Below are 69612 nucleotides of genomic sequence, written 5' to 3'. Positions count from 1 at the left end.
TGGTTATACAATCAACAAAGGTAAAATCCTTTCCTCGGGGGAAGCTTCTTCTAGGACAAACTCTCATTCATTAGGACGATCCACCCAAGAGTGAAATTCCATCTATGGGTTTGTGTTTCTCCTTTCCTTAGTTCCAACAAACATATAAACATTCATAATATTAGTCATTTTTAATGGACACAGTAAGAGATACATTAAGTTTATAGGATTGCTCTCCTGGGGCCATCTCACTATAGATCTCAGACTATCTCAGGCCAGATTAGTCTTTCCTAATTCCTAATCAGTCTTTCCTAAAAGCAGGGTCCTAATTCAGTTGTTACTTTTTGGATCATGACAGAATTTGTCCATGACCATGCTCTTAACTTATAGTTAAGTATTGTGGCACTTTGGCCTGACCCATTTCGATGCCAGGGTAGCTCACAGCTTGCCCCAGGTCCATCCAGTCCCTTGTCGGGACCCTGTTTTTGGGGTGCTAGGATCTAAGGGCAACTGAAGCTTAAGTTGAGAAAGCAGATGCCCAGAAGTGCATATTATTCAGAGTCAATTAACTCCCAAGTTACAAAAGCATAGTATAAACTTCCTGTGTCTATACAAAAAGGACATTGTTTTAAAGTAAACTATGCAAAAAACCATAAATGAAGAAGAAATATTTTACTTATGAATACAAGTCCAGTGTCCTTGAAGGATCTGACCTTACAAGTTAACAGAGTCTGATTAGTGGGGGAAGGTAATAGACCGGTTGGGAAAGCAGAGCACAAAGAGGTTACAGATAAGCAAAGGAACGGGAGTGACTTGGGAGTACTGTGATGGGTGTAACCCGATAAACCTAAGCTCCCTGTGGCAAAGGAGAAAGGAGAAACCAATGTTAAGCCTAAAATCACAGTTCTTCAATAAAAAATAAATTTAAAAAACCTAGTTAATCTTGCAAGATTTTAATTGATACCTGGAAATGTTCTTTTGAAGTATAAATGCAATCTCAGTTTTTGAATCATTTGTCAAATGGGTTAGAGTTGTATGATCCATCGTGATCCCTGGACCCATCTTGATGAAATAAACTTCTGTCCTACTCCTATTCTGTGTCTCAGTTATTTTATTGAGTTCTGATGAACTTGGACATAACATTATAAAATCAGATCAGGATCTGAAGAAATAATACAGTGGGTAGAGCACTTGGCTTGCATTCGACTGTCCCAGGTTTGATCTCCATCATCCCTTATGGTTCTCTGAGCACCACTAGGAGTAACACCTGAGCATTACCAAGTGTGTCCCCCAAACAAATAAAAAATTAGATTAAATAAATATACTTGTATATTTGTACCAGCTTTTGCTCATGGTACCTATAATATGGGAAAATTCTATTTTCCTGTGGTTCCTCAAGTCTGCTAAGGTTCCTAGTCCATCAGAAAGTGACCTTTACAAAGACCATGTGTCAAATTCACTTCCCAGAAGGGCTTTGTTAAAACTCTGTTCCCTGCTGATAAAATCAGCTTCCAAAAATACAAAAATCCAAGATCTAAAACTGCCTAATTAAGCTGCCGCTGGCACCATATAATCTCATTAAAGGCTATAATCTAGAGACTCAATATAAATCTCTTGAAAGAGAGCACAGAATGATATGCCATAGACATGCCTCCAAACCCTAAGCCAGCTGCTTCATTCAGGGCAACCAGAGGAGGCAGGTGAGGCCTCTCCCCGCCCCAACGGAGCCAGCCCTGACAGCTGAAAACCTTTAAAACTTAAATCACCGCCATTTCATGGCTGCTCCCCACATGCTTGAACAAGTCTCACTCATGAGTGAATCTATTCCTGGACTGCACGGCTGTGAACACCAATATACCAAGAGTAGCACACCACATTTGATTGGGAAGGCAACCCATCTTAGGGGGTAATATATTTATACATATATATGTATATATATAAGCACATAAGGCTCAACCTTTAACAACATGTTACTTATCTCTTATAGAAGGGCTTAGTGGGTGCTGGGCGAAATACAACAATCTTCACACACTTTCCTCTAAGAAAAGTTTTTTGGATAAGTTTTTAGCAGATTATTCATAACAACTAATACAAAATAAAATATTTTGGTTCTGCTTGGGAAGCAGGGTTTGGGGTTCAGCATGGAAATATGGTGGTGGGTAGCTGTAATGGTGGTGGGAATAGTGTTTAAATATTAGATGTAATCAAATATTGTGAACAACTTTTTAAAAATAAGAGAAAAAATTTAGAAAGAAAATTATCAACAAAACTGCCTAATTAAATAAATTGTGTTTTCAATTATGACAGTTCAGAAAACTCAAACAACTGTATTGCACAACTGAATTTTCAAACTGCTTCTTGGTAGGATATAATTGTATTAAATGTATGCAAATACTACTTTGGCATCGAACCATTGAAAGAGATTTACTTAGAGAACATTACCTCAATATGGAAGGAAGCAAGAAAGTTTAAAGAAAAATGGACTAACTTATAGACTGGAGAGGAAAGAAAAAACACTTATTTATGAAAGTATCAAAAATAGAACATTAGGGACAGGAGAGAGTACAGAGGCTAAAGTTTTCGCCTTGCATGCTGCCAACGCAGATTCGACCCATATGGTCCCTTAACACCGGAGTGATCACTGAGTGCAGAGTTAGAAGTAAGCCCATACCATTGAGTATGGCCCCCAAACCCAAAAACCAAAACTAAATAAAACTTTAAGAACACCATTAATATTCCAAACCAATAATGAAAAGTTTATCTCCCTCTGTGGTTTATGCAATCATCACTTGATCACTTGATCACTTGGCTTCCCGTTAATCATCGAGTTGCTCGAGCGGGCGCCAGTAACGTCTCCATTTGTCCCTGTCGCGTGCTAGTGTAGCCCAATGGCGTCTGTTTGCTCTAGGAACACGAAGAGCCTCAAACCGATTGTTCATGATCTTGATGAAGAAGTCTGGCCATCTGGTAGGTGGGCGGACACACGGTCTTTTGACATCCCATGGAATCCATTCGGTAACAGCTCTAGTCCAGTGGTCATCTCTAAATCTCATTACGTGACCAGCCCATCTGATTTTTGACACCTTGGCAAATGAGACAGCATCCCTGATTCTTGATCGTTGATGGAGGTCGGAACTCCGGATTCTTTCTCTCATTTGAGTGAATCGTGATACTCCAAGCATAGCTCTTTCAATTCCTCTTTGGGAGACCTGAATAGCGTTCTCATCCTGTTTGCGTAGGGCCCAGGTCTCTGAGGCATATGTTAATGTAGGAAGAACAGTGGAATCAAAGAGATGTGCCCGGAGCCGGAAGTTTTTCGTCCTCTTAGCTATTTCTTCGACGCTCTTGAAGGCGTTCCAAGCCGCTCTCTTGCTCCTGCGCAGCTCGGGTGCCAGGTCATTTGTCATGTTGACTTCTCGACCTAGGTACATATAGCTGTTGCATTCAGAGATGGTCGTTCCGTTGAGAGCGAATGGGGCGTCAGGAATGTTTCTCATTAAGGTATGCAATCATACCTTAATTAATTCTGTTGCAGCTTTGGTAAGAATTCATTTCATAAAATCCTCTGTCTGAATTAAAGAAGTTCCAGAAATCCTAACTCACAGACAATTGGTGATACAACTGACAATTATCCAAACAATGTCTACTCAGAAGCTTGTACTCATGTGTGTTACTTGAAATAAAAGTATATAAAAGTACTTAGTACAACACCTTTCAGAATAATGTTTCAAACTGTTCTTTGTGGAAGACACTTTTTTTTAAAACCTCATAACTTTATTTTTTTTATTTTTTTTTAAATTTATTTATTTATTGAATCACTGTGGGAAAGGTTACAAAGCTTTCAGGTTTAGGTCTCAGTCATGCAAGTATCAAACACATTTCCCTTTACCAATACTTATTTTTTACCATGAAGAACCCCAATAAAACCCCACACCCCACCCCTCCCAGTCCCTGTGAGGCAGATGAATTCTAGTTAACAGTCTATCTGCTTTGATTAGATTCATTGTTTCAATAAAAGATGCACCACTATTATTTAGAGTTTACCCCCCCAAAATCAGACATGCTGAAAAAGCATTGTGAAGTGATTTGCTTTCTACAGCTGGGTTCAAGAATTAAATGTTGGTTTTGGATTTCTGCTATTTTACTTATTGACCCTGGAAGTATTTCTACTGAAAGTCAGATAGTTAAGAAATTGGTTTCTGTGCTCTGGAGTCATGGCCGTGCTGGAGAGCCGCTCGTGGGGGGCAACTGGTGGCCTCGGTAGGGCGTGAAGGGCGGACTGAAACGCCCCCCTTCCCATGAGGTTTTAGTCGCCCCCACACCCCCAGCTCATACCTGCTTGTCCACAAGGCTCCCATGAGGCCGCCATCTTTCTTTCCAGAGAGGAAAGGGCGACTGGGGCAACACCCTTTCCCCTCCGGACAGACATGATGGCCTGGATTAACGCATAGTCCATTCACTTTTCTGCTCCAAGCTGCCGGGTTCTGCATTAAGTCCTTGTGCTTCTGGGGCCGTGGCTGTGCTGGAGAGCCGCTCGCGGGGGGCAACTGGTGACCTCGTAGGGCGTGAAGGACGGACCGGAATGTCCCCCTTCCTATGAGGTTTTAGTCGCCCCCACACCCCCGGCTCATACCTGCTGTCCACAAGGCTCCCATGCGGCTGCCATCCTTCTTTCCAGAGAAGAGAGGGCGAATGGGGCAACACCCTTTCCCCTCTGGTAGACTTGATGGCCTGGATTAACGCATAGTCCGTTCACTTTTCTGCTCCAAGCTGCTGGGTTCTGCATTAAGTCCTTGTGCTTCTGGGGCTGTGGCCATGCTGGAGAGCCACTCGTGGGGGGCAACTGGTGACCTCGGTAGGGCGTGAAGGACGGACCAGAACGCCCCCCTTCCCATGAGGTTTTAGTCGCCCCTATACCCCCGGCTCATGCCTGCTGTCCACAAGGCTCCCATGCGGCTGCCATCCTTCTTTCCAGAAAAACCTCATAACTTTAAACAGAGTATTCAAACAAGCATCAGAAGGAAGAGAAACCCTACAAAGTTTTAATGGCTACAGTTTATTTATTATAATGCTCAGTAATACCATAATAAAGATCATTATTATCTATTGAAGAGTAATAGAGCATTACTTTATAAGGATTTGAGAGTTTTTTCCCAAATCATAAGTACTTAAGAGCATTTACAAATTTGGGGCTGGAGAGACAGTATAGTGGGTAGTACTATCATGTACTACCTTTGCCTTTTATGTAATCAACCTGGGTTCAATAACCAGCATCTCACATAGTCCCCATATCCTGCCAGGCATAATTCCTGAGTGCAAATCCCCAATATTTTCCAATCTGTTGTGTAGAGTGTACAGCCTCTGAAATATGCTCATGTTATAACAATTTGCCATAAATCGTTAATATCCCAAATCTCTCTTCTTTTTTTCAGTTTTAATTTTCTTTTTAAAGATTTTTTTTATTTTTTAATTTTTCAATTTCTTTTTTTAAAATTATATTTTATTGAATCACCGTGAGACAGAGTTACAAAGCTTTTATGTTTGAGATTCAGCCATACAATGATTGAACACTCATCTCTCCACTAGTGCACATTTTTCACCACCAGTGAGGCCAGTATCCCCCCTCCCAATCTCAGTCCTCACCCTGCCTCCATGGCAGACAATTTGCCCAATACTCTCTCTGCTTTTGGACATTATGTTTTGCTCTAATTTTCCCACAACCCTTCAAGCCTACCTGCCAGGGGCAGATGCTAGAGAACTTATTTTCCATTACTTATTTTGAATATCATGAGAGCTTGCGCGGCCGCAAAAGAGGTTGCACGCTTCTGGAACTCTAGATTGTAAATGGTTGGATTCCAGAGACATCTCTGTAGGGGCAAGTATGCTCTCCCTGCCTACTCCAGATAGAATCCCGGAGACCAAGAGCTTCCACAAGTAAGGCCCAGGTAATCAGGTTCCAGGTTCCATGTTCCATGCCACATAGCAGCAGAAGGGCCACGCTGTCCCTCCCTGGATCCCCGCCCGCTCAGCAGACTGCCTATTATGCCCACAATCTGCCTCCGGGAGCTATCTTAGTGCATCAAATTCCTCTTCTTATTGTGAGTTCTTCCCATCAAGCACTTAAATTCATGGAAAGAAACTTAAGAATAAGCAAGACACCAAATAAACCCCCCTCTTTAAAACTTCCGCCTCCAAAGTAATAGGAAAAAGTTATGTTTGTACAATGGACCTCTGGGAAATACTAGTTTAGGCTAAAAGACATCCTCAAAATATTTTTTTTATTAGTGAAACACCATGACGTACAGTTGTAGATTTACAATTTTTTGTGCTTGGGTTTAGATTATACAATGCTCAAATAACAATCCCTCCACCAGTGCCCATTTTCCATCACCATGGATAATATCCCCCCAACCCCCATTCCCCCTATTCCCCCCTGCCTCTGTGGCAGGGCAATCCCTTGTGTTCTCTCTTCCCTTTAGGGTGTTGTGGTCTGCAAAAGAGGCATTGAGTGGCAAACATGTTCAGTCCATAGTCTACTTTCGACATGCATCTCCCCTCCTGGGAGGATTCTCCAAACATCCTTTATTTGGTGCTCCCTTCTCTATCTGAACTGCCCTTTCCCCTAGAATGCCTGGCTGGCCTCTAAGCTATGGAGTAATCCTCCTGGTGCTGAACTCAGCTATTCTTGGGTATTAATCTCATATTTTGTTACTTTATATCCCCCAGATGAATGCAATCTTTCTATGTCTCTCCCTCTCTTTCTGACTCATTTCGCTTAGCATGATACTTTCCATGTTGTACCACTTGTATGTAAATTTCATGACTTCATCTTTTCTAACAGCTACATAGTACTCCGGGGCCAGGTGGTCTGCAGTCCCAGGACACCGATGTTATAGAGTTCCATGTTGTGACTATTTCTGTTTGGCACCATCATAGACTGAGGAATATTCCCATTTGTGTATGATGAAGGAGCGGTAGATGCCCCTGCCTGTAAAGCAGAAGGGCTTTGTCCATTACTTGAGGTGAGAGGGTAGGGAGGGGGTGACTGCCGACTGACCGTGCCAGCAGGAACGACGTTCTGATGCATCATGAAATCAGCCTAACCACTACCATTCTGAATTCCAGGTCTCCCGGGTGGAAAGCTAAATTTGTTTGAACTCTGCATGATGATTGGTTGCCGACCGACAGGCACAGAACTAATGCCTCTCTGGCCCTGGGTAGGGTTCAGGGGGAACGCGTTCAGAGGCGGTGCAGGATAGCCCTCCTGCCAGGCTCCTGGCGGCACAGGCGAGATTCGGGGGATCACGTAGTCCATGTTCCCAGAATAGCGCTTGGTCTGAGAGTTTGGTTCCCAGGAGGGCGGAGGTGGCGTTGTGCCTCTCGGCGGGGGAGTCTGGCCTCTCAGATGGGGAGGCTGAGTGACACTCCGGACTTGGGGAGGCGGTGGTGGGTTCACTCTCTGTCCGTTGCTGGCGTGAGCCTGAGCAAACGCTGCTATGCCAGACCCTAACAAAGGCCTTCCCACATCTGGCTGCTAGTTCGGGTTGTCAGAATGATAGGCTACGCTTTCTCCGAGTGGCGGGCCATGCCTCTGAGGAACTAGGGATTCTTTAGACCCTTTCCAGCTTTGTTTGCGGTTAACTGATTGTTGCACATTCCCTGGTTTTAAGCTGGCATTGATAGGCCTGGCAGCTGCCCCGGCTGTCTGTTCCCATCGAGGATCTTGGTAACTCATTTTACTAATGAATTCAATCGCAGCATCTGTACTTCTGTTGTTAGTTTTCTGAAGTGCTTGTATAACTATATCCTCGTCAAATCCAGCAGTTTGCAAATCTTGAAGCATTTGGGGGTTGACTTCTGCAGAACACCGGGAGGAAGAATTTGTTTCATTGGCAAATGGCAGTAGAGAGTTTCGAATTTCTAGCAAGGCTTTATGATGCATCCCGAATTTGGGAGGATTTCTGACTTGTCGAGGATCTTCAGTTAACATCTTACTCATGTTATGTTCGGCCTTCGCTGCATCTGATGGTCTGGATAAATTTCTAAGAGATTCCCGAATTTCTTGTAACATTTGCCTGCTGCTGCCAGTGTAGTTACTGGCAGGAAAGGTCTTAGGCCTCATCTGTCTATAACCTTCGGGCTTTTCACTCCTCTTCATGAAAACATCTATATGTATATAATCCACACAAAGGACTTCTTTAAGAGCTACTTGATAAATCCACAGCAGTCTCCTGCCCCTGCGCCTGACTGTTCCTCACCGGGGTCCCTTGGAGGGGAGCGGGTTGAGCTTTCCTCCCCACCCCGACCAGGGCTCCGGCAGCCAAAGACCTCCAGGACCAGCCACCACCATGCTGAGACCACTCTCCGCACACATGAAGGTATTGGCAGAGGGACAAAGCCACGCGGGTTCCGGGGCCGAGATCTCCAAGCCTACTCAGATTGGAGTCGAGCATCCTCCACCCAGATCCTCCAAATTCCAGTAGGCGGGGGTCACACCCACCACCTGGCCCCCTGGCACCGTGTAATCCCATCAACGGCCAAGACTCAGAGACTATAAAATCCAGCTCCCGGACCGCGCAGCCGCATTTGCGGCCACGCGACATCTTATCAGGACATCTTTTTATGACATCTTATTATCTCATTCCTACTTTGGACAAACTTGCAGGCTATCGAATGTAGCCTGCCCATAGGGCAGAGTCTGGCAAACTCCCCGTGGCGTACCAAATATGCCAAATACCAGTAACAATGATGGGTCTCATTCTCCTAAAGAGCCTTGAATATAATCTCAGGGCTAGGATGAAAGAGACGTTACTGGGGCCTGCTCGAGGCAATCGACGACGAATAACATAGTACTCCATTGTGTAGATATACCAAAGTTTCTTTAACCAGTCATCTGTTCTTGGGCATTCAGGTTTCTTCCAGTTTCTGGCTATTGTAAAGAGTGCTGCAATGAACAAACAAGTGCAGATGTCACTTCGACTATACATTTTTGCCTCTCTGGGATATATTCCCAGGAGTGATATTGCTGGGTGAAATGGGAGCTCAATTTCTAATTTTTTGAGAATCGTCCATACTGTTTTCCAGAAGGGCTGAGCCAGTCGACATTCCCACCAACAGTGAAGGAGTGTCCCTTTCTCGCCACATCCGCGCCAGCATCGGTTGGTTTTGTTCTTTTAAATGTGGGCCAGTCTCTGAGGTGTGAGATGGTATCTCATTGTGGTTTTGATCTGCATCTCCCTGATGATTAATGATGTAGAGCATTTTCTCATGTGTTTTTTTGCCATTCGGATTTCTTCTTTGAGAAAGTTTCTGTTCATTTCATTGCCCCATTTTTGGATGGGGTTGGATGTTTTCTTCTTGTGGAGTTTAATCAGTATTTTGTATATCCTGGATATCAACTCCTTGTCAGATGTGTATTCGGTGAATATCCTTTCCCATTCTGTAGACTGTCTTTGTATTTTGGTCACTGTTTCTTTGGAGGTGCAGAAGCTTCTTAGTTTAAGATAGTCCCATTTATCTATCTCTGTTTTCACTTGCTCGGCCAGTGGCGTGGCATCTTTGAAGATACCAATAGCTTCAATGTCATGGAGGGTTTTGCCAACTTTGTCTTCAATGTACCTTATGGTTTCTGGTCTGATGTTGAGGTCTTTAATCCATTTTGATCTTACTTTTGTACATGGTGTTAGGCAGAGTTCTGAGCCCATTTTTTTGCATGTAGCCGTCCAGTGATACCAGCACAATTTGTTAAAGAGGCTTTCCTTACTCCACTTCACATTACTTGCACCTTTATCAAAGATTAGATGATCATATGATTGAGGGGAGATGTCAATGTATTCAACCCTGTTCCATTGGTCTGCAGTTCTGCCTATGTTCCAGTACCATGCTGTTTTAATTATTACTGCTTTGTAGTACAGTTTGAAGTTCGGGAGGTTGATTCCTCCCATTTTCTCTTTCCCAAGAATTGCTTTAGCTATTTGTGGGGGCTTATTGTTCCGTATAAATTTCAGGAGTGTTTGCTCCATTTCTTTGAAGAATGTCATGGGTATCCTTATAGGGATTGCATTGAATTTATACAATGCTTTCGGTAGTATTGCCATTTTGACAATGTTAAGTCTCCCGACCCATGAGCAGGGGATATCTTTCCATTTCCACATGTCCTCTTTTATTTCCTGAAGTAGCGTTTTGTAGTTTTCTTTGTACAGGTCCTTTACTTCCTTAGTTAAGCTGATTCCTAGGTACTTGATTTTCTGGGGCACAATTGTGAATGAGATTGTTTTTTTCATGTACCTTTCTTCTCTCTCACTGTTTGCGTATAGGAAAGCCATGGACTTTTGGGTATTGATTTTATAGCCTGCAACTTTACTATACGAGTGTATTGTTTCTAGGAGTTTTTGGGTGGAGATTATTTGGTTCTCTAAGTATAGTATCATATCATCTGCGAATAGTGAGAGCTTGATTTCTTCCTTTCTTACCTGAATGCCCTTAATATCTTTTTCTTGCCTAATCGCTATTGCAAGTACTTCCAGTACTATATTGAACAGCAGTGGAGATAGTGGGCATCCTTGTCTCGCCCCTGATCTTAGAGGGAAGGCTCTCAGTTTTTCCCCATTGAGGATGATGCTTGCTGTAGGTTTGTGGTAGATGGCTTTAATTATGTTGAGGAAAGTCCCCTCTATACCCATTTTGGCTAGGGTTAGGGTTTTCATCATAAAGGGGTGCTGGATCTTGTCAAATGCTTTCTCTGCATCTATTGATATAATCATATTCTTTTTATATTTTCTTTTGTTGATATGATGGATTATGTTGATTGATTTCCGAACGTTAAACCATCCTTGCATCCCTGGGATGAATCCTACTTGGTCATGGTGTATGATCTCTTTGATGAGTAGTTGGATTCTATTTGCTAGTAGTTTGTTGAGGATCTTTGCATCTGTGTTCATCAGGGATATCGGTCTGTAATTCTCTTTCTTTGTGGTATCTCTGTTTGCTTTTGGTATCAGTGTGATATTTGCTTCGTAGAAACTGTTCGGAAGTGTTTTTGATATTTCAATTTCGTGGAAAAGTTTAAAGAGGATTGGGAGTAAGTCCTCTTTAAAGATTTGGAAGAATTCACTAGTGAATCCATCCTGGCCAGGACTTTTGTGCTTGGGGAGACTTTTTATTACCATTTCAATTTCCTTGATGGTGATAGGTCTGTTCAGGTATTCCAGGTCTTCTTGGTTCAGCCTTGGGAGTCTGTAGGAGTCTAGGAATTTATCCATTTCCTCGAGGTTTTGATGTTCCGTGGCATAAAGCTTCTCAAAGTATTCCCTGAGGATCCTTTGAATTGCTGTAGTTTCTGTTGTAATGACCCCCTTTTCATTTCTGATTCGGTTTATTAGGGTTTTCTCTCTCCCTTTCTTTGTGAGTTTTGCTTGAGGCTTATCGATCTTGTTAATTTTCTCGAAGAACCAGCTCTTGGTTTCACTGATCTTTCGGATTGTTTTTTGGGTTTCCATCTCGTTAATCTCTGCTCTGAGTTTTATTATTTCCTTTCTCCTGTTCGGGTTGTGCTCCTTTTTTTTGGTCCTTCTCCAAGCTCTTAAGCTGTGAGGTTAGGTTACTTATGTGTGCTCGCTCCTCCTTCCTGAGGAATGCTTGTAGAGCTAAAAACTTTCCTCTTAACACAGCTTTTGCTGTGTCCCATAAGTTTTGGTAACTCGTGTTCTCATTTTCATTCGTTTCTAGGAATCTTTTGATTTCCTCTTTGATTTCCTGTCTAAGCCACTCGTTGTTCAATAGCGCACTGTTTAATTTCCAGGTGTTTGATTTAGTTTTCTGTTTTTGTATGTGATTTACTTCTAATTTCAGCACATTATGGTCTGAGAAGATTGTTGATACAATCTCTATCTTCTTAATTTCATGGAGGCATGTTTTGTGGCTCAGCATGTGGTCTATCTTGGAGAATGTTCCATGTATGCTTGAGAATAATGTGTCTTCAGCTTTTTGTGGATGAAGTGTCCTGTATATATCTACTAAGTCCCTTTCTTCCATTGTTTCCCTCAGATGAAGTATGTCCTTGCTAAGCTTGAGTCTGGTTGATCTATCAAGAGGTGACAAAGCGGTGTTGAAGTCTCCCACTAGTATTGTGTTGCTATTGGGATGTCTTTTTTCCAAATCTATGAGTAGTTGTTTTAAGTACTTTGCTGGTCTCTCATTAGGTGCATATATATTTATTATTGTAAGTTCTTCCTGTTGTACAGATCCTTTGATCAATAAGAAATGGCCTTCACTGTCTCTTATGACCTTCTTCATTCCAAAATCGATGTGGTCTGATATTAGGATGGCTACCCCAGCTTTTCCAGCCTTTGACTCTGAGTCTGTGTTTGCTTTGACTATTGATATGTGTTTCTTGCAGGCAGCAGAATGTTGGGTTCAATTTTCTAATCCATCCTGCCACTCTATGTCTTTTAATTGGTACGTTTAGCTCATTGACATTGAGAGAGATTATTGTTATGGGATTTTGTCCCATTGTTCTGTTGAAATTTGGTGTATTTGAGGGGCCTTCCTTGCCTTAATCACTTAATCACTTAACTTCCCGTTAGTCATCGATTTGCTTGAGCGGGCGCCAGTAACGTCTCCATTTGTCCCTGTCACATGCTAGTGTAGCCCAATGGCATCTGTTCGCTCCGGGAACATGAAGGGCCTCAAACCGATCGTTCATGATCTTGACGAAGAAGTCTGACCATCTGGTAGGTGGGCGGCCACGCGGTCTTTTGACATCCCGTGGAATCCAGTCGGTAACAGCTCTAGTCCAGCGGTCATCTTTAAATCTCAATACGTGACCAGCCCATCTGATTTTTGACACCTTGGCAAATGAGACAGCGTCCCTGATTCTTGATCGTCGACGGATGTCAGAACTCCGGATTCTTTCTCTCATTTGAGTGAAACGTGATATTCCAAGCATAGCTCTTTCTATTCTTCTTTGGGAGACCTGAATAGCGTTCTCATCTTGTTTGCGTAGGGCCCAGGTCTCTGAGGCATATGTTAATGCAGGAAGAACAGTGGAATCAAAGAGATGTGCCCGGAGCCGGAGGTTCTTCGTCCTCTTAGCTATTTCTTCCTATTTCTTCGACGTTCTTGAAGGCATTCCAAGCCGCTCTCTTCCTCCTGCGCAGCTCAGGTGCCAGGTCATTTGTCATGTTGACTTCTCGACCTAGGTACACATAGCTGTTGCATTCGGAGATGGTTGTTCCATTGAGAGCGAATGGGGCGTCAGGAACGAGGCTGTTTCTCATAAACATTGTCTTCGTATGATTCAGCTGTAGTCCTACCTTTCCACACTCACGGTCAAAGTCGGCCAGCATTTGTGCCGCTTGGCTGATGTTTGGTGTTATTAAAACAATGTCATCAGCAAAGCGGAGGTGGTGTAGCTGTTGACCATCTATCTTCACTCCCATTCCTTCCCATTCTAGTCATCGCATGATGTTCTCGAGGGTGGCACTGAAGAGTTTCGGTGAAATGGTATCACCCTGCCGCACCCCTCTCTTGACATCAACGATCACTTCTTTGTAGAATGGTGAGATCCTGGTAGTGAATCCGCAATACAGCTCACGGAGGATCTTGATGTATTGGGCTTGAATGCCCTGATTGGCTAGGGCTTCAATGACCGCTTCCGTCTCAACAGAATCAAAGGCCTTCTTGCCTTAAAGTAGCCCATTTAGTTGTTCTTGTAACCATGATTTTGAGTCTATGAAGTTCCTGAGCTGTTGTTTGTCTGTGAAATTGTGTGTTGTTCCTTCTATTATGAATGAGAGTCTCACTGGGTAAAGTATTTTTGGGGCAGCAATTATTTCATTGAGTTTTTTCACTATGTCCCACCACTGTTTTCGGGCCATGATGGTTTCATCAGAAAAATCAGCTGTGAATTTTAAGGATGCTCCTTTGTAAGAGATTTCTTTCTTCGGTCTTGCTGCTTTCAGAATTTTGTCTCTGTCTGAGGTTTTGGTCATTTTGATCAGGATGTGTCATGGGGTATTTTTATTCGGATTTCTTCTAGCTGGCACCCTTCAGGCCTCCTGAATGTGGTCACAAGTTTTCTTCAGCTCTGGAAACGTTGTAGCAATGATGTCTTTAACAGTTTCTTCTTCATCAAGGTTTTCTTCCTGTCCCTCTGGGACTCCAATAATTCTTATGTTACCCCTCTTGGCTTCATCACAATCTTCTCTTGCCATCTGTTCCCGAATTGTGAGTCTCTTTTCCATTTTCTGCTCTTTTCTGGAGAGTCTCTGAACTTCATCTTCGAGCTCACTGATTCTGTTCTCAGCAGCTGTTACTCTGCTGCTGAGGCCTTCCACTGAGTTTTTCAATTCGCCTACGAGATTTTTCAGGTCTGACATTTCTGATTGCATTTTCCTCATTTCTGCCTTCAAATTCTCTTGTCTTCTATTGGCATTGCTTTCCATTGTTTCTTTTAGTTCCCTAAGCATCCTAAGTAGCTCCCTTCTGAATTCCTTGTCAGAGAGGTTGTCTAACACTACAGTACTGTTGGTGTCATCTGGGCTAGACTCTTCAATAAGAAAGTTTGGTGGGCTTTTGCGTTGCTTTACCATTGTGACAAGTGTGGTTTAGTCCTTCACGTTCACTGTTACTATTCTGTTTGATATGCAGTGTGAGTTAAGATAGGCTTATGAGTTATTGGCTACTGTGTTTCTAGTGGTTGAGCTAGAGAAGTTTCCATCTAAGAAGGTAGCTTATGGTTCCTATGGCATATGTAGTGGGAAAATATTTCGCGGCCGTGTTAGCAGCCGCGGCCCCGGAAAGAGTCCCTGGCACTGGGCGAGGAGTTGGGAACGTCTCCTGGTTGGAATGAGGAGACGTTCAGCTTTGTTGCCCAGAGCTGGGCCTCCGTTCCCATCCCGCGTAGATCAGGGGAGAAAACCGGCTTTCTAGGAGATAGAGCTAGCTGCGCATCCTCAAAATATTTTTGTTTTGAATTTAGGATTCAATCCTCTATACAGGTAAAAGTTGCAAAATTTCAGATAAAAAAGAATTATTTAATTAGAAAAGTAGCATGAACGTTATAAATAAGCAATGTTTATGGCTTTTATAAAAGTGACAGTAAAATATAAAAAAATTTTAAAAGGGACTGAAGAGATAGTGGGTAAGTCACTTGCCTTGTACACAGCCAACCTAGTTTTGATCCCTGGCATCCTAAGCACAGCCAGAAATAATCTCTGAGTACAAAGCCAGGAGTAGCCCCTGAGCATCGCCATGTTGGCCCCAAACCCTCAAAATAAAATAAAATAAAAGCAGCATAAAGTAACATAATTGTGATTGGAGTCAGTGGGTAGGGAGTTTGCCTTGCACATGACTGTCCCAGGCTCGATCCCATATGGTCCATCAAGTCCTACAGGGATGATCCCTGATCAAAGATACAAGAATAAGCCTTGAGCACCACTGGGTTTGCCCCTCCACTCCCCAAGCAACATAATTGTAAAAAATCATCACACAGCTGTGAAGAATGCTGGTTTACTTATTTTAACAATCAAATATCTAACAAATTCATAGTAAAGCACATATAGTAAGATAAAATACAGAAAAATTTCTGAGAAAACTATAGGTGAACAATCCAAAAGAAAATAATTTTGTTTTTGCACCACTATAATATTTTCAGGAAAGAATTCTTAGGGATTAAAGAATGTTGGAACTGGAGTAATAGTACAGCAGGTAAGGTTTTTGCTTTGCACAAGGCTAACTGGGTTCATTCCCTGGTTCCTTATATGATTCCTTGAACCCATCAGGAGTAAGCCCTGAGCTCAGAGCCAGGCATAAACCCTGAGCACTGCTAGGTTTGGAGTGGCCCCACACACACACACCAAAATAAGTATTAGGGACAGGGAGGCAGCTCAGTAAAGTTATGCCTTGCATGTGTGAGGCCCTAGGTTTGGTTTCTGGTACTGCAAAATAAATAAATATATACTTTTAAATGTTATTAATGGTATCATAGGATGAGGTAGAGTAGCTGCTTTCCATGCATCTAGTTCTTGAATTTGAACCCTGGCATCACTCCAGATACTGAGCGGACTAGATATCCAGTCACTGGTTGAAACTCAGTGGCTTACCAAAATGTGCAATCTCCAGTCTTAATAACAAATGGGAAATATTATTAATGAATATCAAAACTAAGCCAGTGTGGTCAGAGTCTTAACACATTACATTTCTTCTTTAAGAATCATTGTTTTATGGGTATCATATTCAGCTCAAGAAAAATAAATATTATTTCTGTGAACTGTCTACAGTCATTCAAGTTTGGTCAATCACTACTATCTTGTACAATTGAAGATAATTTAAAACCTTTACAGAAAAGGTGCTCTCTCTTTTCTTTATAAGCAAAAAATACTACACATTTTTGCTTATTCAGGAAAAAGCAAAAATCCTAGCTGACACATTTCTAGTTTTTTGCCAGAAAGTTTCTGTATACTTCCAACCACTTTAATCAATATAACTGTTAATCAAGATAATAATACATTTATTTCACATGGAAAGTGATAAGGAGGTAATTGAGAACTGTGAGTCACATTCCAGGATCTAGAAATCAAACAAAGCTTATGATCTTACAAATCCCATGTCGAAAAATAAGACTGGGAAGATGAGGTAGATCTCAGTTGTAGAGTGCCCATCTTGGAGACATATGACTGCAAATGTAATCCCTGCACCTCCTCAACGTGCTGGACTGAGATCCCATTATCACTGCCATTGAGATTCTCTGGGGCACCATAACAAAAGATGTGTGACTCCTGGTAATTGTAACAACAACAAAAGGAAAGGAAAGGGGAAAGTAAATAAATATATAATGAATTTATCAAACCTGGAAAACAAACATGCAAATAAAAAATAAGAATTCTGAAGTTTTCTTTGAAGGCTCTGAAGTTCGCGATTTTACTGCAAGTTCAAGGACACCCAAATCTGATATCGTAAATCACAAAGGACTTTATTGCTTAACATACAGCAAACATCAGTGTCACGTTTGTTTTAGTCCCACGTTTCACATGGATTGAGTGAGGGGTTATGTGGAGGGCCCAACATCTTTAAATTCTACAACACTGATAATTCAGTAGCACACAAGATTGGATGGGATGTAACACAGAAGCCAACCAATCTCAACTAACAAAAGATTAAAAAGGAAGGCTCAATTTGTTACAAAACTTTAGTAATCCCTCAGACAAGGACTCAATATCCATAATGAAATACAACAATTTACACTGAAATTTACAATTTTCAATTTCTTCTAAGGAAATATTTTTTGACCATTGCATTAGTAATTTATTGATAACAAGTAATATAAAATAAATTATTGTGGGCCTGCTACAGGGTCAGGCTTGAGGGGTGGTTGGGAAAATTGGAGAAAATGGTGGAGGGAAGATGATCGTGATGGTGGGACTGGTTTTGGAATATTGAATGCCTGTAACAAATCATCATGAACAATTTTGTAAACCAAAATATTTAGATAAGGTGTAGGAAAAAATTTTTACACATGTAGGCCTTACCTATATCATGTAAACACCGAAATATATTAGCACAGAATTTTCATTTTTTTGGAGAGAAGTTGTTTATGCTAAAATAATATTTTCTGTGTAAGCAATTGTTTTCTTTGGTTCAATGAGCAAGATGTGTTCCAAGCAATACATATGGATTATATTGTGTTTCTGGTTTCGTACAGTGGAATATGTTTTTTTTTTAAATGTAGGAGTACTGCTATTTATTCAGCCATTATTAGCTGATCGAATTGGGCATGAACTCCACCTTACATTTTTTTTTCCTTTTTTATAATTTTATTTATTGAATCACTGTAAGAGCAGTTACAAAGCTTTTGGGTTTTAGTCTCGGTCATACAATGAAACACCTGTACCCTCACAAGTGCCCATTCTCCACCACCAAAAACTCCAGTATATCCCTATATCACACCCTCCCCCTACCTATGGGGCAGATGATTTCCACATTACTCTCTCTCTCTATTTTGATCACATTCAATATTTTTACACCAGACCCACCATTATTATTTGGGATTTTACTCCAGCATTCAGATCTGCTTAAAAGGCAATAGTAGACAATTTGTTTTCTATTGGTGGTTAAGAATAACATATAATGTTGTGTGGCTGCAGTAGTGGCCGCACGATTTTGAAATTCCGAAATTGTAACAGTTAAATCTGGAGGGATTTCTGCCAAAACCTGCTGGGTTCTGAGATTTGTTCCTGAGTCTCTGGGATCATGGCCGTTAAGCAGCTTGATCAGGAGCCAGAAAGGCCGTTCATGGGTGGTGGGATGGGGAGGAAAGGGCCAGCTCTACTCCCATCCCATGAGGCCCCGCATGTCTTGTCACTGTGGGCCCAAACCTGACTGTCCAATGGCCTCTGGCGGATGGCGGCCACCAAGACCCCTAGGGGGAGTAGACGGAAGGACAACACCCTTTCCCCTCTGGGGTGGCCCGGTGACAGTAACCTACTGTGGGGTCCGGATGCATTTCTGCCAAAAGCCACTGGGTTTCGAGATTTATTTCTGAGTCTCTGGGATCATGGCCGTTAAGCAGCTTGATCAGGAGCCAGAGAGGCCATTTGTGGGTGGCAACTCAGGGTCTTGTTGGGGTGGAGAGGAAAGGGCCGACTTTACCCCCATCCCATGAGGCCCCGTGTGTCTTGTCACTGTGTCATTGGACCTGACTGTCCAATGGCCTCTGGCGAATGGTGGCCACTGAGCTGCCAAGGGGGAGTAGGTGGAGGGACAGCACCCTTTCCCCCCTGGGGTGGCCCGGCAACAGTAACCTACTGCGGGGTCTGGACGCATTTCTGCCAAAAGCCACTGGGTTCCGAGATTTGTTTCTGAGTCTCTGTGATCATGGCTGTTAAGCAGTTCGATCAGGAACCAGAGAGGCCATGCCTCCAATTATATAGCTGAGCCAGAGGTGGTTTGTGGGTGTGTCTCCCACATACCTAACTTTTGGCCATTTACTTTCTTGGTAAACTTTGCCCCAAGTTGTTGGGGTCTGGCCAAAGGCACAGTAGCAATTTTGGGGTATCTGGAAGTCTGAAGGCTCCATCAGACTGCTGATGCACTTGCCTCACAAGGTACAGATTGACCTGCTTGCGGCACCATACTCCCTTAGCACAGAATTTTTAAAGTTTAATTAATAATAAAATATAATAAATATAATATAAAATATATTATAATATATTTACTATATTATATTTAATATTATTTAAAATATAATAATATATCATATATTAATATATAATATAAAACCCAGCTCCTGGAAGAGAACAGTGCAGTCTCCTGCCTTTGTGCCTGGCTGTCCTCACTGGGACCCCTTGGAGGAGGATGGGTTGAGTTTCCCTCCCCACCCGGAGCAGAGCCCCGGCAGCTGAAGACCTCCAGTTCCAGCCACAGCCATGCTTAAGACCACTCTCCACACGTTTGGACGAGCCTCACGCATGAAGGAACCAGCAGAGGAACCCAGTTGTGCGGGAACCAAGGCGTATATCTTCAAGCCTGCTCAGATTAGGACTGGGCCTCCTCCACCCAGATCCCCATTTCCAGTATATAGGCATTACACCCACCAACTGCCCCCGGCGCTGTGTCATCCCATCAATGGCCAAGACCCAGAGACTATAAAACCCAGCTCCAGATGATAATGACATTATCATCTCGTTCTTACTCTGGAGATCCTGGCAGGCTACTGAGAGTATCCTGCCCACATGGCAGAGTCTGGCAAACTCCCCATGGTGTATTCAATATGCCAAAAACCAGTAACAATGATGGGTTTCATTCTCGTGACCCTGAAAGAGCCTCAAATGTGGCACTTTCTAAAATCTCGGGACTAGGAAGAAGGAGACGTTACTGGTGCCTGCTCGAGGAAATCGATGAACAACAGGATGACAGTGATACAGTGAATTAATAATACATAAGACATGATTTTGGGACAGGAGCGATAGAACAGCGGGTAGGGCATTTGCCTTGCACGCAGCTGAGCTGGGTTCGATTCCCAGCATCCCATATGGTATCCTGAACACCACCAGGAGTAATTCCTGAGTGCATGAGCCAGGAGTAACCCCTATGCAACGCCAGGTGTGACCCAAAAGGCAAAAAAAAAAATGATTATTTTCATAATGAGAACCAAGTACAAAATAAAATTTAATGCGATATATTTTAGATTCCAAAGTTGAAAACTTACTTATATAAATGGGAATAGGAATTTTTATATTGTATTAGATGATTTTAATTTCCTTATTTATATGGATGAAAATCTTATAGAAACCACAAATTGGCTTTTACTGATTTATTTTCTGATCATTCTATACATCATTTAAGTTTTGTTAGAGCCGGCAGTATAAGGTAAATTTGTTATGTGCCTAAGGGGGCAAGTTGGGGTTACGAAGGAAACTGGGGGCACTGGTGGAAGGAAGGTTGCACTGGTGGTGTTGGAACACTAAATGCCTTAACGTATTATGAACGACTTTGTAAATCATGGGTTTTTTTCCTTTTTGGGTCACACCCAGCGATGCTTAGGGGTTACTCATGCCTCTGCATTCAGGAATTACTCCTGGCATTACTTGGGGGGGACATATGGGATTCCAGGGATAAAACCTGGGTTGACTGCATGCAAGGCAGATACCCTACCCACTGTACTATCGCTTCAGCCCCCAATTATGGTGTTTTAATAAAAATAAACTTAAAAAATAAAAAAAGAACTTAAAAAAAGATGACAAAGAAAAGTTCTGATATTTTCTGGAAATAGAAAACTCATTATTATGTTGCAAATTTTCTATAATAAAAACAAACGGGTCAAACCAGAAAAAAACAAAATCAAATAATAAACTAGAGATGGAGATGTGACTCAGCAGTAGAACACATGACTTGTATGTTTGAGGCCTTCCTTTGATCCCCAGCACTGAAAAAAGGAAAGAAAGAAAAGCAAATAAACCTTCTTGTTATATATTTTCAAAGTACCTATTACAAAAAAATGAAAGTACAGCATGGCATAATAACTTTGTTTTATTTAAAAGTAAAGTATAAGTATTTGTAAAGCTTATAATATCTCAGGTACTACACTTGATCTTAGCCAAAAGGCTGAGAAGCGATAGCTGGAGCGATAGCACAGCGGTAGGGTGTTCGCCTTACAAGCGGCCAACATGGCCAACCCGAGTTCGATTCCTCCGCCCCTCTCGGAGAGCCCGGCAAGCTACCGAGAGTATTCGATATGCCAGACACAGTAACAACAAAGTCTCCAATGGAGACATTACTGGGCCCGCTCGAGCAAATCGACGATCAACGGGAGGGCCTTTACTTTTACTTTACTTATAATATCTCAGGAAGAATATATAGGAAATGATGATTATTGGACTTGCAAGCAAGGGTAAGTAGCTAGTAGAAGAAATGAAGGAAAACTTCATAGTCTTGTACTTCTATTGTCAAGTGAATATTTTACTGATTTAAAGAAAACCAACTAAAAGCCTAGGAAGTTGGAGCTGGAGAGATAGTACTGGGGTTAAGACTCTTACCTTGTATGCAGATGACCCTGGTTCAATCCCAGGCACCAGGTACAGTTCCCCAATCCCCACCAGGAGTAATCCCTGAACAGAGAGCCAGGAGTAAAGCCTGAACACCACTGAGTGTGACCCCAACCAAAAAAAAGTAAGCAAGCGAAGACCAAATATCAGTCCATTCTATGTTAACTAGAATCAGTCTAGATTATAGGAAAAAACTAAAACCTAATTATTTCATGAAACTAGCATAACCTTAGTAACAAAACTTGAAAAAGAGAGTTTAATGATTGAATCTATAATCCAATTTTATAAATGAGTAAATGTGCACAAGTTCTCATGGAAGTACTGTTGAATAGAAATTATTGGCAGAGCAGAATTCAAAAGCATTATGGCCAAGCAGGGTTTCTTCTGGGTACATAGGATGGTTCAGCATCAGAATTCTATCTTAATAACTTCCTCACTTGTATCGCTTCACTTGTCATCCCGTTATTCATCGACTTGCTTGAGCGGGCGCCAGTAACAAATCCAAAGAGATAAAGAAATTAAATTCCAGAATTTTTGGTATTTTTTGTTTGTTTTTGGCTCGGGATAGTATCTGGTGGTCTCAGGGGCTGCTGTGACAAGTGGTTTGGGGATCACTTCTGGCTGTGCTCAGGGAAATATGTAGTGCTGAGAATTAATCAAGACCTCCCACAGCAAAGTATGTGCTCCAGCCCATTTTAAATATCTCCCTGACCCATATTTCAGAATATTTTTTACAACATTTGTGAGCTATTAATAATTTTGAGGTTTAGTAAAATTAAAAGAAAACTCAAAACCCATCAATAAACAATTTATTAAATGGCAAAATGCAGAAACATTTCTGTTTACTATGGTTTTGGTGCATCTAGCTAAAGCAACAAGAAAAGAAAAAATTGTATTAACAATAGTCATAATAATCCTTACTTGTGAATTATGTAGTTAGGTAGTTAAAAACCAGACATTATAGTAAAAAAAAACTATAAAAAAGGGTCCGGGAGATAGCTCTAAAGGCAATAGTGCATGCTTTGATGCAGGAGCCCCAGGTTCAAAGACAGGAATGGTCCTCAAGCACTGCCAAAAGCAGGCCTTGAGGATCTGAAAGGAAAATAACTATTAAAAGTAATCAAGGGGGCCAGAGTGATAGCATAGTGGATAAGAGGCTTACTTTGCATGAGACTAACTGGGTTCAATCCCTGGCATCCCAGATGGTCCCTTGATTCCACTAGGAGTGATTCCTCAGTGCAGAGTAGGAGTAAGTCCTGAGCACTTTCAGATATGGCCCCCAAACAACAACAAAAATAGTCAAAACCTACCAGAGTGATGGTACAATGGGTAGAGTGTTTTCCTTGCACGTTGCCCAACAGGGTTCCATCCCCAGAACCCCATACGATATCCTGAGCCCGCCAAGAGTGATTCACCCAGTCGTGCTAGGAGAACTTGCTGAGAACTGCTGGGTATGGCCGAAAAGCAAACAAACAAAAGTAATCAAACCTAGTTAATGTAACTGAATGAAAATAATTATACAAAAAAGCCACGTTGGACTAAAGTTAATCAATGTGTATTTTATGGACTTCAGAAGGTCTCTGGAGCCTTTTGGGAAAACCCATTTTAGCTTTTTTTTTTTCCTGGCAATTCTGCTGAGTGCTTGACAGCTCCATGATCTGTAGTGCTGCAAGTGATTTCTGGTCTCATTGCAGTCAGGTGTGTGAACACTTCAAGTAAAGGGCACAACCCTTGGTGAGAATACAACTCAAAAGATGTTCAAACACCATGGCCAGTAGTGTGAACCTCCAGTAAGCACCATTTCTGAGAATGCACACCCTGAAATCTGTGTGTGAGCATCACAACCAAGTGTGTACGTGGCTCCTGTCATCATGACAACACAAAGGAAAGGGAAGGGGGCTGGGAATGTTTTATTTCCCCCCTGGTGTTAGGACTTTACTATTGAGCCACTTCCCTTGTCAAGAAGAATATTTTTTAATGTAGTATCAAACAAGTTATTAAACATTGACTGAGTATATCTCTTTAGTCTTTTATGTGGTAAAACTGGGAAGTACATGTAAATCATTTCTGCTGCCTACTTAAGTTCCATATTTGTCTAAATATTTTGTACAGAGCATCTGGTTATGTCCTGAGGAGAATATCTTTTTTTGAGAGTGGTAGTAGGAAAGACTAATACAAGAGCTAGATTAATTACTTATTCATTGCTGTGCAATAAATGACTACAAGTATATAATGTGTTTGCTAACTCCCTGTGATAGTGGATTAGGAATTTAGGTCAAGTTTAGTGGGACCCAGGACTGGAGTGATAGCACAGCGGGTAAGGTGTTTGCCTTGCATGTGGCTGACCTGGGTTTGATTCCCAGCATCCTATATGGTCCCTCAAGCACCGCCAGTAGTAATTCCTGAGTGTATGAGCCAGGAGTAACCCCTGTGTATCGCCGGGTGTTACCCAAAAAGAAAAAAAAAGTTCAGTGGGATCCATTGTATGGGGGTTTCTTTTTTTTTTTTTCTTTTTCGGATTTTGGATCACACCTTACCAGCTGTTCTATCTCTCCAGCCCTGTTTTAGGATTTCTGATAGAGCTGGAATCCGGGTTGGGGGCTGCACAAGGATGTGATTATGTGGTTACAACCTGCACAAGGGAATGGGGATCTTTGGCCTCATCCTTGTGTCTGCCCATCTGTACACCACCAGGCAGAAGGCAGAAAACAGAACACCACTCATGGAGCTTTCACAGCATCAGCTCTGCAAACAGTGTGGGGACAAGAATCACACTCCTGCAAACAATACAGGAATCAGAATCACACCTTACTCTGCAAGGTATACTGGAAGTGAAAATCAGAGTGGAATGATGCTTGCCTGTCCACACTCATAGAGGGGAGAGCTTACTTGTGTTGAAAGAGGTAAGACCAGGGGCAAGTGTGTGTTAGCTACTTGTGTTCTGGCCACATGCTTTCTTAAAAGGACTAAGGAGCCAGAGAGCTAGTACAAGAGGTAGGTATGTGCCTTTTATGTAGCCAACCTGAGTTCGATTCCCGGCATCCCATATGGTTCCCTGAGTACTTCCCAGCATACCCCCCCTCAAAAAAAAAAAGCAGAATTTAAAGAAAAAGAATAATATTCTTTCACCATTACAAGCAAATAGGAAAGGCTGTTAAACCTTACATCTACATCTCACCTTCTCACCAGATCAGCCAATGCCCTTTTTGGGGTATGATCTTATCTACCAGTGCTCACCTCCCCACAAGCAGGAATCCATTCCACCTATAGCTACTAAAATTGGATAATTCTAGGCATAGTTGAGCTTTCCCAGAGTGTGTTTTTCAGAGGTATACTCATTTCCTCCCTTTCCCCAAAATCCCTTCTTAACAGTTTCAAAAATCACAAAGTTATCCTGGAGAGGCTAGAGAGATAATGCGGTGTGTAGAATGCTGGCATTGCATGCAGCCAACCTGGGCTTGATCTCCAGCCTCCAATATGCTCCACCCAAACACCATCAGGAGCGATTCTTGAGTGTGGGGCCAGGAGTAACCCCTGAGCATTGCTGGGTATAGCCCAAAAACTTGAAAAAAAAGTTACCCTGAACCCTAGATTATAGAAATGAGGACAGGAAAGGAAAGAAATCAAGTAGGGAAGTAAGAAGAGGTGGATGGGAAGTAATAGGCGAAGGGATGAGGGGCCCCAGCAGTTCAGTGATGTAGAGGTATGTTGTATGTCTGAAACACAGAGTCAACAACACTGCAAGAAAGAGACCCAAATTACTTACAGTAACTAAACTTAAAAACGCCATGGAGGCATGCTGAGGGTTGAGAGGAAACTTGGGAACAGTGGTTGGTGGAAGTTCACACTGGTGGTGGGAATCATTTTGAACCACCATGTAGTACTGTAGCACTGTTCATTGATTTGCTCAAGTGGGCACCAGTAATGTCTCCATTGTGAGACTTATTATTACTGTTTTTGGCATATTGAATATGCCACAGGGAGCTTGCCAGGCTCTGCCATGTGGATGGGATACTTTCGGTAGCTTGCTGGGCTCTCCAAGAGTGACGGAGGAACCAAACCTGGGTCGTCCATGTGCAGGGCAAACGCCCTACCCACTGTGCTATCGCTCCAGCCCTTATTCAAAATAAATAAATAAAGTAAAGAGATAGGTGCTTATTTTTTTAATGTTCTGAGTTTGGGTAGATAAAATAAGCTTAATGATCATTTGTAAATTATTATAAATAAAACAATGACTTTTGCAATTAAACAAATAAAGTTTTCTTGGGCTGGAGCAATAGCACAGCGGGTAGGCGTTTGCCTTGCATGCAGCCAACATGGCCGACCCAAGTTCGATTCCTCCGCCCCTCTTGGAGAGCCTGGCAAGCTACCGAGAGTATCTTGCCCGCACGGCAAAGCCTGGCAAGCTACCCATGACATATTTGATATGCCAAATACAGTAACAACAAAGTCTCACAATGGAGACGTTACTGGGCCCACTCGAGAGAAAATCAATGAACAACGGGAGGACAGGACAATACTTATATTTTACTTGGAAATCTTAATTAGAAAGTGATTGTTGAAACTTACCAATGCCTTTTCAGATTTTTTTGCTATTTTGCTACATTCAATTTTTTTGTTGTTGTTCTTATTTCATCTGGAGGTACTAGAGGGTCACTAGGGCTGTGGATGTGTTGATGTTGGATGTGGAAGTGTTGGGCAGACAGTGTCAGGAATCAAACCCAGACAAAGGGACATGCTCTGGCACTTGAACCACATCCACAGCTCTTACATACAATTAAAAAATATATGTACAGTAGTTTTGGTAACTTGGTTACAATAGTGTTAAAAGTTACGGTTTTGATTTAAAAAGTTGCTGTCCTTCATGTCCACCAAGGTGCCCAAGATCCTTCATTATTGTCCCTCTGTCATTTCAGGTCTACCTCTTCTTCCTTACTTTATTCCCACCACTGCTTGTCTCTCTTTTTTTAATTTTGGGTCAACACCTCGCAATGCACAGGGGTTACTCTTGGCTCATGCACTCAGGAATTACTCCTGGCGGTGCTCAGGGGACCATATGGGTTGCTGGCAATCAAACCTAGGTCAGCTGCGTGCAAGGCAAATGCCCTATCCACTGTGCTATCGCTCCAGCCCCCAGTGCTTGTCTCTTTTGTTGTAATCCAAGGCAAAATGTTTCAGCAAACATCTTAGTTAATATTGTCTATTCCCTGTCTACATAACACAAATCAGTGAGATCATCTAGCATTTGTCATTATTTTTTGACTTATTTCACTTAACAAGATTCTTTCCAGTTTTATACAAAGAGCAGCAACCTGTAAGCTTTCATTTTTTCTTATATCTGCATAATGTTACACTGTATATATATATATATATATATATATATATATATATATACCATAACTTTTTTATCTTGTTGGCAGTACTGGGGCTGGAATCTTGGACCTTATATATGCAGAACAAGTGTGGTACCATTGAGCTATACTCTTTGCTCCAAATTTGGTGAGGTGGTTTTGTTGTAGTTGTAGTTGATGTTTTGTAATGTTTGTGTCTGGGCCACACTTGGTGGTGCTCAGGGCTTGCTCATAGCTGAAGTTCACTCTTGGCTGTGTCCTGGGGACATGCACTTCTAGGGATTGAGCCTGGATGTCCTGGATGTAAAGCATGGGCTCTAACACTTTGAGTGTCCTGGCTATATGCCACAGACTTTTTGTTGTTGTTGTTGTTGTTGTTCTTTTTGGGTCAGATCCAGTGACGCTCAGGAGTTACTCCTGGCTCTGCACTCAGGAGTTACTCCTGGAGGTGCTTGGGGAACCATTTGGGAAGCAGGGGTCAAACCTGGGTCTGTTGTGTGCAAGGCAAATACCCTACCTGCTGTACTATCACTCGGTTCCAACTTCTTTATCCATTAATCAGTTGTTCAACATTAATGTTGCTTCTATATTCTGGCCATTCCAGGGAGTACTAAAATTGAAATAAACATAGCACAGAAATGAATATAACACTGAACTGAACTTGGAGGGTAGATACCAAGAAGTAGAATCACTGAGTCATATGGAAACTCTATTTGTATTTTTGTGAAAAATATCCATACTAGTTTCCCTTGAGGATGAACCAAACAGTATTCCCAACAATAGTGAATGAGGGTTTTTTCCCCACTTACATCTCCACCAACATTGGTTCCTTCCAGTCCTTTTGAAATATGCCATTCTCACTGATGTTATCTCATTGCTATTCAGATTTTCATTTCCCAGATAATAAGTAATGATGAACACTTTTCTTTTTTTTTCTTTTTTATAATTTTATTTATTGAATCACCGTGAGAGCAGTTACAAAGCTTTTGGGTTTAAGTCTCCGTCATACAATGAAACAACCATACCTTCACCAGTGCCCATTCTCCACCACCAAAAACCCCAGTATACCCCCAACCCACACCCTCCCCCTACCTGTGGGGCAGATGATTTCCACATTACTCTCTCTCTACTTTGATCACATTCAATATTTTGGCACCATTATTATTTGGGATTTTACTCCAGCACTGCTGAAAAGGCAACAGTAGACAATTTGTTTTCTATTGCTGGTTAAGAACAACATATGATGTCGCATGGCTGCAGTAGTGGCCATACAATTTTGAAATTCCGAAATTTTAACAGTTAAATCTGGAGGGATTTCTGACAAAACCTGCTGGGTTCCAAGATTTACTCATGAGTCTCTGGGATCATGGCCGGTAAGCAGCTTGATAGGGAGCCAGAAAGGCTGTTCATGGGCGGCGACTCGGGGTCTCATTGAGACAAGGAGGAAAGGGCCGGCTCAACCCCCATCCCGTGAGGCCCCATGTGTCTCGTCACCGAGGGCCCAAACCTGACTGTCCAGTGGCCTCTAGAGGATGGTGGTCACCAAGCCACCTAGGGGGAGTAGGCAGAGGGACAATACCCTTTCCCTCCTGGGGTGGCCCAGCGACAGTAATCTACTGTGGGGTCTGGACGCATTTCTGCCAAAAGCCACTGGGTTCCGAGATTTGTTTTCTGCCAGGGGGAACAGGCCAAGGCACAAAGCCTATTCTCACCTGGGTTGGCCCAGCGCTGGTAACCTACTGCAGGGACCAGATGCATTTCTGCTAAAATCCATTGGGTTTCGAGATTTGTTTCTGAGTCTCTGGGATCATGGCCATTAAGCAGTTCAATCAGGAACCAGAGAGGCCATGCCTCCAATTATATAGCTGAACCCTGAGGTGGTTTATGGGTGTGTCTCCCACATACCTAATTTTTGGCCATTTACTTTCTTGGTAAACTTCATCCCAAGTTTTTGGGGTCTGGCCAAAGGCACAGCAGCAATTTTGGGGTATCTGGAAGTCTGAAGGTGCCAACAGGCTGCTGATGCACTAGTCTCACAGGTACAAATTGACCTGCTGACGGCACCATACCCCCGTGAACACTTTTCATATGATACTGATTATCTAGTGCCTATTCATCAACTCTCCCTATTAATTTTTTAATTGAATCACTGTGAGACACAACAATTACAAAGTTATTCATGACTAGATTTAGGTCACTCAAATGTCCCAACACCTGCCCCTTCACTAGTGTACATTTCCTACCACCAAGATCCCCAGTTTCCCTCCCACCTCTCACCTCCTGGAGCCTACCCCTATGGCAGAGATTCCTCTCCTTTCCCCTGCCCTCCACTCCTCTCCCCTCTCCTCTCCTCCCCTCCTCTCCTCTATCTTCCCTCTTTGCGGAATTATGGTTTGCAATACAAATACTGAAAAGTTATTTGTCCCTTTACCTCCTTTCAGAACTCAGTTCCTGTCCAGAGTGATCATTTCCAACTATCGTTGTCACAGTGGTCCCTTCTCTATCCTAACTGTGCTCCCCCCACCCCACTTGTGGCAAGCTTCTAACAGTAGACCAGTCCTCCTGGCCCTTGTTTCTACTGTTCTTAGGTATTAGTCTCATATTAGGTTTTTTTAATATCCTACAAATGAGTGCAATCATCCTATGCCTGTACCTCTCTTTCTGACTCATTTCACTCAGCAAGATACTCTCCATATACATCCACTTATAAGTAAATTTCATGACTTCATTTTTCCTGGTGGCTGCATAGTCTTCACATTTTTGTTGTGAGTTTTGTAAGTGCTTTTTATATATGATGTTTCATGTACAAATATTTTCTCCCATTCGGAAGGATGACTTCTTATCTTTGCTATTCAAATTCATTTAACTTTAGGCTAGGGTGATAGTACAGCAGGTAGAGCACTTGCCTTGCACACAGCTGACCCAGGTTCAATTCCTGGCACCCTATATAGTCTCCCAAGCATCACCAGGAGTGATCCCTGAATCAGAGTCATAAGTAAACCCTGAACACCATTTTGGGGCCCCCAAATAAGCCCATAAAGAAACCCTAAAACCTTTACTTTTCTCCAAAAGTAAAACTTTTACTTTGTTTATGCAATTTTTAACTATGTTTTAGTCATTTACCTTCTAGGTGACTAAAACTGCAGATGCAAGAGTGAGAGCTCCGAAGTAAGGTTTTCAGATAGGGTTCAAGTTGTTGAAAGGCTTTTATTTTCTTAGTTTAGGGATTATATACCAAAGACAATGGGGAAATTTTGTCAGTAGGTCAGATGTGTATTCTGAAAGAAAGGGAATTACTCTATAGTGAAGAGATTGGACATCTGGGCTAGCTGAACATAGGGAGACCAGTTAGGGGTGAGTATGGTTATTTAGGTTAGAGAGGAGAGAGATGCATTAGGTTATGCATATTAATGCCTTCTTCATGCCAGATATTATATCATATCCTTTACACAGTATAGGTGTTTCTTTATTATGTTCCTTGTGTGTATGTGTGGTGGAGAAGAAGCTTATGATTAAAAAAAACAAAAAACAAAAAACAAAAAAACAGAGGGAACTCCCATAGCATCCCAGGAATGAACCCCTTCAGGATAAGCTTTGGCTTTCCAATCCTCTCCAGACACCAATGGGAAGTTCATAGATATTGTAGTTAATGCACTTTATTTTCTAAGCAACATTAACTCTAACATTTTCCTTCCTTCTAGATGACCATAAGTGGTGTTTAGGAATCCACTCTAAGCTGTTGTGTTTATGTGAGACTGGCTCCAATCCATGTCTGAATTAGAATTCAGAGAGTAAATCAATTTTGGTACTCCTGTCCTTTATATCAGTGGTGTTTGATCATGGATGAGGGATACAATTTTGGTTCTAGGGGATAGATGATGGGGTGACTGTGGGAAAGTATTTCTTCACTGCTAAGAGGAAAAGACTGGAAGTAATTTGCTAATTTTCCTCTGCACAGTGTTATATCTGGATGCCATATCTGTGTAATCACAAAATTAAAAGTGAGGGGCCAGAGAAAAAGTATAGCAGATAGGGCTTTTGCCTTGCACACGGCCGACCCGGGTTTGATCCCCAGCATCCCATATGGTCCCCAAAGCACCGCCAGGAGTAATTCTTGAGTGCAGAACCAGGAGTAACCCCTGAGCATCGCTGGGTGTGGCTCAAAAAGAAAAATAAAAGTGAGCGTGGAGGCAGTGGCATGGTCTCTCTTGCCACCATGTGCATTCCATTCGGTGGCTTACTCCTGGTTCTATGCTCAGGCCATGAGCCGCTTCCCCACCCCGACCTGCAGCCGCCAACAGACACATGAAGGAGTGAACAGGGTTGCCAGGCTGGTTGTGATCAGTTGCTGTTTATTCCATTCTCCCCATGAGCCCGTTCCAGTCTCACTAAGCACCCTATTCCAGTCTCACACTGTCCCCCATTCCTATCCCCCATGCTAGTCTCTCTTCGCTCCTTCTCCCTTCTCCCAGCCTTGGTCTCACACTCAACTCCCAAGCATTGGGGGAGCAACTATATCCAGATGAGGTAGCACAATCAACATATGAAAGTTCTTCCTTCTAAGGGAAGACAAAGATCTTCTGCAGCCAGGAGATTCCCCTCAAGGGGAAATACCACCTAGGGGTGTATTTCTCCTCTCTTAGTCCAACAACCCTCTTAGATTTACTTACTTCTAAATAATCTTTCTAGTCATTTTGTATGGACACAGTAAGAAATACATTAAACTTGTAGGCTGGCTCTCCTGGGGACGTCTTGCTATAGATCTCAGAGTACAGTGCTCAGGCCAGATTAGTCTTTCCTAACTCTAGCAGGGTCCTAATTCAGTTGTTACTCTTTGGATCATGACAGAATTTGTCCATGACCATGCTCTTTTATTAACTTATAGTTAAGTATCATGGCGCTTGGCCTGGCCCATTTTGCTGTCAGGGTAGCTTACAGCTTGCCCTGAGTCCATCCCCACCCAAAAGTCGGGACCCTGTTTTTGTATGCTAGGAACTAAGGGCAACTGAGGCTTCAGTCAAGAAAACAGATGCCCAGGAATGAATATTATTCAGAGTCAGTTAACTCCCAAGTTACAAAAGCTAGCATTAACTGTCTTCCTGTGTCAGTATGCGGGTTCCAGGACTAAATCTCCAGGCCACATGGTGGCAGAGGACCTGGGCTGTCCCTCCCCAGGCCCCCACCCGCCCAGAAGACTGGCTATCAAGCCCACAATTTGTTTCCAGTTGCCATTTTAGCACACCAACAGCCCTGGCCCAGAGACTCCCAGTTGAATCTCAGAATGGATTAGAGCCATACAGAGACATCTCTGGAACCCAACCATTTACAATCGTGGCTGCGTGAGCTCTTGTGATATTCAAAATGAGCTATGGAAAATATATTATCTCGAGTCTGTCCCTGGTAGGTAGAATGGTGGTGGGAAATTTCGAGCAAAATTAATGCCCAAAATTAGAGAGAAAGAGTATTGGGGAACTTGTCTGCCTTAGAGGCAGGGTGAGGACTATGATGTGTATGTGTGTGTATGTGTGGTGGGGGTGATACTTGGGACATTGGTGGTGGAAAATGTGCACAGGTGGAGGGATGGGTGTTCCATCGTTGTATGGCTGAATCTCAAACATGAAAGCTTCGTAATTCTATCTCATGGTGATACAATAAAATAAAAAAGTAATGTGGAGTTCATGCCCAATTCAAACAGCTTAATCAATGGCTGAACAAATAGCAGTATTCCTACATTGCACTGTCCTCCTGTTATTAATTGATTTGCTCGAGCGGGCCCAGTAACATCTCCATCATGAGACTTGTTGCTACTGTGTTTGGCATATTGAATACGTTACAGGTAGCTTGCCAGGCTTTGCCGTGTGGGTGAGATACTCTCGGTAGCTTGCTGGGCTCTCTAAGAGGGGCTGAGGAATCCAACCTGGCTCAGTCGGGCCAGCTGCACACAAGGCAAACGCCCTACCACTGTCCTACATTATTTGAAAAAAAAACTGTCTTCCTGTGTCTAGACAAGAAGGACATTGCTCTAAAGTAACTATGCAAAGGACATAAGGAGAAGAGAAAAGCAATATATCTTACAATAAAAGCAATATAACTTACAAATACAAACCCAGTTTCCTAGAAGGATCTGACTTTATGAGTTAACAGAATTTGATTAGGGGACAAAGGTGATCGATTGGGGAAGCAGAATACAGAGAAGAGGTTGAATATAAACACAGAGGAATGGGAGTGCTTCAGGAGCACTATGATGGGTGTAACCCAATAAACCTAAGCTCCCTGCAGCCAGGGAGAAACAACAACCCAATGTTATCCTACAATATCTGTAATTGTTTTGGTTGTCTGGTGATCTTAAGAGGAAAGGTTATAAAAAAAAAAAAAAGAGGAAAGGTTATACTACAAATGCAAAAAATGTGTCATTTTTTTTCTTAAAAAAAATCTAAGAGGGGGCTGGAGCAATAGCACAGCGGGTAGGGCGTTTGCCTTGCATGCAGCTGACCCGGGTTCGATTCTCAGCATCCCATATGGTACCCTGAGCACCGCCAGGGGTGATTCCTGAGTGCAGAACCAGGAGTAACCCCTGTGCATCGCCAGGTGTAAACCAAAAAGCAAAAAAAAAAAAAAAATCTAAGAAAAAAGTTTAGAGTTTACAAAGGATATTAACATGAAGAAGGAAGAGGCAGAAGGCAGAAAAAAAGGAGGAGCAAGATGGGGAGGAAGAGAAGGAAAAGGGAATGATGAAGGAGGAAGAGGAAGAGGAGAAAGACAAGTTAAAACAGCAGTGGACAGTCTGAAAATAGGAAAACCTGATTAGTTGATGATGCCGAATCATAGATTTGTTAGACTGATCTGCTAAAATTGTACATCATTTTATTGATCACTGATTAGCTAGGCTTTGACATTTCTATCTCTAGCAGTTTTGCTAAATGAAATCTTTTTTCTTTCTTTTCTCCTATATTGGGGATTCACACTAAGCAGTGCTCAGGGCGTACTCCTAGTTTAGTGCTCAGGGATCATTCCAGGCAAGGCTTGAGGGACCATATGGAGTGCCAGGGATTGAACCTTGGTCAGCTATGTGCAAGGCAAGCACCTTAACTTCTGTGGTTCAGGCAATATACTCTCTTATTGTTTAAGCCAAGTTGTGCTGGATTCTTCTGTTTCTTCAACCAGAACCATTATAACTAAACAGAGACAGTTTAAACTGCCAATATACAATTTGATCCACAACAATCACTATTTTGTCTACTTTGCCAAAGGATATAAAAACATTAACAAAACAACTTATATCCACCCCACTTTTTTAATTTGGATTCACACCTGGCAGTGCTCAAGGGATGCTCCTAGCTCTGAATTTAAGAGACCATCCAATTCTGGGGATCAAATCTGATACTCATACATGCAAAGCATGTGCTTAGCTTGTTGAATTATCTTTACAGTCCTACTCCAATTTTTATTGCAGCATTATTTACAACAACTAAATTATGAAAGAAAATTGAAGCAAAATAGTAAAAATTTGAGGAAATTACACAAATCAAAATAAGGTAAAAGGAAAAAGACAAATGCTGAACGTGTACAATGTGAAACTATAAAATGGAGGAATAGGTAGAACAAAAGACAAACCAATATACACTGAAACGAATAAAGATAATCTGAGAATAGAATGGGAAGAGGGAGAAGGTAGAGGGGTAAAAAGAAGTTAAAATTATTTATAAACCACAATGTGTACACTGTTTATGCTTTCTTTCTATCTGGGACTAATACTATAGACAACATGTTATCCACGGAGTTTTGGGTCACTGCTTCTTCTCATCACTGTTCAAAGCAATGAATGGCATTACAGGAAGTTGAAGCTATAGTGGAATAAAGATAAAAGTGTAAGTGCAAGATCATTAGAGATTGGAGGAATAACAGGCAGAGTTAAGAGGTATGTGAATTGTGCAAGGAGTGGGGTAGTTGGGAGAGTCAAAGATGCATAAAGATCCAGCAGGTTAGTACTAGTTTTGGGAGAAGTGAGAGAAACATGGACCTAAATAAAACCAAATTGAAAACTCTGTGAGTTATCCCACAGGAGAAGTTCAAAAATTGGGCAGCAACTCTTTGGTACAATTTTTCCATCTCTATAAAGCCTATTACTTGCATCTGCCCTAAAGGCGCCAAATATAGTTTTTCTCACAGCTACAGCCTGTGTCTATATATAATACCCTCTCTATTGGTTCACTTACCCAGTGAACTTGGATGAGGAATTTGTATAGACTTACGTAGACACTCTAAAATCAAAAGCTCTCCCATATTTGTTTATTTACTTAAACAAACTCTTAATTGTTTTTGTTTTGTTTTACAGCCACATCCACTAGTACTCAGGGCTTATTCCTGACTCTGCGCTCCGGGATCATTTGTGGTGACCATATGAGGGACCATATGAGGTTCCAGGGATTGAACCTAGTCAGCTGTGTGCAAGACAAGTGCTCTGCCCATGATAAACTTTTTTTTTCCTTTTTTGGGTCATACCTGGCGATGCACAGAGGTTACTCCTGGGGCATGCACTCAGGAACTACTCCTGGTGATGTTACTCCTAGGGCATGCACTCAGGAATTACTCCTGGGGACCATATGAAATGCTGGGAATTGAACCCGGGTCAGCCGCATGCAAGGCAAACACCCTACTCACTGTGCTATCACTCTAGCCCCTGACAAACTCTTAAATAGTACTTACTTGCTAAGAATTGGAAACACTTTTAATAAATATTAACTAGTTTAATTCTTACAATAATCTTAACAGATGGTGCTAACTATCATCCTAGCTACCAATTTTCATCACCATTATCTTTTTCTCTCAGAAGTGGATTTTTTTTATCATCTGTTTTATGAATGAGGGACCCATTGTACAAACCTGTAAAATAACTTTTTCTAGATTATGTAGTTGGTAAGTGGCAAAGACAGAATTTGAACCCAGACAGTCTGGATCCCAGGGCCCACCACCATACTTTTACCTCTCAGTATTGCTTATATTATAATGTTGCATTTACATTGATTAATAAATACACACACATATGACTTTTAACTTTGAAAAAACTTCTAAAAATTATTTCTCTATAAGGAACTCAGTGCATCTGCTATTGACTCTGATTTCTCAGCAATCTCAAAATTATTTAGAAAATTCTAGGAAGTGAGAACTTGTTTTCCAATGTGATGAAATTTTAGGAATAGGCAACTTAATAAGGAAGTCAATTTGCTAATATTATGCTTTGCAGACATTTATTTAAACATTTAGGCAATCATTTTCAACTTTTTTATGTATGAAATAACTAATACCATAAAAATATTTATTTCTGAAAAAAACATCTGTAATATTGCCTACCCAATAATAATTACAATAATAATGATGGCAATAATATTGAGTTTCTGCCCTGCCACAGAGGCAGGGAGGATTGGGGGATGGGGGTGGGGGTATATTATCCATGGTGGTGGAAAATGGGCACTGGTGGAGGGATGGGTATCTGATCATTGTATAATCGAAACCCAAGCACAAAAAAATAGTAAATCTACAACTGTACCTCATGGTGTTTCACTAATAAAAAAAATTTTTTAAATTTAAAAAAATATTGAGTTTCAGTCACTTTACAATTGACTTTTTAAAAGAGATCTAATTTGATATTATTTAATCCTAAAGGCAATATAAGGTAAGGATATGTAAACTAAGATTTGGAGAAATTAAATTTCCTAAACTCAAGATACAAAGTAGGAAAAGCAAATTTGATTCATAGCTCTCTAATTCAAAACCTTTTAAACACAAAAACCAGTAGCCTTTTACAGCTTTTTGTATTTTGGAATCAATGAAAAATTTCAGGTCTAACATTTCTATAAGCGTGGAAAGCTTGTAGCAGTTAAGCACTGTGTACTCAAGAGATAAATCACCTCTCCTCAAGGACAAAAGGGAAATAAACCCAGAAGTCACAGTGCATAAGAACAGCCAGACTGTATAAAAGAGAGGTCAGGTACTGATTTACTCACCCTGAAGCTCACTGCACTCAACTTTCATTGGCAGCCATTCTGAAACATCTCCAATCTGAGCCTTGGCACCAACTTCCTATCTCTCAATTTTTGGGTTCAACATAGCTGAACTCATAACCTGAAAATCAGCATGCCCCATCTAGGTAGCTGGTTGACCAGATGCCTGAGACTTGGACCTCTTTCCTCTCTATACCACACTAGATGTGACTTTCTTCTGGAACAGACTATCACCATACTCTTCAAATGACACAGCTGGTCACACACTTGCTTTAAATCAGGATCAGTCCTATTTGAAAGAGACTGAAGGTTGTGAATCAAGGAAAGACAGAGAGGATGAGAGGTGGCTACAGTTGAGTAGAGCCATTGTCTGAAGAGGTTTGGAAGAGAGGCTGCTAAGATTTTAAATGCTTTGAAATTAGGGGGATGGCTGGAAAAAATTACAGAGAAAATTAGGCAGAAGCAAAGGAGGTTTGTGGAAGTGGGATTTTACTTAGAAGAAAGGGCAGAGGGTTGTTTCCCACCCAAAGACCTCACAATGTTCAAGAACAAGAAGAGGTTTGTGTGGGATCAGTCAATTACAAATGTTCACATACCTTCTTTGTGGTGTGTGGCTTCAGAACATTCCAGGGTTTGATCAGTCCCTACCCCAGTCCTCTACTCTAGGAGGAAGAAAACAGAACATTTCTGCTTACTTGGCCTGAAAAAATTGCATTGCATATATTAGATATTTAGGATGTCTAGTTTCCAGTTTTACAGACATAGAAAACCTGTTATCTGAGTCCCTATCTCCTTCTCCACCCGTTTTCTTGTCCAGTTGACATTTCTCAGCTGGAACAGATTTCAGACCCATGGTAGCCCTATGAGTATTGGGGTTTTCCAGATAAATCTTCTCTAATGAGTCCTGATAGTCAGATATGAGGTGCCATGCTGTGGTTAGAAATGAATGAGCCCAGAAAATTCAGATGTAGCTGAAAGATTGGATACCACAGAAGACATGAAACAATAGACATCATACTTTTGGTGTAAATTCCCTCTTGAATCAAGATATGAGGATCACAAAGAATTTAAGTAGAGGTAGTCTGGAGTAAAGGTGGCCTACTAGCTGTGGTCAGGGAACAGGCAAAATTCAAGTGGAAGGGGACCTATGTTTGCAGAGGCCTGTATATGTTCCGAATTGTGCTAGGTCCTTTACAAGATTTATTTCACTGAAATCTCACCAGAAAACCTCTGAAGTATTATCACATTTTATGAGATAGAACTAGAATTGGGTTTGGAATTTAAGAACTACACTTATAAAATCCAATAATAAAATCCAATTGCTTTTGCAGGACACATAAAGATTATTGTCAAGTAAAATTCCCAAGTAAAATTCCATTACCATACTGATAACCTGGTTTTAGTAGTCATTTTGGGTTGCCTTGTGATTGAAACTCTTCTTTTGAGAAATTCATATTATCATTTTACATACCACTTTTTTGGAAATATCTTACCATATTGTTTTGATCTACCTATTGACTCTAAAGATATCAAGTGTTCATTTTCTTGGTGTCCCTCCAGGTAGGATGAGAGAACATGACCAAGGGCAGGATGGTTAGGAATAATAATCCTGGTATTGGGTTTCTAATTAGTGGTGTATGAAGCAGAATCCTATTTCTGAAGTGCTGCATCAATGTCTTGGCCAGTGGTCACAGACGGCCAACAGTGACATCTAGTGTCTGCTGGTTGATAGTGGTGACTTTGGCAACCTAGTTAGGTCTGTCACAGCCTTTTCCTGACAAAACTAGTTCAAAAGTTCTTGGTAAGTATGAGAGCTTCCAGAATCCTGTAATCAATCATTTACCTCCTTAAATAAGTCATTCAGTGCCTGTGTCTACTACTACTACTACTACTACTACTACTACTACTACTACTACTGCTACTACTACTACTGCTACTACTACTACTAAGAACTGTGACAAAGATGTAGGCCATGGGCTCAGAGCCAGAAAGTACTAATTAAGACACTTTTGGATCTTTAGATACACTGAGCTAGGTCAAATGGGTGCTTCCCCACTGTCCTGAAGAGTGCCTGTCTGGACAGATCTGGGAGTCCAAGAGTCTTCAGGATGTAAGGAAAGGAGACAGAAATGGAGCAGGATTGGGAGATGGAAGTTGGAACAGAGGGACATGGTGGGCACTAGATTGGGAGAAGCCCTGGAGACAAACTTGATAGAGGGATGAGGAGCAATATGGGAGCAATACCATTTCATCACAACCTGTCAATCTTGGTTTCATCATATTCCAACCTTAGTTTTTCCCCATCTCTGCCAACTTCAACCAGTCTCTTTCAGAACCCCAATTATTCAGCAAAGTGCTTCCCAGACCTGAGGAATGGAAGCTCAAGACTCAAGGATCAACTGGTCATTCAAGCAGATTTATTCCTACACATAGTGAAGTCTATTGTCCTGAATAGATGTCTTTACCTATCTACTTAATTATATGCCTCGCACTTAAAAGCATCACTTAATCACTTAACTTCCCGTTAATCGTCGATTTGCTCGAGCGGGCGCCAGTAACGTCTCCATTTGTCCCTGTCGCATGCTAGTGTAGCCCAATGGCATCTGTTCGCTCCGGGAACATGAAGAGCCTCAAACTGATCGTTCATGATCTTGACGAAGAAGTCTGACCATCTGGTAGGTGGGCGGCCACGCGGTCTTTTGACATCCCGTGGAATCCAGTCGGTAACAGCTCTAGTCCAGCGGTCGTCTTTAAATCTCATTACATGACCAGCCCATCTGATTTTCGACACCTTGGCAAATGAGACAGCGTCCCTGATCCTTGATCGTCGACGGATGTCAGAACTCCGGATTCTTTCTCTCATTTGAGTGAAACGTGATATTCCAAAAAGCATCACAAGTGAATTCTTATGAGAAAATCCCAGAGCAGTTTAGAGTTCAAATGGATATACTTCCATATCTGTGGTCCCTAAAGCAATCTATGTATAAATAGTGACCCTTGCTCTCCCACTCAAGAAACGTGATATTCCAAAAAGCATCACAAGTGAATTCTTATGAGAAAATCCCAGAGCAGTTTAGAGTTCAAATGGATATACTTCCATATCTGTGGTCCCTAAAGCAATCTATGTATAAATAGTGACCCTTGCTCTCCCACTCAAGATCTGACGAATGTGGCTGAAGTAACTGCTTTCAGTCCTGTGGCTGCCAGGATGATGGTGGTGTTGGAACACTAAATGTCTGAAACAACTTATGAACAACTTTGTAAATCACAGCGTTTTAATAAAGTAAAAATTTAAAAAAAAATAGTGACCCTATCTTTAGAGTTTCCTAAAGACAAAATCTGCCCCACTATCTGCTTCTGGTGCTTTCCCCGTGTGGGCAGATATAAGAACCAGTGTGCTTATTGGTGATTCTTTCTTATAGTATTGCCACACATTGTGTAGTACTGTGCCCTGAGTCCAAACATTCAATTCCTTGTCCAGTATTTCCCCCCATTTGCTGAGTTATCTTGCACTTCTGGAATCCGTGTCAAGATATAGAAATCAATAATGCAAGATCTTACTTCTAGGATATCCTGGTGGAGGGGCTACATGGAAGTAGAAGAAAAGACAAAAAGAATTTTACTGGGGCTGGAGCAATAGCACAGCGGGTACCCTACGTGTTTTAGGCTTCACCGGTGAATTGTCCCTTTCCTCCTCCCAGAGAAGCTTATCATACCCTTGCTAACATCCCTAATGCGGTTAAAGTCTATCTTCAACCTTTCCTTTGTGTTGGATATTGACCCTAAGTGCTTTAGGCTTCAGTGAATTACCCCCTTTTTTCTTCCCAGAGAAATTTAACATGCTCTTGCTACCATTCCTAACTTAGTTAAATTTTATCTTTAACCTTTCCCTTGTATTTTACCTCTCATTGTCACAGTTCCCCAAGTCAGTCTTGATTACTTGTAAGCCAAAACTGTCTCGTAATTCTGAACTTATATTTGTACTGCTTTGTATAAGTGCTGTGCATTTGTATTTGCTTTTCTATTTCCCGTATAGCCTTTTCATATTTTACTATAGAGCAATGTTCTTTGGTTAAACACAGAAAGACAATTAATGATATGCTCCTAATATTTGGGAGTCGATTGACTCTGAAATATATCTGCTCCTGGGTATAATGACTTGGTCATAATTACTTGACTCAGGCTTCCGTTGCTGTAGTTCCTAACACCCCAAAAGGGAGGTCCCGCCATGGGACTGGGATGGACCCAGGGTGAGTGGCAAAGCTACGCAGCATCGAAATCGGACATTCTAGAAAGCATAAATGCATGGTCTTGATGCAAACTGTTTCAACTTAAGAGACAGGACGCCAATGAGGAAGGACAAGCTGAACTTGTCTGAGGACTTAGTCTGGGATTTATGGTAAAAGCCTTGCTTGCTTTTAGAGCCCAGAGAACAAGTGTTAAAAACCTTGTTTGCTCTCAGTCCAGAGAACTAAGTGTTGGGATCTTTGTTTCCTACTGGGTTTATCCAAACAACTGCAAGTATTGATAACCTGTACAACTAGAGGGAAAGATAAAAGCAACGTAGATGTCCCTTGGAGACAGAATGTCTTCTTGAGTTGATCTCCCCAAGAGAATTTCCTCTGCCAAATGTTTATCTATGTAAATGATCAATCACATCTATGTCCTTACCTCAACCCCCCTTTTCGGATGTTCTATAAGTATGCTAGCAACTCTGCGTTAAATGGGCCATTTTCACCATCAGACCCTGTCTCCCTGTCTCGCTGTCTCTCAGTTGGGGAGCCCTGGGGAGGGGGAAGTGGGGAGGTAGCTCTGGGTCACAGAAGGCAATTTGCATCACAGCAGCAGCCCCCGCTGCCCAGGTTTACTGTGTGAATTCACAGAGGTAGAAGCACTTAATGCAGATTTTGAGTGGTTGTCCAGAGGAGACTTTGTGACTCCTTCTGTGGATGAAACTTAATTTATGACATCATTTCAAGTATTATTTACCTATGAAAATATGCATCAAATATTATGAAGTAGGATGCAAAATTTCTCATAAATGTCCATTGTAACACATGACATTTCAAAGAACTTCCTCACTCACATAAATTCTATAATTACCGACTCTTCTGAGTCCTTGAATTGTGACGAATCCTCTTTAATCTGTGTTTGGTTTCCAATATTAATACTGGATCTTAATGAAAACAACATCAGTGTGACATCTGAGAAGCATCTGTCTTAGAAAATGCCAAGATTCCTTAGCCTGGCCTTCATCTTTCACGCTGGGTCCCTCTTGCTACCAGCAGCTTCAGCCTACATTATTCTCCTACATACTTTCTGTTCTCCACATAGCCACTATTTACAGCACCCTGAGTGATAAACAGTGTGCCAAGCTGGTTCATGCCTTTGTGATTTTTCTACAAGCTGTTCCCTTTGCCTAGAATGGCCCGGCCCACACATCCATCTGGAAAACTCCTACTCATCCTTCAAGACCCAGTTCAAAGGTCTTCTCTTCTGTGAAGCCTTCCCGGCAGGCACCATGAGAGTGAGTCAGTTCTTCCCATATACCACTCTGTGATGTCTGTGTACTTGGTTTCTGTATTTCACTTTCCTCCCCTGTAATTTAATTATGGGATCTTGAAGGGGAGAGATCCAACCATTATATTTGTAACCTTAACCATAGCATATCATCTGGTATGGTAGATGTGTATAAATATTTTGTGGTTAGGGTGCTTGTCTTGTAGGTGGTCGATGCAGGTTTGGTCCACTGTACCACTTATGGTCTCCTAGCCCCACCTGGAGTGGTCCCTGAGTACAGAGCCAGGAATAAGTCCTGAGTTGCCAGGTTTTCCCCCCTCCCCCTAAAAAAACAACAACAAAAAACTTAGTATAAAAGAGCAAATAAACACAACTTATTCAACTTATTTTGACTTCCCTTCTGTTTTGGAGTCAAGGGGGCATTTTCTCAGAAATGTTAGAAAATGCTAAGAAGATCTCTTATCATAAAGCAGAGAAAACTTCCATTTAACCTCTTTTTGTGCTTTGCTTCTTGGCTAGCCTAGGTAGATCTACTGAGGACTCACCATACTAACTGAGACAGTCGAAGGAAAAGTGGGGAGACAGAGGTGCTGGAGGAGAGAGTCAGGTTCCTTGGAGTCGCAATAGCAACAACAGGGGCTGACATATATCATGTTCCAGGCACTGTTCTGACATGTATAAACAGTGACTCACTGAATCTTCCTAACAACCATTCCAGGTAGCTGCTATTAGTTTCTCAGTTTTAAAAGGAGGAAATGGAGGCACAAAGAAGTTGAATAACTTGCTCACTATAATCATGCTGCTAGTAGGGTTCTGAGTCACAAACTCTAACCTGGGAATCCATCTTTCCAAACACAGCTCCACCATAAAAGATGATAATTTTGGTTAAGAAAATAGGGAACAGAGGTAGAGAGAAGGTGCCCATTCACAGTCTATTACTCCAGTCCCAAGCTCTGGAGTGCCCTCTGGAGCCTAAGGATAGGGTAAAGTTGGTTGACATTACTTTGGACACTGCCTGGACCCACAGGGCTGGTCTCCCTTTGGACAGCCAAGCATTACTTTATTTCTGGTTTGCTGTGTTCAGTAAGCCCTTCCCAGCCTTCACAAGCAGTGAGCTCCCAGCCCTCCTGGGCGGTTGAAGGATCTGTGGGCTCCACCTCCCAGGTGCCTTTCAGCAGCTCCCCAGGCTAGGGAAACCGGTGAGGCCACTTTCCTGGGTGGACAAGTCAGGAATGAAAACCTGCATCCTATCCAGAGCATTTCAAGCAGAGGGCACAATATATGCAAAATACAGGCATCAGAAAAAGCTAGGCATTTACATGGAGCAGATGAGAAGGTGTAGGCGAAGGAATGAAAGGTGACGCAAGTATACTTTTTTCTGGGAAGGATCTTAAGGACAAAGTTTAAAGACAGTTGATTTTCCCCCCCTTCTCTTAGGAGCAGAGGAGAGCCCTTGAAGGCCATGCTATTTCTTAGGATTACTGTTTCACTGCTCAAGAAGCTGTTTTTCCTTTATTTGCAGTTGTTCAATGATTAAGAAACACTGCCATCAAGTGGCTGTCATATGATGCACTCTACAAAGTAAATTAAGTATTTTCTATAGTGTTTCTTAACTCAAGCAACAATAACATCTCTTCATTCAAATGGCTGAATGAAACAGTAACCTTACTCCTAATTGAAAAAAATGGATACTTTATAAAATTTTCAAGGAATCAATGCCAGAATTTTATTTTCTAGTAAATTTTGATGCTGCAAAGGTCCTGCTATTTCTGGCCTGGTTTGGTATCACACTCTGATCATGCAGTTCATTTCCTTCAGCTGTGGCGGAGATACGTGGCAGCTCCTTCAATGCTAGGTCTTTTGTACTCCATCGACCCCGCCTTCCCTCCACTCCCTCCCAGCTGGAAAGATCCAAATTCAAAGATATTCCCACTCTTTTTTTCCCTAGTCGGGTTGATGATCGGCAAGTCACCAACCTCTCTATGCTTCAGTTACTCGATGTGTAAGTGGGAATGACAGAGGATGGCGCAGAGTGGCACACCCCAGCTCCTGCTAAGGGAGACCCCTTCCTCCCTCTCCAATTTCGAGGGCAGATTATTGGTGCGCACGAACATGTTCGCCGGGGAGGTCTGTAATTTCTGAGATTGAGTTGGTCCTCCAGAGAACCGACTACTCTCCCCCGGGGGCTTTGGGGGTTCAGCCCCGGCTCGCCACTGGCCTGCAGACCTTGAGTTCGCGGCGGGCGCGCCCTGGGCTCTGTGGCCTCGGGCTGTAGGTGCGAGGGCGGGCGCGGCACAGGGCGCGGCGCTCGGGCGTTGCGCCCTCGCCGCTCCCTTGCAGCGGGCTGGGGGTGTAAAATTCAATCCCCGTGGGACGTCGCGACTGGCCTCTGCTGCGGCTCCGCGGATTGGCTGCCAGTCCCACTGCGCCCCCGCCCTCCGCACCCCGGCGCCCCAGGTGGCTCAGGCCCCCGGTGGCGATCTGTGTTTACGGAGCGAACCGTCCAAGTGCGGCTCCAGCTCGCCGCGCTCCCCTCCCGGGCCCCCGCCCGCCGAGCCTCTCCGCGCCCGTCCCCTGCCCCCACCGCCCCAGAGGTCGGGTAAGGGGGCGGCGGGAGTGGGGGAGGGGGATTCTCGGTCCGTGGAGAGGCCCCGGGTCTCCCCGAGGCCCAGGGCCCGCTCTCGCCCCCGCCCCCCCGGGCTCAGGGTGACGTGCCCACCCGGGCCAAAAGACCGGGTCTCCGGGATTCCAGGTTCCTAAGCGGTGGCTCCGACATGGCGATTTCACCTCACAGGTGTTCCCTCCCCCAGACGGCGATGACCCCCAAGCCGGCCGGCCCCCCAGATGGGGGCTGGGGCTGGGTGGTGGCGGCCGCAGCCTTCGCGGTGAACGGGCTCTCCTACGGGCTGCTGCGCTCCCTGGGCCTGGTGCTGCCTGACCTCGCCGAGCACTTCGACCGAAGCGCTCAGGACACCGCGTGGGTCAGCGCCCTGGCCCTGGCCGTGCAGCAGGCAGCCAGTGAGGGGGCTTTCGGGGTGGGAGGTGACAACGGGGGTGGACGGGCCCGACGGCGCAGTGGTGGGGGCCCTACGGATGATCGGACAACTGACTGCTGGACCGGGCACTGGTGCTTAGGGGAGGAGCTCTTCGGCCAGGCGCCGTCTCTAGGCTAACAGCCAGCGAGGAGTTGGAGCGATTTGGGGTGGGGGGTGGGGTCCCAGAGCGTGTCTTCTGTTGATTCCGCGCTCCCTTCCAGGTCCAGTGGGCAGCGCCCTGAGCACCCGCTGGGGGGCGCGCCCCGTGGTCATGGTCGGGGGCATACTCACCTCGCTCGGCTTGGTCTTCTCGGCTTTCGCCCGCAGTCTGCTGCATCTCTACCTCGGCCTGGGCCTTCTTGCCGGTGAGGGAGAGTGAGGCTCGGTCCCTAAAGGGACGGCGACGGTGGAGACTGGAGCTGGGTGGGGGCTAGAGGGTAGCGAACGGGGCAGGCAACTCCGGCTGCCGGCCTCAGACAGTCCTATCCCTTCGTCCGCAGGCTCCGGCTGGGCCCTGGTGTTCGCCCCAGCAGTTGGCACCCTCTCCCGTTACTTCTCCCGCCGTCGAGTCTTGGCCGTGGGGCTGGCACTCACGGGCAACGGGGCCTCCTCGCTGCTCCTGGCGCCCAGCTTGCAGCTTCTCCTTGATACTTTTGGCTGGCGGGGAGCCTTGCTCCTCCTTGGCGCCATCACCCTCCACCTCACCCCCTGTGGTGCTCTGCTGCGCCCGCTGTCGCTTCCTGGCGACCCTGCCACCCCACCCCGTGGGCCCCTGGCTGCCCTGGGCCTGGGTCTCTTCACACGACGCGCCTTCTTAGTTTTTGCACTGGGCACTGCCCTGGTGGGGGGCGGGTACTTTGTCCCCTATGTGCACTTGGCCCCTCACGCTTTAGATCTCGGCCTGGGGGGATACGGGGCTGCGCTGGTGGTGGCAGTGGCTGCAGTGGGGGATGCTGGTGCCCGGCTGGTCTGCGGGTGGCTGGCAGACCAAGGCTGGGTGCCCCTCCCGAGACTACTGGCGGTGTTTGGGGCACTGACAGGACTGGGGCTGCTGGCAGTGGGGCTAGTACCTGGGGTGGACAGCGAGGAGAGCTGGGGGGGACCCCTGTTGGCCGCGGCTGGGGCCTATGGATTGAGTGCTGGAAGTTATGCCCCGTTGGTGTTTGGTGTGCTCCCAGGGCTAGTGGGCATCGGAGGTGTTGTCCAGGCCACTGGGCTGGTGATGATGCTGATGAGCCTCGGAGGACTTTTGGGCCCTCCTCTGTCAGGTAAGGAGCTGAGTCAGTGGATCTGCTAGCAGCCATCCTCCCGCTGTTGAACTGGGACCTCAGGCAGCTCAATTCCTTTAACCTTTCCTCTTAGGCTTCCTGCGAGATGAGACCGGAGGCTTCACTGCCTCTTTCCTTGTATGTGGCTCTTTCATCCTCTCTGGCAGCTTGGTCTATATGGGGTTGCCCACTGCACTGCCCTCCTGTCAGCCAACTTCACCTCCAGCGACCCATCCTGCAGAAAGGGGAGAGCTGCTTCCTATTCCTCAGGTTGCCCTGCTCTCCCCAGGGGGCCCTCAGCCCACTATGGACACAACTTGTTAACCACTCCTCTTCCCAATAAAGAATTACTATTTTGTTGTTTGTTTGGGGGCAACACCTGGCTCTGTACTCAGGAATTACTCCTGGAGGTGCTTCAGGGACCAGACAGGATGCTGGGGATTGAACCTGGGTCAGTCACTTGCAAGGCAAGTGCCCTAGCTGCTGTATTATCTTTCCAACCCCCTAATGGTAAACCATTTCTTTTTCTTTTTTCTTCCTTGCTTTTTTGGTCACACCTGGCAATGCTCAGGGATTACTCCTCGCACTGCATTCAGGAATAATTTCTGGGGTGTGCAGGGTACATATGGGATGCCAGGAATCAAATCCAGGTCAGGCGGACACAAGGCAAATGCCCCACCCACTATACTATCTCTCTGGTCCCCCCCAATAAGGAATTTCTGTTCAGTTTTCCTAAAAGCTCCAGTTGTTGACAAATGCAGGATGGACACTGTAACTATCCTACTTAAGATTTCTGAAGGCTGTAGCTAGATGGAGTAGAATCCCACTAAACCCTGGGAGAGGGGAAAAGGCTTTCTGTTCAGCTGTTTGGTTTTTCTAAGCCCAAATTAATGCCATTATGATAGGGGGTCTTTGATATGTTGTATGTCACCTTCAATTTGTTGGGAGGGAGTGTGTGCTCCTGTGTTCTATCTACCCCATCCACTGTTCCATTCAGACCTTCCAGAAGACTCCTTTCTGCAGATCAGTGTCTTTCAACTGGCCTGAAGTAAATGCAAGAATCTAAGATCGAGGCTTCCACACTGAGCTTCTACTCCCCTCCCCAAACTATACCCCCACCAAAGTCACCATAAGTTCTTTTTTTGGGGGGGGGGACTCATCCAGGGATGATCAAGGGTTACTTCTGGCAATACATTCAGAAATCACTCCTGGAGGGTTCAGGGGACCACATGGGATGTCAGGGATCAAACCTGGGTTGGCCGCATGCAAGGAAAACACCCAACCTACTGTACTATCTCAACTGTAGCAGTGTCCTCCTGTTGGTCATCGATTTGCTCAAGTGGGCACCAGTAACGTCTCCATCATGAGACTTGTTACTGTTTTGGGCATATGAATACGCCATGGGGAGCTTAACAGGCTTTGCCGTGTGGGAGAGATACTCTTGGTAGCTTGCCCAGGTTGGCCATGTGCAAGGCAAATGCCTACCCACTGTGCTATCGCTCCAGCTGTACTGTACAACCTCTACAGCCACAATAATTCTACTTTCTGCTCTAAGTCACATAAGACAGTGGAAAACAGGGAAGTCACTGGGCAAATGAGAGGAATGTTGGCCTAGAAAGCAGAGTCCTGGCTTCAAATACTTTGTGTCACCAGAGCTCCTGGATACTTTCCCACGCACTCCCTAGCCACAACTCCAAAATATGGGCTCTAGCATTTTGAGGTTCTCAGTACTGTCCAGTTTTGTTATTCAGCTTGATCTCAACAGGGCATCCCTCTCCCAAAGATCTATCAACAGAGAAGACACTTAGGCAACTCTAGAGAGCACTGTAGAATATGTAGAATAATCTCTTCACCTTTGAATTTTAACCCATCTCCTGAATTCTTCAGGAAGGATGGTGACAGTAAACAGATGAGTCTCAACAATGTACAAGAGTTGGCATACACATCACAGGAAGCCCAGGCCTGCTCTGGGGGACATGGGTTAAGATGTTTAAGGCTCTGTAGTTCCTTGGGCACCAAAATGTGTCAGGACACCTGGTACTGCCAGACTCTGACTTCCCGGGTCTGACTGCCCTTCCTTGGGCAGGGGGGCTTTGGTATCCAATGCATCTGTTACAGGGTCCTGAAGCTTGGAGGTAGCAACTGAGAAGCAGAAGTGGGGCAGGGTGATGAGAACTCCACTCCCCACAAGGAGGAAGGCCCCAGCCACCATGAAAGAAGCTGTGTAGTTTCCTGTCACATCCCGGAGGTAGCCTGGGGCCAAGAGAGAAAAGGGATATACGTGGGGAGATCTATTTCCAGGGACAGATGAATCAAACACATTTGGGGATGCAGGTGCGGAGGAGAGAAAATAATCTGTAACCCATGATCCTGGATAGATCGAAAGGTCCACTGTAGGACTGGTGAGCTGGAGAACTCTGATTTCACAAGAGGCATCTCAAGGCCATCTCAAACACATCCTACCTTTAGAAAAGTTCCACGCCATCCATGAGGATTTGGAAATCCAGATAAAGTCTGATGAACCTATCTTCCTACAATTCTGACCCCCTTTCAACATGTTAATAGTTAACAGGAAAATATTTAAGGGTCTGAAAGTTCTGCCATCTGACGCTGGGAGAACTTTGACACCTAGGCTGGAGTCCAGAGGGAAGGGACAGACACTGTCATATTTGTTGGCTAAACCCAGCTACAGCTTCTGAAAATCCAAGTTGTAGGTACCTGCCAAAGGTTCCACATAAAGCTTAGTCTTTGCACGGACCCTCTGCACATTGGTCTCACTTCAGGGTTACTCTGACTGGCCATGCAGACCCTGTACTATACCATCCCAGAGGCAATATTTACATATTCTAATATACATATGCTAATGAGAATGCTCCCCACCCTGATTAAATGACCTGGCAGACCAGCCCACCTGGAAACCCCATTCCTCTTACCTGACAGAGGAGCCCCTAGCAGCCCCCCGATGCTCTCTACCATCTGCACCAGTCCCAGGCCAAAGTATATCCTTCCAGTCCCCACCAGTTCAGGCAGCATGGAGAGGGCCACTGGGGTCAGGGCCCCTGATGTGAATCCGTAGGCCACCGCCAAAGTCATCAGGGCTGTGAAACTCTGAGCCACAGGGAACAGGGCCATTGATATCCCACAAAGGGTGGTCCAGAACACCGTCAGCCGTGCAACAGGCCCTGGGACTATATCCCCTAGCCACCCAGAAAGCACACGCCCCACAAGGTCAGAAATAGCAGCCACCGAGAGGAAGAAAGCAGCAATAAGTGGGTCCCAATTCTGGTCCTGGAGATGGGCCACCAGGTGAACATAGGGAATGAAATAGCCAGTGTTGATCATGGTGAGAGCAAAAGTATAACGAAGAAAGGGGCCATGGTGAAGTAAGGAGGCAAGCTGGACCCCAGGGCCACCCACAGCAGGATCCTCAGTAAGGTAGAGTGGGCGAAGGAGAGCACCACAGGCAACCACATGTAAGGAAAGGGCAGATACCAGCATCAGGGCCCCTCGCCAGGCATAGTGGCCGAGCAGCCACTGGAAAAAAGGGGCAAAGGCAAAGGAAGAGAGGCCCACTCCAGTAAGTGCCAGCCCTGTGGCCAGAGATCGCCGGCGAGAGAAGTAACGCGACAGGCAGGCTATCGTCGGAGTGAAGCTCAAGGCCCAACCAAAGCCTGTCAAAAAGGAAAAAATGGGGATTGGGGCTCTTAAGAAGTTCAGGGCATCTTGCAATACCAACACTGCACAGCAACAGAAAGTAGTATAAATCTGGGTTATAATCTTAATTTTCACCTTGAATATTTGACCTGACCTCCAATACTTCAATCTCGTAAGCAAAATGGGGACAACATGCCTCATGGGGCTGTGGAAGCTTAAAAGTAAATGTCTATAATATAACACAGAATTCTATGACACCTGGGTTCTACCATTTATGACTGTAATTTTTATTTGCCAAGTTGTGTTACGTTTCTAAGTATTTCTTCAGCTTGTATATTGGATAAGTCTATTTCCGTCAAAGCCAGTTATCTGACTAGATTTACAGAAATTCTTTCATTTACACTCCAGACCAACTAGCCCTGAGCTTGCATATTCTGAATTCATCATCTCTGAATTTCCCAGTTTTTTCACTATTGTTTATCTCTGTAATCATTTCTCGATAATTCCCTTCAAGGCACAGGTGCTAGTCCAATTTTTTTTTCCTGCTTCTCCCTACCCTTCCGAAAGAAGCAGGAAGGCTGTCCAAACCCAAGAGGTTTGACTCTCTTTGCCTAAGGTCTCACCTGAAAGCAAGCCAATACTCAGGTATAGGTGGGTCAAGGAGGTAGCAAAGCTGGCGAGCAGCATCCCCAGGGCAGTCAAGATCCCCCCTGTCATCACCACGGGCCTGGGCCCGAACTTCGTGCTCAGGGCACTACCCACTGGGCCTGGGAAAAGGAAGGACTTCTGCGAGATTTCAGGCTGTCTTTTCCGGCAACCCCTCCCTCCGCCGCCCCCCTCCCGCCCTCGCCTCCCCTCCCCTTCAATGTCCCGCGTTCCTTTTTCCCTTCCGGGGACCCCGGGATGCTGGGCTCGGGCACACCACTCACTCCCGAACTGCTGCACCGCGATTCCTATGGAGGCGATCCACGAGACGCGCACTGCCTGCTCCTCGAACACCGCCACAAATTCCACAAAGAAGACGCCGAAGGAGCGCAGCACCCCGAACACCAGCGCCGACATGAAGAACGCCGAGAGCACCACCATCCACCCCCAGCCCCCGTCGGGGGGCTGGGCCCTCGGCGCCATTCGGCAGGGAAGGGGCTGCGGGCGCGGAGTTCCTGCAGGAGCAGGGCCCAGAAGTCGCACCGCTTCCACCCTCCGCCCTCCGCCCCCGCAGCTGGGCAGCCCGGGGCCGCGCCCGGGGAGAGAGGGAGGAGGGAGGAAGATACCGACGGCGCCCGAAGGCCGCAAGCGATGGATCGCGAGCGGCGCCCGCGCTTTCCCTCAGGCGAGCTGCTGGGGAAGCCCGGCCGGCGGCGGTGCCCGGGGCGTGGCTCCGGCGGTCGGAAGAACGGGCCCGCTCCGGGCGCAACTGAACGCGCCGAGGCCCGAGCTCCGGTCCTCGGATCTAGGGGCGGCGCTGGGTTCGAGCCCCACCTCTGCGGGGCTCCACCCTCCACCGTGGAGGTTCCGTTTCATCACTCCGAGTGTCAGCACCTGGCCGCCGGGCCAGCATCCCAGTGCATCGCTCGCCAATGGGGACCTGCGACTCCTGAGCGGGGGGCGGAGCTGGAGGGCGGGGCGGAGTTTACAGGCCAGTTCCCGACCTAGGGGGAGGTAGGCGCATGCGTTCGGAGAGGGACTTTTATGTTTCAGAGATGGACCGAAATGGACCTCACGTGACAGGGGCTGACCCGTCTCTTGCACGCCGTGCGGTTCAGTGCATTCGGTTTGATCACAAAAGACCTGCATGTAAGGAGTCCGTGAGGGGAGAAGTCGTTTCAGGCGAGGAAAACACACCCTTGCTATGAGGGGTCCAGGAGTTCATAGTCAGATACAGGAAAGTGGAGGGATTATGAGAGATTAAAAAAAAAGGTAGTTGGCTACAGGAGGCCAGTAACATAGCATAATCTAGGTCCCTGGATTCTTGAAGAGTTGAAAGGCCAAGAGGAATGGGTTGTTAAGACTTCTGGCTTTTATTCCGCAATAGGAAAGAGTTCCTGTGCTTCTGTTTCAACTAACAGGAAATCTACAGGTCACAAAGACCAAAAATAACCTGGGAGAGGAAGGGAGGCTGTGAGATCACTCTGGGCTGCACCAGCACTACCTACTCCTTGGGGGGGGGGGGGGGGAGGAGGGCTGCAGTCTTTTCCTTTGTCCTCTCCCCATTTCCTAAAAACGCTTTTTGATCCCATGAGAGAGACTAAAGAAGCAAGTTACTACAGGATCAGCCCCTCCTACCCAACCAGTACTCAAACCCTCTGTTGCTCACTGCATTGTTTGATGACTTCAACCTGTTTTTCACTCTAATTCAACTCCCTCTGAACCCTAACCTTGAATTCTTGGAGGGGGTGGGAGGGAGAGTTCATGGAGATCAATGGGGACAGAAACATATCAGAAGAGGAGGGCAGGTAGGTGTTGGAATATAGCTCCAAATATTTTAGGCTTCATATTGGTCTGCCCTTTCCCCATTGCCACAAGGAACTCAGGTTTATCACAGTGCTCCCTAGGTATTTTCATTCCATTGTGTTTATCTGTAAACCTTCCCTATGCTCTCCTCCCCAACCAGTTAATCAGTTTTTCCCCTAATCAGAATCTGTTAATTATTTGTAAGGTCAGATCCTTCTAGGACACTGAAATTGTATTGTAAGTTAATATTGCCTTTCTCCTCTCCTTATGTCTTTTGAATAGTTTACTTTAAAGCAATGTCCTTTTTGTATTAACAGGAAGACCGTTAATATTATGCTTTGTAATTTAGGATTTAATTGACTCTGAATATTATTTACTCCTGGGCATCTGCTTTCTTGACTTAATCCTCAGTTGCCCTTGGTTCCTAACACCCCAAAAACAGGGTCCCAATGAGGGACTGAATGGACCCAGGGCAAGCGGTGAGCTACCCTGGCATCGAAATGGGCCAGGTCAAAGTGCCACGATTCTTACCTGTAAGTTAAGAGTTTGATCATAGACAAATGCTGTCATGATCCAAAAGTAACGACAAGATTAGGACCCTACTAGGGATAGGAAAGACTATCTGGCCTGAGCACTATAGTCTGAGATTGAGATGGCCCTAGGAGAACAATTCTATAAGTTTAAGGTATTTCTTACTGTATCCATACAAAATGATTTATATTATGTATGCTTATATGTTTGTTGGACAAGAAGAGGAGAAACACACCCAGGGGATTCCGCTCTAGGGTGTGTCTATCTGATAATGAGAATCTGTCCTAGAAGCTTTCCCCAAGGGAAAGAATTCTACCCCTATTGATTGTGACCGCACCTATGTGTAATTGTTACCCCAAGCCCTCATGCTGGGAGATAAAATGAGACTCTAAGAATGAGCAAGAGAAGGCAGAAGAGAGAGATAGGAGTGGATCGAGAGAGGATTGGAATAAACTGCAACTGACATCAACCAGCCTGGTCCTCATTCCTTCCTTCGCCTGCCCAATGCCTTTGACCTCCCTGGGGTGGGGGAAATGGTGTGAGATTACCTCAGGGGATTGACTGCTGCAGCTTTTTTTTTTTTTAAGTTTATACAGGTAGGAAGGATATATAATTTTTTAAAAGCATACCAAGACAATTTTATATGTACGAAATAAAATAAGCATACCCACCAAATTCCTTTTGTGTTTGTTAATGTAAGTGGAGTAAAAACTTTGGCTTTTTTTTTAGCATATGGGGAATATGCTAAAGATAGACATTATTGTAACCTTTTAACAGAGTTCAAACTTTACAATTAAATCACAGTTCAGGTCTTGATTTCACAACTTGTTAAGTTGGTCAAGATCACTTGGTATTTCAAAATTTGGTAGAGTAATATTATTTACCTTAGGGGTGCTCAGGGGAGTTGTTTTAGAAAACCTAAGTGCTGAAATACTTGGTTTAAGGTCTGATTGCTGAAGATAAGTAATATTAGCTAGTTTTCTTTTTTTTTCCTTTTGGGTCACACCCGGTGATGCTCAGGGGTTACTCCTGGCTCCTGCACTCAGGAATTACTCCTGGTGGTGCTTGGGGGACCATATGGGATGCTGGGAATCGAACCTGGGTCAGCCGCGTGCAAGACCCTACCCACTGTGCTATCACTCCAGCCCCAGCTAGTTTTCAACAGTAGGATAAGCTGTAATGGGAATTACGATCAAAGTTTTATTTAGTTTATTTTTTCTTTTATGTTTTTGGGCAGTGCTCAGGACTCACTTCTGGCTCTATGCTCAGGGATCACTCCTGGCAGAGCTTGTGGGGTACTGGGGATCCAACATGGTTGGTTACATGCAAGGAAATGCCCTCTTGCTGTATTATCTCTCCAGCCTGATTTTTTTTTTAAGAAAAAAAAATCTAATCAAGGTCATGGGTTTTTAAAAGATAGAGAAATGAAGTTTCTGTAGAATTTGCAAACTAAATGTTAGAACAACAGAGACCATATTAGTGGATTTATTTCACAAATGAGGAATGTAAATTCAAAATGGAAATAACTTATCAGAATCAGGATATACCCCTGATACTCCTATCCCCCCCCACACACACACCCTTGCTACCCATGCCACATACAGGACAGGAGAAAGGGTGGGAGCGAAGCATTCATTAATACTGGAGAGATTCCAATAAACTGTTTGTAGGGAAGGATTGGACTAGGCATTTTGGCTCTGACCATTCAGCCTTCTCACTAACACTTCCAAGCCCCTACTGTCCTCATAGGACCTAAATGCTATTTCCCTTGGCAAGTAGTAATAGTGGTAGGGAGTGATCTAAGCATTAAGATCACTAGCAGATGCATCCCCCAGCCTCTTGGTATTATTAGTGGCTTCCTGGTTTCTCCCTGCCACTTCCACACCTCAGGCAGGAACTGACTTCAGAACAGCAGGATGCAGGTGGCTCCGGAGAAACTTCATGAAGTCACTGATCCCTACACAATGAGCCGGAAGGCAAGGGCAGGGAAGGGAAGAACAAGAGTCATTTCAAGTAACTAAGGGAATGGAAGAGTGGAATGGGGACAGAATTCAAGCTAGTATCCAGGAGGGAAGAACTCTTTCCCCACTAGGCACCACAGGCCCCAGTTCCCAGATTTTCCCGGTCTAGAACCAAGGACACAGAAAACATAACTGGATGCTTCTTTATTCCAAAAATCTTATCTTACAAGATATAACACCTCTACCCGTTGGTACTCTCCACCTGATCATCAATCTATAAATCAAAATCATGGTTCCTTCTCACGTCTATCTCCTCTGCTTTCCTGTCCTTCAGTTCTGCATTGGAAAATATAGAAAAGAGAGAGAAGGGTAGCTTGAAAGTACTGTTACTTATACATCATTGAGGAAATTCTACCCAACAGCCAAAGTGCTTCTTATCCTCCACCTCATGCTTCATAATCAAATGGCCTCAGGAAAACAGGGGCAGAACTGTAAATCAAAAGTTTGAAAGCATCATCTAATATTTCAGACATTCTGCCCAATTAAGAGATAACCCTATTCCTGTCTACCTATTTGGCCCAGTGACTGTACCACTTATCCTCTTAATCCTACTTGGATACTTGGTCAATCTCAAGAATCTTTTAGCCTTTCAGTCAGTCTTTTAAATCTTCTACCTTCACTGATCCCAACAATATCATAATCATTACCTTAAACTACAGTGAACATAGAATGGAACTCAGTCCCTTTTCTCTCTCTGTGGAAGATTTGAGTGCATTCGCTGTTTCGACACAGAAATGCAGTGATAACTGGGTTACAGACAGAGCTTTTTGTTTTTGTGCCACTCCTGGCCATGATGCTCATGTTTTACTCCTGGACAATGGGGTGCTGGGAATTGAACTCAGTCAGCTGCATGCAAGATTCTCTATCTGTTGTATTATATCTCCAGCCCACAGACCCAGATTTTAACAGTTAAGGACATAGCCATGTATCTGTGGTTTCTAGAGTCAAAGGAGTTCCTAGCATCTGGACACTTTCCAGAAGATGTACAAATACCTACTAAAGGAAAAGAGCTTGTCTCAGGGAGAGGTCATCAAAAGGACTATTCCAATCCACATATTTCTGTAGTAAAGGATGTATCACCACTCAAGATAGAGTTTCATAAATTCTTCCCTAAATCATAACATTCTTGCAGAATCAGAAAAGTTCTGTCATCTCTAACAAGGGATCTCAGGTGTCTCTCCCATGGAGTGCTAAGATTAGTGCTAAGAACAGGTCCCAGTGGGAATATTATGGACTTAACACAGACTCCTGGGTGGGCACTAGAAGGCTAGAGCTACACCCAGGTGACATGAATGGGGAAGTTTACTCTCCTTGCAGAAAAGACCACCTGCCTCCATTTACTCCCTCTCCCCAGCTTCCCCGAGACACTGCTACTCCATTTCTGGCTCACTATAAAGAGTCCTGTGACCCTTGAAGAAAAGTCTAAGTCCAGCGCTACCTGCTAGAGAATCCAGAAGGCCCAGAATGAATCTAGAATGCCCAGAATACCAGAGGGCATTCCTTGACCCACCCCTCCAAATCACACGTTTCCAGAGCTGCTATAAAAATGGTCCCAGACCTAAAATTGGAGGGGCTGGGCACACAGAACCCTTTTCTTCCATTTTAACCAAACCAACAAGAAAACAAAGAGAACAAAGAACAATTCTAAAAGATAAAAATCACAATAATAATAATAATAATAATAAACACTCAAGCCAAAGGGGATAGGCAAGTGCTCATCTCTGCCAGCAGAGCTGTGACCTCATTCTTTGTCAGGTCACCTTTGATCACATGATGGAAGAACTAAGTGGGAAATGCAACGGTGAAAGGCCTTGGTGCCACCCAACAGCCTCAATAAATTATATTTACATATAAAATTAATGATATGAGAAACTGCAGGCAGTAGATTTCCCTTAAAACCAGGTCTGCAGTTTCCCCCCTCTTGGAGCTTTCAGTTTGCTCTCTTTAGAAATTTTGATTGTGGGGAAGAGATTTTGACCAGCAAAACGGAGGCAGATCAAGCCAGGATCTGCCACCCCTGCTCTTCCCAGAAGAAATTAGGATAGTGGCAGTTCATGATTGGGGGCATGGGGGGGGGGGGGAGTGAGGGGCAGAGGGGCTTGTCTTGCATACTCCCATGCTCAAGTCAGAGAGGGGAGCCAAGCTTGAGCTTGCAGGAGGCGAGTGCAGTCTGAACTGCGCTTAGCTAGGGTCCCCCCAGAATGTGGTAGTGCACTTTGGTGTTGGTAGCAGCTCCATGTTTCTGGCGCAGATGCAGCCGCAGTTGACTCTTGTGCCGGAAATGCAGGCCGCAGGGGTCGCACTGTGTGAAGGAGGACAGCCGGTCAGGTCCCTCCACATCCACAAGCTGGTCATCTGTTCAGCTTTCTGCCAGGGAAGCCCTATGATCCTCATGCCCTCCCAAATCATCTAGGATAAGTTCCAGGTGCTCAGTCCTACCATCTTCAGAAAGAATCATCTAGGATAAGTTCCAGGAGCTCAGTCCTACCCATCCGGTCACTCACTTTCCCCGAGGGGAGCCCTTTTAGTCAGTTATTTTTGCTATTTTTAGGGGGCCATAAGTGAGGTGCTCAGGAACTATTTCTTCTTCGGGCATAGGGGTCAGGCGCGGGGGTGTAAGTGGAGGGGGCATCTCAACTCTACATCTATCCATTCCTTCCCTTGGCGTCCGTCCGTTATTTACGGGGACTATTCCAGATGAACCTACTTTTCAAAGATCTACGCAACAGTTTGCCCCTCTCACAGCCCCGCTCCTTGGCTTGGGCCGCCGCCGTCGCCGCTACTCACATGGTAAGGCTTCTCGCCTGTGTGGATGCGAACGTGGCTCTTGAGGGTCTGTAGGTGGCGGAAACGAGTCCCGCAGGTGGGGCAGGGATAGGGCTTTTCTCCAGTGTGGATCAGCACATGCGCACGCAGATGCGCCACCTGGAGGGATGGAGACCCTCAGGCCCCGCCGGCCTCCAGAAGGGGCAGACCACCCTCCCTCCCCCCATCCCCGCAGGCCTGCCCACATGGCCTGTACACCCTCTTGCCAATGTGCCTTTGGATGGACTTTGTACCTACCTGTACAAAGCGCGAGCCGCAGGTCTCACATTTGTAGGGCTTCTCTCCCGAATGGATGCGGCTATGTGTTTTCAGGTTAGCTGGCCGGTTAAAGCGGGCTCCGCAGATGGAGCAGTGGTAGGGTTTTTCCCCTGGGGGCAAGGCAGAGGGTGTGCGTTAGAGCACCTGTGTAAATGAAAGTCAGAGCCATCCCCATCTCCTTGCCTACCTGTGTGCACAGTGCGGTGACTGGCCAGGTTGCCCTTGTAGCGGAAGGAAGACCGGCAGAGCTGGCACTTGTAAGGTTTATCCTTGTCTCCAGGAGTATGGGAATCCAGCTCTGATGAGCACCCTGCCACAGCCTCACACTTCCGGCAGCTGAAAAAGTCGCTTCCTGGGGATGGGTAATAACAACCAGTAAATTCTCAAAAACACATACTAGTAGGTTTTCTTTTGTCTTTTTCAGCTGGTGGAGGATACTTCCAAAATCATGCTTAAGAGGTCCTCCGGGGGGCCACTCCTGGCAATTCTCAGACAACTAGCCTCTGATTCAATGTTAGGGCTTCAGGATGTGAAGATGTTTAGGCTCTACAGTGCCAGGAGCCACTAGGGCCCCCCTTATGGTGCTTGGTAGCCTCCAGGTGCTGGGGATCAAACCGAGCTCAGACACATGCAAGGCATTCACTTTAAGCACCGCCCTTCCCAGTCCCCAAAGGCTTTATTTTCTCAATTTACTGGGTCCATCTGACTTGCTCAAGGTCATGCTGTGTAAGAGGAGAAAACAACATTGCATCTAAATTCTGCTAACCTCTTTAATAGTGGTGGTGGTAAATCAAAGACCCAATGAGGAATGAGTATAAATATTTGTTTCTCTCACTGTTCTTTGTACCACTCTTTGTACCATTTTCTGTACCACTCTGGTGACAATCTGCCTACAAAACCCTGACAAATCTTCGTGTGAGCTGACCTGATCACTCAGCCTGGGTGACCACAAGTCAAAAATTATTAAATCTTGGCCTGATCACTCAGCTCTAGGTGACAGCAGTTTCTAAACTTTTCTGGTCATTTATTGAAATCTCTTCCCCACAATCACAATTTCTAAAGAGAGCAAGCTGGAAGCTCGAAGGTGGGGGGGGGGGGGCGGGGAATGTAGACCTGGTTTTAAGGAAAATCTACCACCTTCATATTAAAAAAAAAACATGAATTTTCATGGTTGGAAGAGATAGTACAGCGGGGAAGGCACCTGCCTTGCTTGCAGTCAACTTGGTTTGATCCCTGGCATTTTATATGATCTTCTGAGCTTGCCAGGAGTGATCGATCCCCAAGCAGATCTGGGTGTGCCCCTGCCACCTCCCAAACAACAACAACAAAATACAAGAAAAAACAAACACAAAAATCCCAAACCCAAAAAATACGCATTTGAGCTGGAGAGATAGTATAGCAGGCAAGGTGCTTCCCTTGCATGCAGATGAGACGGGTTTGATACCTACACCCTATATGATCTCCCTGAGCACTGTCAGGAATGATTCCCGAGTGCAGAATCAGGAAAAAGCACTAAGCACAGCTGGTGTGGCCCAAAAGCAAAAGCGAAAAATACAATTTCAGGTCAGAGAAATAGTATAGGCCCCGAGCACCACCAGAAGTGATCTCTGAGGACTGCCGGGTACAGCCTAAAAACAGTATATATTTGGGGCTGGAGATTGGAGCACATGCTTTGCATGTGGAAGACCTGCGTATGATTCTCAGCACCACACAGTCTCCCCTGACGCCATCAAGATTAGTTCCCAAGCACCAAGAGATGTGAACCAAAGCAAATAACCAAATAAATAAATAAGACATCAATTAAACAAACAAAAAATGGATTCCTGGTTTCTGCATCTAGACATTATAATTTATTAGGCATGACAATGGAGCTTCTAAACATTTACTAGGTGATATGAATTTGTAGTAATGAAGATTTTTTGACCTTGAGCGGCCACAGGGAAAAAGCACAGGATGGAGAAAGAGGAGTCTCTTACCTGGTGGTGGATGAGCCCGCCCCAATGTTGTTTCATTGGTCTCTCGAGTCTGGGTTGTGAAGAGATGAGGGCTACTGGCTGAAGCCCCATATTGGAACTGCAGAGATGCAGCAGTTGGAGAGAGCCTAGGCAGATGACAAAAGCCAGACAAAAGGATTAGCAGAGGACAGTACACCTGGAGAACTTGGGATCCAAAGATCTTAATCACTTAATCACTTAACTTCCCGTTAGTCGTCGATTTGCTCGAGCGGGCGCCAGTAACGTCTCCATTTGGGATCCAAAGATCTATTCTTTGGAAATTACCTAACATTGCCCAGTGCACTAGATTCAATTGTGGGGCCAAAGTTTCACCCTGCCATGTAAACCTGACCTCTGTGGTTAATATGGGTCAGTGTTTCTGACATCCACCCCTCACGCTATCCTCCGGATCACCCAGGCCCAATGTCCTGCCTCTTAGTTGAGGCTAGCCTTTACAAGTCCTTGGAGTTTCAATTTCTGTACCTGCTCGGGGGACCCAGAATGTGTCCTTCTTCGCTGCTGCTGCTGCTGCTGCTGCTGCTGCTGGAAGCCTCATCTCCACTGGGGAGCCTGGCTTGGGAGCAAAGTTGCCCAGAACTCCTCTCCCCTGCCAGGCTCCCTGCTTGGGAGGCCTGAGAGTTTAACACGATGAACTTGTATTTTTTCCAGTTGCAGGCCTTGGGGTCTGGACTGCCTGGGCTGGAGGGGCCCTGGCTGCAGCTGCGAGACTCAGTAGGCGGGTCTGGGTTCCCTTCGGAGCGCCGAGGACTGCCTGGTGGAGGAGCTGTTGGGGCCGTGGGGGGTTCTGCCTCCAGGGGTCGCAGCGAGATGCCCAGAGGTTCATAGCTGGGGAAAGTGTGATGGCTTTGAGTGCTGTATTCTCCTGTGATGTTGCCTTTGACATCTGGGATGCCATGGAGAATACCAATCTGAATCTCTCTCACCTGGCCTGGATGAAGCGATGACATGCTTGTACCACATGCTCCATCTGTAAGTAGGTGGCTGCTGCAAGGACGGCTGGTGCAGTCGCGGGAGAGAGGCGGAGGCGTGAAGTGTACATGAAGTCCAGTAGAGGCGCGAAGCCTCCAGCTTCAGGGCCCCCAGGCAGAGAGAGCACATCCACCCCGACTCCTGCACGGCCTCGGAAAATTGAGTAGAAAAAGCCACTGGAGAGAGGGCAAACAGAGCTTTGTTAGGGCCTGGGGGACTTCCGGAGCAGATGTGCTTTTGAAGAGAGCCGGCTGCAAGCTCAGGTTTCTGGAAGGCTCGCTTCGACTTCCCTCCCAAAGACCTTTCCCATCTAGTCACACACACCCCACCACCCAGTCCCCTCAAACCTGCATGCGATGAGAACGGCCTTGTGAGCTCGAAGAGGCTGTCCGCCAACCAGCAGCGTGACGTCGGTGAGGATCCCGCGCAGACGCAGCTCGTTCAGGTTACCCAGCACGTCGGAGGAGTGGCGGGTGAACTCGCGGACGTAGCCCAGGGCTCCCTCTGCGGCCGTAGTGGAGCCCATGGCGATGCAGACCTGAGGGTGTCAAGGAAAGGGCTTGGCTGCCCTGGCCGTCCCAAAATGCCTTGCCTTCCCAGTCTGCCTCTTCCTCCAGAAGGCCACCTCGCCCATCCCATCCCGTGCATTCTCATTCAAGACCCTGCGTTCTTTCTGTCTTCTAACTCTGTCTTCTAACTCTGTCCTCTCTCTCTCTCTCTCTCTCTCTCTCTCTCTCTCTCTCTCTCTCTCTCTCTCTCAGACACACACACACACACACACACACACACACACACACACACACACACCATCCCATCGCTGGCTTTCCTGTCCTGGATTCCTCTGATTCCAGTGCACCACGATCCAGCTGAAGATTCCCACCCTAAGGCGTGGGTGTGAACGGGGGTGAGCGTGGCCCACGGTGCCCTTAGTTGCTCTGACACCTCGTGCTCCTCCAGCATTCACTCTTACCATTACCTGGCTCTACTACGAGCCGAGTCTCAGGTGTCCGATGAAGACTGGAGACTCCAGCCTACCTACGCTCCACATCTCTCCATGAGGCAAAAAGGGTTCCTGCCCCACCCCCGGAGTTGTACTATTTAGTCTGAACCCCCGGCTTAGCCATCTTCTTCTCCTCGGCCTTCCTCCAGCCACACGCCCTCCACCCTCTGCAGGGAACCTGGCGTCCGACTCGCTCAGCCTCTGGTGCTCACCCCTGTCCCGCAGGGGCTGCTTCTGTTCGCCGCAGGGGCGGGGTCTCGCCGGGCGCAGGGCCCCCGCTCCTTTATCAGGCCGGGCCTGCGGGGGCGGGGGTGGAGGTGGGGTGAACGCCTGGGTCTGCATCCTTCCTTCCTCTCCCGCTCCCCAGATGGCAAGCCCGGGGCGTGGCCTCCGGCTTGAGGGCGGGACAACAGAAGCGGCGGGTGGTCGTAAGTTAGCGGGGTCTCGGCCACTTACAGCAGAACCAGGAGTGGGGTATTGGAATTGGAGAGGTTGCAACGCGCAGGTGCGAAGGATGGGTGACCTGGGTCTTCGGAGACCCTGGATCAGCGAAATGTGGTGCTCGACCTTTGGAGGGGGGCGTTCAGGAGCCTGTAAGAAGAGAGTGAATGCAGCCGAACACACGTTCCAATGCGCCGTATAAAGGGAGAAGAGAAGGGCACCCCACGAGGGAACCCAACAAGTGTGGGGCAGCGAGAGTGCCTGGCTGCACGGGGTCTCGGGTAGACGGTGTGGTGTGTCACCCTCCTCCAACCAGGCCTACACAAAGGGGTCTCTGACTCCGCGGCCAAGGAGGGGGCGGATATGATTTCTAGTTGATTTCCTTCCATTGTCCTGCAACCGGACGGCCCCAGCAGCTGCTTCCCGCCGAGGAGGTGGGGAAAGCCCCTGGTCGCGGGCCCGGAGACGCTCAGGAGACTTTGGCGTCGGACTCGAGCTCCCGCTCGCGCTTCTGAATCCTGTTGGGACTCCAGAGCGATTCCTCGCGCCCCAAACCCGCTCTCCCGCCCGACCAATGCCAGCGTGCAGAGGCCCTGGGAGCCCCCTCGTTGGCTCTTCTCTGAGACTGGCGGGTCGCCCGGCTCCGGCGCGGCAAGAGAAAACCTTGAGCAATGTTAGGCCGCTTCCACGAGAGGGCGGGCGAGCACCGACGTCGACCAGGCAGGCGCTACTCAGACCTGGCAGGCACAGCATTAATTCGGTTTGGACAGTTGAAACCTTTGTTTCTTGTGTCCTTCCGTCTCCTAGGAGGGGGCTAGAGTTGGGCATCAGAAGGCAGAGGGGACTTTCCTCTGCGGCTGGGGTTCCTGCCTGGGGTGAGGAATCCTAGGGCCTTGGGAGCAGGGGAAGTGGGTGGGAACAAGGAGGCAGGTTGAACCCCAGGGACACGGGGCTCTTTCCAAAGTAAATGTGCCACGAGTATCCAGATACTTTTATATTCGTTTTTATACTAATTTTTACGTTTATTGAACCTAGGCTCTCACACATGTGATGCATCGACCATCTACCATTGAGCCACATCCCTAGCCCCTTTCCAGATGTCTTTAAAGTGGATATGAAAATTGTATGGGAAAAAGAAGGAAATCAAAAGCTAAACCAGGGGCCCAGAAAAATAATACAGTAGGTAAGAAGCCTGCTCTGCAAGTAGCTGACCATGGTTTGATCCCCAGCACCCCATATGGTCCCCCAAGGCCTGTGATCCCTGCCCCACCCCCAGGAGTGATCCCTGAGCACTGAGCACTGAGTGATCCCTGAGCACATGAGTAAGCTCTGAGCACTGTTGGGTATTGCCCCCAAAGAAAATGACACCAGTGGAACGGAGACATAGCACAGATGGATATAAAGCTTGCCTTGCACAGGTGAACCCAACTTGATTCCCACACCCCATTTGGTCCCCCAAGCCCTGCCAGGATTGATCCCTGAGCACAGAGCCAGGAGTAAGCCCTGAGTACCGCCAGGTGTGGCCCCAAAACCAAGAGAAAAAAAAGAAAAAGAAAAACCAGGCAAATTCTCCAGGATTAAAAAAAAGTGAGAGGAGGAAATCCTAATTTGAAGTTTCTAATTTGAAAGAGAGGAATTATACCCTTTTTCTTTTTTTTTTTTTGTGAGGAGAGATGTTTGGGAGAGTACAAGTTCATTTGGAAAAGGAAGAGCTAGAACTGGGTGCAACCATCATGCAGGCCCTCTTTCGTTTGGGCTTAGGAGAGACCACAGCTGTTCAGAAAGACTGTTCTCAGTGGAGTTGTATGGGGCCTGGGGCCTTCCCCTTCAGATTTGAGGGTATCTTTATCGGTGCGTAAAAACACTGCTGAGAAACAGGTATCTAGTGTTACGGGGGATTCTGGATGTGAAGTGGAGTTGGAGATAAGGATTGCTTTGATTGCTTACGCATTCAGACATGAGAATTAGACCAGGGAATCAGAATTTCCTGGAATCAGACCCTTTCGGGTGTGGGAATTAGATTAGGGAAGACTAGGGAATCAGAATCCTTTTGGAATCAGAATGGAGCTGTTATGTTATGGTTAATTGTGGAGGTCATGTTTATTATTAGGTGCTGAGACAGTTTGATTGCTCTGGACATTGGGGGGTTGAGGGCCATTCAGATGGAGTGCCAATGGTAAGTTTGAGACCTGGAAGGGATTCCTGCTCTCCCACCTTTTTTGTTTGTTTGTTTGTTTGTTTTTGAGTCACACCTGACCTGAAGGTGCTCAGACTTAATTCTGGCTTTGCACTCAGGGATTAGTCCTGGCGGGCATGATGTAACATATGGGATGCCACGGATTGAACCCAGGTCTTGCCACATGCAAGGCAAGAGCCCTACCTTCTGTAAATCCCCTTGGCCCCTGGAACTGATTTTGAAGCTACATTCATTCTGTGGGTTCTGATACTCAAAGTTTGGAGATAGTATCAATCATTGTCATGCTGGAATATTTGGAGAACCTGCCAGGTATCCCTTATAAGGTGGATGATGGTTTTATTTTGGGGATATATATATATATATATGTATATATGGGCAATTTGACTCCGGGTTATATAGTCATTTTGGTTTGAGGGTACAGTGTGTTTTGGGTGGGTCAAATATGTTTCAAGGCTCAGATTATATTTGGGGATATATGAATTCAATTTGAGTTTTTGTATTTTTAAAAATTGATGAGATGAAACGAGCTGGAGCGATAGCACAGTGGTAGGGCATTTGCCTTGCATGCAGCCAACATGGCCGACCCGAGTTCGATTCCTCCGCCCCTCTTGGAGAGTCCGGCAAGCTACCGAGAGTATCTCGCCAGCACGGCAGAACCTGGCAAGCTACCCGTGATGTATTTGACATGCCAAACACAGTAACAACAAAGTCTCCAATGGAGACATTACTGAGCCCACTCAAGCAAATCGATGGACAACGGGAGGACAGTGACAGTGACAGTGAGATGAAACATAGTAGAAACTAGGAAGCTAGTTTAGGAATTTCTATAACCATGGGTCCTGAAGGGCAAAAAAACACGTTATATTTGAATGTTGTTAAAATTTACTTTGGAGGGGCTGGAGCAATAGCACAGTGGGTAGGGCATTTGCATTCCATATGGTCTCCTGAGCACTGCCAGGGGTGATTCCTGAGTGCAGAGCCAGGAGTAAACCCTTGTCCATCGCTGGGTGTGACCCAAAAAGCAAAAAAAAAAAAATTACTTTGGAGATAATCCTATAAATAGATTGCCAAGAAGTTTGGAGGGGGGAGGGGAGAAATAAGGTGAAGGTCCCCAGAGTAGGAAGACTACTTAAGTTCTGGAATATTCTTTATTCGGGATATTTTGTCACTTTTGGGGAACTTTTGATGAAGTTGAACAGTGGTCAAAAGATGGTATTAATGAAGAGGTATGTTATGCTATTGGTTTGGAACATTCTTTCCTTATAGTGCTCTCTTAGGAATCTCTTTAATGAACCTCCAGTGATTCCAGAACTTGATGGGAGAAATTTGGAAAAGAGAGAGGATATGCTTCCCCCGCGGCGCCTCCCCCCCCCCCCCAATTAAATCCAAGGTAGAAGAGATGTTTTGTTTTATACTCTGAATCCCAATTTCTTACGGGAGCATACCTCATTTTGGGGGGAGGTGGGAAAAGTGAGGTGTCTTTTAGGAAAGTTCCACTTTGACCTGTTGGAACTGTGGTGGAGAGAGGTGCTAGGTGCCAGCTTGTGCTAGGGTGCAAGGAGGTGATTCTCCTATCCTGTTTTTCTAGGATTAGAGCCCCAAACAGAAAGCAGCCGGAGAACTGGGAGTGCGGGTGAGATTCGGGGGAGGGGCTCCCCACCGCAGCGGGGGCTAGGGAATAAGGCTGGCAAGCTCAGCACGCCTGGGTCCCTGCTCTCTCCGGCTCTCCTCCCCTCTCTCCCTCCCACCGCCCACCCCCCACCCCCAGGAAAAAAACCTGCCTGTGCAACAGCGATGGCAGATTCCAGTCCTCCAGGCTTTCCTAAACCACCACGGAGCCCGGGGGCGGGAGGGGGGGAGGGGACGCACGAGCGGGCTTTCCTGTTTCCCTAACACAGGGGCTATGAGTTTGACCTCCTGGCCCCCCAGCCCTTCGTGGTGTGCCCCCCAGGTCTGGAAGCCAGGTGTCCTGGACCCTAGCCCCCGATCGGGGGTGGGGAGACTGGGGAGACCGGGAGGAGGAAGGAGGGAGTGACTTCCAAAATTGGCATCGGGACAGAGCAGGGCTGGCGGGAGGCAGGCAAAAGGCAGAATTTTCCTGAAAAAACGGGGCTATCTGAGGACCCCAAATTTGGGGAGCTAGTGCAGGACTGTTCTGCCAACATCCTAGATTTTTTTGGGATTTTTTGGGGGCCCCGGGAACCCTCTAGATGGGGTGAGGAATGTAATGTTGGGGGAATCTGACTGGGGCATTGCAGCTGCCTCTCCCGCCGAGTTGGAGACGGATGGGCTGGGACGAGTTTTGGGGGGTGTCCCCAATTTTAACTGGGAGTCGAGGAACCCCTCCTGAGCTCTCTTGTAGGGGTCCCCCCTCCTAAGGGCACTCCCCACTCCCTGAGCCAGCCAAGAGGAAGGAGGCCAGCGATGCGACTGGGGAGGCTCCTTTCTGCTGCACCCCAAATGTGAGGGATGCACCCCAAATTTTTGCTCCTTTCAAAATAGGGGACCAGGATCTCAGGGGAGAGTAGCTGAGGTAAGTGGGGAGGAAAGTGTCCCCTGTTTTCAGGAGAGACATGGCGGTTGCGGGGAGGTTTCGGAGGTGCTTGCTGGGGTGGGGTTGGGCTTTGTCAAGTCTTGAAAGTGGGGGGATGATTGGCGAGACTTTTTCTTATACTTCTAAACTGTAGCCCCCCAGATGGAAACCAAAGGCTGAGTCCAGACGGCCTCCCAGCATCCCCAGCCGTTCCTATAGTTGTTTGATTTCTGTTTCACCCCCACAAAGGCTCTGCCGAGGGTGGGAGCGAGAAGCAGCTGTTCATTTGGGGGGTTTGGAGGTTCCAGTGAGGGGCAGGAGGGCTCAGCAGAGTTCGATGGAGGGAAGATAGGGGTCTTGAGGAAGGGGAGTCTGGCACTCCAAGGGCCTGTAAGATGCTTACACCCATCATCTTTTTGATCATAAAGTTTTGGGGGGTGTGTCAGAAGAGGGAGTAGTAAAGGTGGGAGGCTAACTCTTGGGTTTTAGAGAATATTATTTTGATTTATGAAAGATTTTGGCCCTTGGAGTTTTGCTTTGTGGTGGGTGTATTTAAAAAAATTGAGCCCTGGACTAAAGGAAAAGGCTGAGGGAAGGCCTAGGGTGGGGGTGGGGAGAGGCATGTTTGTCTCTGCTTCAACGTGGCTCTCTGGGCTGGGCCCGCCTTTCTGGGCATGGTGGATGAACTGATGGCGGGTGTTAAAGGGGGTGGGACTTGGGTCCTGGGGACCGTATGGAGGGAGAAGGGTGCTGGTGATTAAATACCAGTTCCCAAGCTTCGGGTGGTCTTCTTCTGGGGCCCTGCTCCACCCCTTTCCCTCTGGCCTCCATTTCCTTCTTTTTGGCCTCCATCTTGTGGCAGGCCCAAACCCCAGGCAACTTCCGGCCCCCCTCTCCCAGCCATGATCCAGCCCCACCACCTCTGGACTGCCAACTCCCAACCCTGCTGTCCTTGGCCTTCCGTCTCTCTTGGCTTTCTTGTTTCTCACCCAGGGCGGGGAGAAACGAATACTGGAGAGGCTGAAAGTCCTTGCTCTTGCTGAGTCAGGAGGCTATGTTGGTAACCCACAACCACCCCTATTCCCTCTGCCTCTCTTCCCCCAACCCCCCACCCCCCGCCTAGGGATTCCAAGTGGGTTCCAAGAGAGAAGATGTTTCTAGTCTTATGCTGAAAGCTCACCCCTCTGGCTTCTCTTGCCTCCTCAGTCCCTAGCCCTGGGTTCTTTTCCCCAACCCTTCTTGGGGCCATGCTCGGCCTTTTATTGTTCCCCATCTCCCTGCTCTTGGTAGTGGTGGTCTTTATGGCACTCTCTCGTGCTCCCTTCCAGTCCTGCCCCCGCTCCAGCAGCACACTGTGGTTTGTACGGCACTGTGGCCACGTCCAAACCACACTGTGGTGTTAGAGCGAGGGTGGGGGAGGCACCGCTGAGGCTTGAAACTGGGAGTCCACCCTGGAGAAGTGACACACAAAAAATTAAAACGTGGTGCTTTTTGACAATTTTTTTTTGAGAGGCAAGGGAGGAGGAAGAGGGTAAACTGTGAACAAACTGGGAACACTCTCCCTAAAACCCCCAGAGTATCCTCAGGAACATCGGGTGTCAGAGACCCTGGGGACAAACTCTGCTTACAGAAAGCTAAGTTGACCACAACCACCCTTGGCTCTAGCAGCACAGAAATATTGGCACTGGGAAGAATCTGCCAATATTAGCTGTGCTGCTCCAGGCAGGGTGGTGAGAGCGGCTAAGGTAAGACTGAGCGCCAGAGGCTAAGAAGGAGACAATCTCTCCAGGTCCTTGAATAATGCTAGGTAGGCTGAACGCACCAAGCAGGGAGGGAAATCTTTTATTGTTTTCTTTATAAAAATATCCAACGACGGAGGTCAAAGGGGTCAGCGGGCTGAAAAGCAGGGTAGATAGACCCAGAAGTCTTTTGACTTTCTTTCATGCAGGCCTTGGTCAGAGTCCCAGGCGATCCACAGGTCCGGGTGAACAGTGACAGGGGTCAGAAATGGATGGTTCAG

The 69612-nt window shown here is 45.5% G+C and overlaps 4 protein-coding genes and 2 pseudogenes across 13 annotated transcripts in view; 1 reads left to right on the top strand and 5 right to left on the bottom strand.

Annotated features, from left to right (window-relative positions):
* Positions 1 to 6820: 6820 nt before the first annotated feature.
* LOC130024152 (serine/threonine-protein kinase LATS1-like) lies at positions 6821 to 8185 on the bottom strand (annotated as a pseudogene).
* A 12790-nt stretch (positions 8186 to 20975) lies between these two features.
* Positions 20976 to 21093, bottom strand: LOC130024489 (uncharacterized; annotated as a pseudogene).
* A 23609-nt stretch (positions 21094 to 44702) lies between these two features.
* Positions 44703 to 47072, top strand: SLC16A11 (solute carrier family 16 member 11). Of its 3 annotated transcripts, none has more exons than XM_056115054.1 (5): positions 44703 to 44987; positions 45204 to 45411; positions 45650 to 45793; positions 45929 to 46696; positions 46791 to 47072. In XM_056115054.1, exons 2-5 carry the CDS (start codon positions 45210 to 45212, stop codon positions 47018 to 47020), a joined length of 1344 nt encoding a protein of 447 aa, XP_055971029.1. In that variant the 5' UTR covers positions 44703 to 44987; positions 45204 to 45209; the 3' UTR covers positions 47021 to 47072. The 3 variants fall into 3 exon arrangements, with proteins under 3 accessions (XP_055971029.1, XP_055971030.1, XP_055971028.1); XM_056115055.1 differs by having other exon boundaries at positions 44752 to 44992; XM_056115053.1 differs by lacking the exon at positions 44703 to 44987 and having other exon boundaries at positions 45088 to 45411.
* A 1443-nt stretch (positions 47073 to 48515) lies between these two features.
* Positions 48516 to 51753, bottom strand: SLC16A13 (solute carrier family 16 member 13). Of its 5 annotated transcripts, XM_056114958.1 has the most exons (5): positions 51622 to 51753; positions 51280 to 51510; positions 50974 to 51117; positions 49630 to 50367; positions 48516 to 48949 (listed from the first exon to the last, which is right to left on the bottom strand). In XM_056114958.1, exons 2-5 carry the CDS (start codon positions 51476 to 51478, stop codon positions 48687 to 48689), a joined length of 1344 nt encoding a protein of 447 aa, XP_055970933.1. In that variant the 5' UTR covers positions 51479 to 51510; positions 51622 to 51753; the 3' UTR covers positions 48516 to 48686. The 5 variants fall into 5 exon arrangements, with proteins under 5 accessions (XP_055970933.1, XP_055970935.1, XP_055970936.1 ...); XM_056114960.1 differs by lacking the exon at positions 51622 to 51753 and having other exon boundaries at positions 50974 to 51151; positions 51280 to 51414; XM_056114961.1 differs by lacking the exon at positions 51622 to 51753 and having other exon boundaries at positions 50974 to 51136; positions 51280 to 51395.
* Positions 51754 to 57403: 5650 nt separating this feature from the next.
* BCL6B (BCL6B transcription repressor) lies at positions 57404 to 62713 on the bottom strand. The gene is made up of 9 exons (XM_056115106.1): positions 62634 to 62713; positions 61769 to 61959; positions 61376 to 61597; positions 60915 to 61277; positions 60414 to 60538; positions 58625 to 58789; positions 58417 to 58547; positions 58141 to 58278; positions 57404 to 57655 (listed from the first exon to the last, which is right to left on the bottom strand). The coding sequence occupies exons 2-9, from the start codon at positions 61945 to 61947 to the stop codon at positions 57539 to 57541; spliced, it is 1440 nt and encodes a 479-aa protein (XP_055971081.1). The 5' UTR covers positions 61948 to 61959; positions 62634 to 62713; the 3' UTR covers positions 57404 to 57538.
* A 6705-nt stretch (positions 62714 to 69418) lies between these two features.
* CUNH17orf49 (chromosome unknown C17orf49 homolog) overlaps positions 69419 to 69612 on the bottom strand; it is a 2766-nt gene continuing 2572 nt past the window's right edge. For all 4 annotated transcript variants that reach the window (XM_056114973.1, XM_056114974.1, XM_056114976.1 and 1 more), the window contains one exon: positions 69419 to 69612. This exon is cut by the window's right edge. In XM_056114973.1, coding sequence (XP_055970948.1) covers positions 69609 to 69612 — 4 coding nt within the window. In that variant the 3' untranslated portion in view covers positions 69419 to 69608.

The sequence above is a fragment of the Sorex fumeus genome, unplaced genomic scaffold (assembly GCF_029834395.1).
Source record: "Sorex fumeus unplaced genomic scaffold, SorFum_2.1 ptg000028l, whole genome shotgun sequence".
In the NCBI taxonomy this organism is placed as follows: domain Eukaryota; kingdom Metazoa; phylum Chordata; class Mammalia; order Eulipotyphla; family Soricidae; genus Sorex; species Sorex fumeus.
The sequence above is the reverse complement of the archived record's forward strand: the minus strand, read 5'-3'. Positions and strand labels throughout refer to the sequence as shown.

Excerpts from the sequence above, each read along its gene's own strand:
- BCL6B (XM_056115106.1), bottom strand. The coding sequence starts at position 61,947 with ATGGGCTCCACTACGGCCGCAGAGGGAGCCCTGGGCTACGTCCGCGAG. Across the intron at positions 61,598-61,768 it reads GCCGTTCTCATCGCATGCAG|TGGCTTTTTCTACTCAATTT; the intron begins GTTTGAGGGGAC and ends CCCTCTCTCCAG. Across the intron at positions 58,548-58,624 it reads TCACCGCACTGTGCACACAG|GGGAAAAACCCTACCACTGC; the intron begins GTAGGCAAGGAG and ends CCTTGCCCCCAG.
- SLC16A13 (XM_056114958.1), bottom strand. The coding sequence starts at position 51,478 with ATGGCGCCGAGGGCCCAGCCCCCCGACGGGGGCTGGGGGTGGATGGTG. Across the intron at positions 50,368-50,973 it reads GAGTATTGGCTTGCTTTCAG|GCTTTGGTTGGGCCTTGAGC; the intron begins GTGAGACCTTAG and ends CCTTTTTGACAG. Across the intron at positions 48,950-49,629 it reads GCTAGGGGCTCCTCTGTCAG|GCTACCTCCGGGATGTGACA; the intron begins GTAAGAGGAATG and ends TCTTGGCCCCAG.
- SLC16A11 (XM_056115053.1), top strand. The coding sequence starts at position 45,168 with ATGGCGATTTCACCTCACAGGTGTTCCCTCCCCCAGACGGCGATGACC. Across the intron at positions 45,794-45,928 it reads CGGCCTGGGCCTTCTTGCCG|GCTCCGGCTGGGCCCTGGTG; the intron begins GTGAGGGAGAGT and ends CTTCGTCCGCAG. Across the intron at positions 46,697-46,790 it reads TTTGGGCCCTCCTCTGTCAG|GCTTCCTGCGAGATGAGACC; the intron begins GTAAGGAGCTGA and ends CTTTCCTCTTAG.